The sequence below is a fragment of the Pseudochaenichthys georgianus genome, chromosome 6 (genome assembly GCF_902827115.2).
Source record: "Pseudochaenichthys georgianus chromosome 6, fPseGeo1.2, whole genome shotgun sequence".
Taxonomy (NCBI): Eukaryota; Metazoa; Chordata; class Actinopteri; order Perciformes; family Channichthyidae; genus Pseudochaenichthys; species Pseudochaenichthys georgianus.
Window position 1 is genome coordinate 39,434,898 of NC_047508.1, and position 55,545 is coordinate 39,490,442.

At 40.6% G+C, this 55,545-nt stretch overlaps 4 protein-coding genes across 7 annotated transcripts in view; all 4 read left to right on the forward strand.

Moving 5' to 3' along the window:
- LOC117448184 (very-long-chain 3-oxoacyl-CoA reductase-A-like) overlaps window positions 1-4,822 on the forward strand; it is a 19,841-nt gene extending 15,019 nt beyond the window's left edge. The window contains exons 6-11 of the mRNA XM_034085358.1: window positions 52-96; window positions 478-512; window positions 1,294-1,375; window positions 1,492-1,557; window positions 2,270-2,419; window positions 4,162-4,822. Coding sequence (XP_033941249.1) covers window positions 52-96; window positions 478-512; window positions 1,294-1,375; window positions 1,492-1,557; window positions 2,270-2,419; window positions 4,162-4,410 — 627 coding nt within the window. The 3' untranslated portion in view covers window positions 4,411-4,822. The remainder of the gene's footprint in view (window positions 1-51; window positions 97-477; window positions 513-1,293; window positions 1,376-1,491; window positions 1,558-2,269; window positions 2,420-4,161) is intronic.
- A 3,644-nt stretch (window positions 4,823-8,466) lies between these two features.
- LOC117448520 (very-long-chain 3-oxoacyl-CoA reductase-A-like) lies at window positions 8,467-15,358 on the forward strand. Its single transcript, XM_071203415.1, has 9 exons — window positions 8,467-8,485; window positions 8,601-8,708; window positions 9,540-9,604; window positions 9,846-9,890; window positions 10,272-10,306; window positions 11,104-11,180; window positions 11,300-11,370; window positions 12,085-12,234; window positions 13,973-15,358. The coding sequence occupies exons 1-9, from the start codon at window positions 8,467-8,469 to the stop codon at window positions 14,219-14,221; spliced, it is 819 nt and encodes a 272-aa protein (XP_071059516.1). The 3' UTR covers window positions 14,222-15,358.
- A 1,206-nt stretch (window positions 15,359-16,564) lies between these two features.
- alkbh3 (alkB homolog 3, alpha-ketoglutarate dependent dioxygenase) lies at window positions 16,565-31,191 on the forward strand. 4 transcript variants are annotated; one of them, XM_034085286.2, is made up of 11 exons: window positions 16,565-16,655; window positions 17,504-17,662; window positions 18,462-18,571; window positions 18,691-18,725; window positions 18,817-18,864; window positions 19,898-20,001; window positions 23,050-23,138; window positions 23,521-23,730; window positions 24,503-24,601; window positions 29,187-29,320; window positions 31,103-31,191. In XM_034085286.2, the coding sequence occupies exons 2-10, from the start codon at window positions 17,545-17,547 to the stop codon at window positions 29,310-29,312; spliced, it is 939 nt and encodes a 312-aa protein (XP_033941177.1). In that variant the 5' UTR covers window positions 16,565-16,655; window positions 17,504-17,544; the 3' UTR covers window positions 29,313-29,320; window positions 31,103-31,191. The 4 variants fall into 4 exon arrangements, with proteins under 4 accessions (XP_033941177.1, XP_033941175.1, XP_033941176.1 ...); XM_034085284.2 differs by lacking the exon at window positions 31,103-31,191 and having other exon boundaries at window positions 29,187-30,796; XM_034085285.1 differs by lacking the exon at window positions 31,103-31,191 and having other exon boundaries at window positions 16,574-16,655; window positions 17,509-17,662; window positions 29,187-30,796.
- Window positions 31,192-47,996: 16,805 nt separating this feature from the next.
- On the forward strand, window positions 47,997-49,374 carry c6h11orf96 (chromosome 6 C11orf96 homolog). The gene has a single exon (XM_034085247.2). It carries the CDS (start codon window positions 48,271-48,273, stop codon window positions 48,649-48,651), a length of 381 nt encoding a protein of 126 aa, XP_033941138.1. The 5' UTR covers window positions 47,997-48,270; the 3' UTR covers window positions 48,652-49,374.
- Window positions 49,375-55,545: the final 6,171 nt, after the last annotated feature.

Here is a 55,545-nt window from a genome sequence, read left to right on the forward strand (position 1 = left end):
TTTAAAGATAGTCTGTGTGAGTGTTTAGCTGACTGGTGCTTTCTGTTGCAGTTCATCACAAACATGGTCAACGTCAACATAACCTCAGTCTGCCAGGTGAGTGTTTTCAAGCGTCTCTGCATACTGCTGCTCTCCAGGAAGAATATGTTCAGTTCTGATTTCCAACTACATAATCATATGAACTGTTTTTAAAGTTTCCCATGCACATCACTTTCCTGCTCACTTTTCCCCCTTTTCTTCTCCTCCTCCTCCTCTTCTGCCGTTTCTTCACGGTACCTGCAGTGTCTCAGTTGTTCCCAAAGCAACGGTGGACTACACCAACGCTGTCTGTGCTTGCCACCCACGCATCTCTCTCTCTGCCCGTCTCTCTCTCTCCTTATAAAGTCTTTTATTAAATACAACTCTTTCCTCTCCTTCATGAGTTGCATCATTGTTTTTGTCCGCTGATTCTGAATGAGCCCGTTGTCCTTTCCTCAGATGACCCGCCTGGTGCTGCCCAGGATGTCTGAGAGGTGAGTTCACCGATGGGCCTCCATGTTCTGCGACATGACTGCAGTCAAATAGTTGTTGTTAAATGAGGGATTGTAACACAAAAGCTACGCAAGACATCTTGAAATTAAACATTTTTCACAATAAAAGTATTTGGAAGGTTACACTTTATATAAAACCAGTAAGAGAATAAGAAACCCTCTCCTAGTCCTTTCCTTCCCTGCATCTCCTCTCCTCCTTTGTTCACAATGCTGACAAGCTTTCAATTCACACAAAGTGCTCTTCCCACCCGATTGGCTGCGCTGCTCCCATGTGACTCCCGTCGGCCAATCGCAGCGCAGCACATTTGGTGCCGTGTGAGACTGGAGCGTCGCTCCACTACATCACTGCAGCAACAGGCTGCCATGGCAACACACACACGGCCACTACCACACTGTTTTAGTGCGTGTGTGGAACATCACTTTGTGTGTGTGTGTGTGTGTGTGCTCGATTTGTATAGATGCAGGGTTTCCACTGGCATGGAAAATCTTTCTAAAAGTTTGTGGATTTGAAGAAAAAAAGGACTTCTGAAAATCAGTGTATTGCAAAGGAGGAACTCCATGTACATTTGATTATGACGGCTGTGCTGAAATGGAGGATTTTCAGCAGGCTTTCTTAATTCGAAAATAGTCCCGAAATGATGCACAATTCTGACTGATGCCATCTCGTACAACACTCAATTTGAGTCCTTGCAATGTGTTGCTACTCTTAGCCTTACAATAAAGCAACGTCCTTGTCCTAAATCCACCTTGTTGTGTTCCTCAGGTCCAAAGGAGTCGTCCTGAACATCTCCTCTGCCAGCGGCATGTACCCCCTCCCTCTGCTCACCGTCTACTCTTCCACAAAGGTATGGAAACCTCTATCCCTTCCTCATGTTGCCTAATGTCAAGGCTGTGACGACAAACAACGTTTTACAGACTGGTGTGTTTTAAATGTATCCTCCTTTCGCCGTTCTGGTTGCAGGCCTTTGTGGATTTCTTCTCTCGTGGCCTTCAGGAAGAGTACAGGCGTCAGGGCGTCATCATCCAGGTGAGATTGAGTTTGGCCAAATGGGATTAACCTTCTCCACCTCGTTTTGTTTTTTAGCAAAAGAAAAGGAAGACACTTCCAGTTATGTGGCTATTCTTGAGCCCGATGGACGCCAGAAAGAGAACTGCTTAACAAAATGGTTTCTTGCTTACTTTGAGTTACAGGAGAACAAAGCGTACCTTGTTTTATAGAAATGGAATACACCCGGAAAAAGCATCTAAGATGTGTCCATCTGGTGACCCCTGATTGAATTGCCCCATCTGGTGACCCCTGATTGAATTGCCCCATCTGGTGACCCCTGATTGAATTGCCTCACATATTTACCTCAAAAGAATCCGCTTGCTCTCAGCCTGAAGTGTAATTCAATCAAAACACATTCATGTAGATGCATTTATACCGCAGAGGTATTTTTGAATTTGATGTTCCACATGAGGCTTGTTTGTTCTGTTTTTAGCTCCTCTGTAGTATTCTCATGTGCCACCTGGTGGTTAAAGTGTGTACAGCAGTTTCACCTCAGCAAACCCTGAGTGTGTTGTCACCTGATAACCCAAGTCATCACACACACCTACAGGAAATATATTATGTCATTTTAAAAGTGCCTCTTAAACCACCGTTGGTCCCAAATGCCCCTGGTTGAACTTTAGAGTGGACTCTCTCGTTTTAAGGGCTTTTATCTGAGCTTATCTCACACTTTCCCTTTGTCCTCATGCAGAGTGTGCTGCCCTTCTTCGTGGTGACCAAAATGACTCGCATCAGGAAGCCCACCCTGGACAAACCCACCCCCGACCGCTATGTGCTGGCTGAGCTCGCCACTGTGGGTCTGCAGAGCCAAACCAATGGATATTTCCCTCATGCCGTCATGGTAAGAACTGGAAACCTTTATATTGAAATGCTTAACCTATCCAAGTAAACATTAATGTAGGTGGTTACTTGCACTGTATGTATGTCTTGCACCATAATGCACATACGTTGGATTCGCACTTCCAAATTGACATATTTGACATATCCATAATCATGTTTATATTTATACGGTTACTTTAATTTTTATTTCTTACATTTTACGTTTTATTATCCTTGCGTGAACCCTTGCTTTCTGTAGCCCGTTTCACTCTTGTTGTACTTGTTGCTGTGACGAGCAACTTATCTTAGTTATTGTCAGACTTGAAACTAAACTTTCTTGCTCAGTAGTTGATTTATTCCCCATTATTTGATTGATACATTTTATTTCGAACAAAACAAATGTTGCAGTGCGTAGTCATGTAAGAGAAATCGAAACAAAAAAATGACATTTACAACAACAGCATTAGCAACATAAACAGTCCCACATCTCGTGTTCGAAAAGGAGTGAGAAGAAGTATAATTTATTTAATCTCACCCCCTTGTCCCTAAATGATTTATTTATAATCTATAAATAATTATCATTATTAATTATTGTTATTAATCTGCTTTACCTGTTGGACATATGTACATGCACATACATATACACACCTACATATATACACACACACATACTAACACACACATAGTCAAACACCCTCCCCATCCCTGTACCTGGAGAAAATAATGTCTCTGTATTTCCTCTTGACCTGGTTAATGTCTGGACATGGCTTTAGCTCCACATGCACACTGTTCCATCGTCTCACGCCACAGGCTGAGATACAACATGTTCTGCTGGTTCCCCATTAGCACTTTAATGTAAAATATATTCAGTTGAAATGCATTTCTAGTGTACATCCAGGATGCTGGGCCTTAATAAAACAATTAATATAACACAACAACTTAATAAAAGTGGTTAATACTGTGAAATATTTGACTAGAAGCATTGCTATGCTTTCGATTTGTGATTTGCTAACAACTGAACTTTAGCTGTGGTGCGAATGACCAAACCTTGAACCTATTACGTATAACTTGCTTAACCCTCCTATTGTCTTCGTGTCCCCCCTTACTTTGGTGTTCGAGGTCAAATCTGACCGGTCCTGTTTTAACTGCTATTACATTAACACAACAACCTTAATCATCAACCAATTTCATTTAACACCCTTTCAAACTGTACATATTGTATCGGACTACTGGTACACATGAAACACTGCAGTAAATATACGAAGAATAGACACTGAACATGTATTGTGTGATCCATGTGGGGGGATGGGCACATAAGGGCGGGGGAACACATCTAGAGTGTGTGTGTTTTATCTGATCCCGATGGTTACTAATTCCTTTTCTTTATGGCGGTCATTTTTGAGCGGGAACACCATGGTTGTTACAAAGTTGACTAAATCATCCAACATTCAATGAAAGTGGTGACCAGCCATTGTATATGTTCAAATGTCTCCTGTGAAGGATATCATAAAGCCTGAATGCAATCAAATGTAAAACAAAAAAGTTACAATTGATGAAAGTAGTAAATCGATCAGATTTGACCCGAACACAACAGGAGGGTTAAAGTGTTTTCATGCTTAAAAATGTGTATAATTGATATAAAACCTACATTTTCCAACATGTCCTGTAAAAGCTTTTCATTCATCTTTCCGTTTCCATTTAAAGAGGAAATCCTGAAAGCTGTAGTTTAACCCGCAATCCTTTTTTCTGCTTCCTTCCTCCCAGGGCTGGCTGACCACCAAGCTGGTGCCGATCGACCTGGTCATCTTCTTTGGAGCCAGGATGAACCGCCTGCAGCGCACCGGGTACCTGAACAGGAGGAAGATGAGGGAGCAGAAGAACGGAGACGCTCTGAAGAACGGAGACGCTCTGAAGAACGGGGACGATCTGAAGAACGGGGACGCTCTGAAGAACGGGGACGATCTGAAGAACGGGGACGCTCTGAAGAACGGGGACGCTCTGAAGAACGATTAGGAAGACGGCTGACGAGTCTGTGGACGCCACTCTGTGCTGACCCGGTGCAGCGTTAAAGGAGAGATTGTGATTTGTGGATCTGTATGGTGAATCCTCCAGGGTTGCCTGCATTTCACATGTGTGCCTTCAGTAGAATGTGCTCGGCAAAGCGTGTGTAAGACTTTGAACGGTAAACTATTCCCAAAGAAGGCAGAAGTTAAAATGTAATGCTGCTCTTGGCAACGGAGATGAATCCATATTGTCACTGACACTAATGGTGAACATAATACAATTAATGAGGGATTTGTTAACCCTGCTGTTGTAAGCAGTGTAACATGGTGGAGGGCATCTTTTTATATGTATGTATAATTATTTATTTCATATTTGTATGAACGCACTAGCCAAACTCAGACCTTTTTTTAGAGTTTATCTTTCAACCCTTGTCCTGTTTACAATTCATTTAGCCATTTTAAAGATGGCCACATCTGCGTTCTGTCAGTTCTCTTGCAATACTGGACTGCCATCACCATGCATCGGCTCTTTCATAATATTGCGTGTTTGCATTATATTTAAAATGTTGCTTTTGTGGTGGGTTGCTGTCACACCAATGTGTCACTTGCTCTAAACCAAAGTCTTTCACAATAACTGCGGCATTAATCCGAAGTGCCTTTTTTCTTATGACGTAAATGCTGAATATGGTCAAATTTAATGAGAGGGTGTTGAATGGTTAAAATGTATTATTATGAAAGGATGTAATTCCAACTGGTATGATGTGAATAAACGTTTTGTGGCCTTTTTAATTGAAATGTAACCTTTAGCCAAAGAAGGAAACCTCTTGACCGACTCAGTGTAGAGCAAATATCCTTCCAGTTGAAGTAAAACCTAAAGTCTGCATGTTTTACATCATTGGCTACAGTCTGGTTCACATACGAAGACATGCTTGCTTTAGAAACAGGACGACTGCGCCTCTTTACTCAGTTGATGTGTGTGTAAGTGAAAACCCCGTATGAATTGGTCTGACCATTGCCTTAACTAAGCGGTTATGTGAATGCTTTTCCTGTTTGTAACAAGTCTTTTAATATGCTTCTAAATAAAACATAATTTCTACATGTAAAGTGCAGTGGCAACTAATGTGTTCTGCTGTTTGTTAATAAAAGCTCTGGCACAAAGCAAAGGGTTGGGTATTTGTTATTTTGACAAGGAAAGGCAAAGAAAATGTAAAACCTTTTGGTAAATGATCTATTGGAAGGTCTCAATGCTTCCTCTTGAATACCTTATGCACATGCGTCGGCCCGCAGGATCATTTCTAATTAATTACTATTAGATCTGGCCCGCCGGTATATTGCACGCACACCTTCACTCCATCCTGAGGGTCTCCTCAGCTCAGAGCCTGACCCCAAACATTGATGACCTTGCACCCAATGAGATGCCAAGTATCTGGCTTGAACTAGCAAACTAAGTGTACAGTTTCCTTCTGCACTTTCTCTCACGACAACAGGGCATGTTTGGTTTTTTCTTTGAGGGAAATAGTTTTTTTGAAGCTGTTGTTGGCCTGAAAAATATAATCATAAGAAATGACTCTGGAAAAGCTGCAGATAGAGCCATAAGAAATTAATGCAACTGATTATTTAATGTTTAATATTGTTTCTTTAGGCAATATTTTAATCTTTGTTAGTTCCAGGTTTAATATGTGCAATAAGTTCATTTCAATAAGTTCTGCAATAAACATTGAACCAGTCCGGCCCTCCACTAGTACCGATTTTTTTATTTTGTTCCACTGTGTATTTGAGTTTGCCCTGCCTTATTGGATAAGATAAACCTTTATTGACACTTGAAGGAAAATTCAGGAGTTTAAGCAGCAACTGAAGTAAGGGTGAAACACAGGAAAGGACAGACATGTAAGAAATACAAATCATGAATAGAGAGATGTCCTTTATATTACATGTGAAAAAAACAAACAAGTTACTTCTCTTTGATAGATATTCAGAAATCGTTAAAAACCTATCTTGACATTTGAAAATCTTTGGTTTTATAAAATAGATAATCATTTTTAGACACAAACAAATATGAATATTAGTAGAAAGCAATGAACAAAAACAAATTATATTTAATGCGTAAAAGATCATCAGCAATATCTAAAACTACTTTCAAGTGTTGATAAACAAAAGGTGATATCTTTATAATATATGTTTGTCTAGTTTGATGAATCCCTGGCTCGGTTGTTCTATTTAATTTGCTTACTTCTGCCCTTATCCGCAAAAAACATGTTATTTTGCTAAAATAAATGAGAGAAAAAATAAAAAAAAATGTAGCGGAACCTTACTACGCCTCTCTGTTCCGGGTAGGATTTTTTTTTTGTAACACTGTTAAATGGCTGCTTTCAACTGACGTCCTAGCTCATGTGGAGTTTCTCTTCTCTTATAGGCTTTAGTGTTGCTTTTAGCAGCCTTTCTGGTAAGTAGTTTAAAGATTTGTTTCAACACAAGTTAGCCGGATATTAGTTTTTCATTCTGAAATGTGAAAAGTGTTTTTTTAATAACTATAAGCGGGTTTAGCTAACTAGCATGTTTCTCTCAACCTACCAGTCAGACTAGCTTTTAGCTTCACTAATTAACATAAGTCATGGTATACATTTTGTTTTCGGTTGTTTGTCAACACGCCACTGAAATGCAACTTAAGGTGTTAATTATGAAACAGCATCTGCATAATCTCTCAGGTTGAATACCAAGTACATTTTCATATACAACGAAGTTGCTTTGTAATCTTGATGCACGATAATATTCACAGTAGGAGAAAAAAGTACTAAAAAAAGTTATAAAATGTGTAATATATACATTTCAGTTTTTAAATGAGAAAATACCTGTACAGTAAGGGAGGATCTGTGCTAAAGGCTACTCCAGGTTAAAAAGTCTGAATGGTGAGTGCCCCCCCCCCACCCCCACCCCCCACCCCCCCCTCTGTTTAAATAGTGCCCTCTCCCGACTCGCTCTCTTTCCATCTGTCTCTGACGTCTCCCACGGCGCAATTTCCCCTGTCGTGCTTCAAGTCCACCGAGGGGGCTGATGGGTAGTCACGAGCGGGATGCATTGTGCCAAACTCTGGCACTCCTCCCTCACGATTAGTGGGGGGGAAACACCGCCCTCCTTTGCATGAACCGCCCTGTCCCACCTGTAATTAAATTTACAATGTTTTTCTCATGCAAATATGTGCATAGTTTTTTTTTAAATCACACATACCTGGCAACCCCAAGATGACACCAATTTGGAGCCTTAATATTTCTTTGCCATCATGTCGAAAGGTTTTTCCTTGATCTTGTTTTTTCCTTGCTTTAACCCAAAGAGGTTGTGATGTCTAAATATAATCTGAGCTGGATATAGATTTCAGGGAGGCTAGCAACCCTACCCTTTATTTTTTACTTGCATCTCTCAGGCCCCCCCTTTTCCCCCCTAGTCTAAACTCTGAATGTCCTCTGACACACTGCTGGTCTTTGTCAAAGCAAATCAGAGGATTTTTCATCTTATAACCCCCTCTGCCAGCTTTCAGCTAAATGAGTCTTTGGACAATTGTAATTGCAGCAGGCGCGTCAAACATGACGGCGGAGTTAAGGGGGGGGGGGGTTGTTGCTCGGCTGGTTTGTTGGTATGCAGTGCCCTCTTCAGTTCAAGTCTCACGGTTACTGGTTTCATGCTACATTCATTTGAAACGGGGGTTGCTCACGTCAGTAATATAATAATAATTCCTTACATTTATTATAGCACTTTTTCAATGACTCAAAGCGCTTTACATATACACACATTACACATATATTATATATCATACATGCAATGGTCAGTCTTGCTGGTTTGTGACATGAGTGTGGGGTGAACGCTAGATTAATTAACATTACGGAGTTAGTTTTATCACTGAAATTGTAATTGTTGCCATGCATCGAAAGGAGTGAGCAAGCTTTACTCCTCACTTGGAATACCCTTAAAGTCTCAGAACAAATCAAATGCTGCCCGTCCCTGTGCATTTGATATATCCACACGTTTGTTTTCTTTTCTTCTTCGATGTCGGGTTGTCGCGTGTGACTTTTGAATGCTGCTCTCCAGCCAAGGTAGCCTCGTGAAAGTTGTCGTTAATCTCCGCTGGCCTTACAGGTTAAATAATGGTTAAATGTAAAAAAATATATATCGTTGTAACATAAATGAAAATGTGTTTCTCCTTTTCAGAGGAACAGTACAACGTGGAGACCGGGACCATCGCAGTGGACTTTGGCCGGAGTGACATCTACGAAAAGATCGAGGCGGGGCTGGCTGGGTTAGAGATCGGGGTTCTTGGTGAGTTCTGATTTTTTGTTTTGATTCTTTTCTCTACCAATTTGTACCTTGCACCTCGAAGCTCGTGCTTTTTATTGTTCTTCTTCAGTGAAGTTAACATTCTCCAAGACCCTTTTGTAATGCAGACATGAGAGAGCAACACTGAAGAAGGCAAACATCGCTTCATGATATGTTTACATTCACTTGCCATGTGTTAAAGCGGCATTGTGTTCACAGCAGAAGCCCCCTAGTCCGTAGCATTTAATTCATTTGGTTAAAGGTTGTTGTACCACACAAAGTTTTGCACTTTGGCCTTGTTTTTCTGCTTGGGTAACCTACCTTGAATTTCTCGACATACTGCATCAGCCAAATGAAATCTTACAAACACTTATTTTGGAAACTAACAGTGGTGATATTTTCAAATTCTCTCTAAACAGTGGAGTCATTTGATCACTTTTAAACCCCTGAGATTTAGATTCTTGAAGTGACTTCTTTGTCTCGTTCCGCCCGACAGAAAACCTTGACTAATTTCTGAAGTCTGGTTAAATTATTCTTACGAAACCCACGCGTTATCCGAGCATAAATACCACTTAAGAGACTTGTTTTTAAAGATGCACTTATGTCAGCTGTTGTACTTCTAGACGTCTGCACCCAAGAGTTGACATCATACTTTTTAGTCGAACATTTTAGGAACTCTTTGTTCTTGCCAAATGTGCCCTACTGGTAAGGTGTGGCTGCTGGACTCGGAATGTCTCGTTTGCTTTTGCTTCCACCTTGTGGTTAATCCTGAGCTTTCTTCAGCATCCAAGTTGTTTTGGGAAAGATAGTAAAACTTCTTTTTGTTTTCACCAGTGAACAATGTTGGTGTTTCCTACCCCTACCCCGAGTACTACCTCAATATTCCCGATCTGGACAATGTGAGTTTTAGTTTTATTGTATTACATATCATGTCAAATGGAAATGCTGCTGGTTAAAAGTGCACTTTTTTAAACATGAAAAAAGCAAAAAGAATACCGGTTTTTCTTCGCCTTTACATTCTAGCTACATTTAATGCACTGAATATCCAAATAATGTGCTTCCTTTTATATCTTTTTAAGTTCTTTACTGTTTTAAAGATAGTCTGTGTGAGTGTTAGCTGACTGGTGCTTTCTGTTGCAGTTCATCACAAACATGGTCAACGTCAACATAACCTCAGTCTGCCAGGTGAGTGTTTTCAAGCGTCTCTGCATACTGCTGCTCTCCAGGAAGAATATGTTCAGTTCTGATTTCCAACTACATAATCATATGAACTGTTTTAAAGTTTCCCATGCACACTCACTTTCCTGCTCACTTTTCCCCCTTTTCTTCTCCTCCTCCTCCTCTTCTGCCGTTTCTTCACGGTACCTGCAGTGTCTCAGTTGTTCCCCAAAGAAACGGTGGACTACACCAACGCTGTCTGTGCTTGCCACCCACGCATCTCTCTCTCTGCCCGTCTCTCTCTCTCCTTATAAAGTCTTTATTAAATACAACTCTTTCCTCTCCTTCATGAGTTGCATCATTGTTTTTGTCCGCTGATTCTGAATGAGCCCGTTGTCCTTTCCTCAGATGACCCGCCTGGTGCTGCCCAGGATGTCTGAGAGGTGAGTTCACCGATGGGCCTCCATGTTCTGCGACATGACTGCAGTCAAATAGTTGTTTGTTAAATGAGGGATTGTAACACAAAAGCTACGCAAGACATCTTGAAATTAAACATTTTTCACAATAAAAGTATTTGGAAGGTTACACTTTATATAAAACCAGTAAGAGAATAAGAAACCCTCTCCTAGTCCTTTCCTTCCCTGCATCTCCTCTCCTCCTTTGTTCACAATGCTGACAAGCTTTCAATTCACACAAAGTGCTCTTCCCACCCGATTGGCTGCGCTGCTCCCATGTGACTCCCGGCGGCCAATCGCAGCGCAGCACATTTGGTGCCGTGTGAGACTGGAGCGTCGCCTCCACTACATCACTGCAGCAACAGGCTGCCATGGCAACACACCACACGGCCACTACCACACTTTTTAGTGCGTGTGTGGAACATCACTTTGTGTGTGGTGTGTGTGTGTGTGTGTGTGTGTGTGCTCGATTTGTATAGATGCAGGGTTTCCACTGGCATGGAAAATCTTTCTAAAAGTTTGTGGATTTGAAGAAAAAAAGGACTTCTGAAAATCAGTGTATTGCAAAGGAGGAACTCCATGTACATTTGATTATGACGGCTGTGCTGAAATGGAGGATTTTCAGCAGGCTTTCTTAATTCGAAAATAGTCCCGAAATGATGCACAATTCTGACTGATGCCATCTCGTACAACACTCAATTTGAGTCCTTGCAATGTGTTGCTACTCTTAGCCTTACAATAAAGCAACGTCCCTTGTCCTAAATCCACCTTGTTGTGTTCCTCAGGTCCAAAGGAGTCGTCCTGAACATCTCCTCTGCCAGCGGCATGTACCCCCTCCCTCTGCTCACCGTCTACTCTTCCACAAAGGTATGGAAACCTCTATCCCTTCCTCATGTTGCCTAATGTCAAGGCTGTGACGACAAACAACGTTTTTACAGACTGGTGTTGTTTTAAATGTATCCTCCTTTCGCCGTTTCTGGTGCAGGGCCTTTGTGGATTTCTTCTCTCGTGGCCTTCAGGAAGAGTACAGGCGTCAGGGCGTCATCATCCAGGTGAGATTGAGTTTGGCCAAATGGGATAACCTTCTCCACCTCGTTTTGTTTTTTAGCAAAAGAAAAGGAAGACACTTCCAGTATGTGGCTATTCTTGAGCCCGATGGACGCCAGAAAGAGAACTGCTTAACAAAATGGTTTCTTGCTTACTTTGAGTTACAGGAGAACAAAGCGTACCTTGTTTTATAGAAATGGAATACACCCCGGAAAAAGCATCTAAGATGTGTCCATCTGGTGACCCCTGATTGAATTGCCCCATCTGGTGACCCCTGATTGAATTGCCCCATCTGGTGACCCCCTGATTGAATTGCCTCACATATTTACCTCAAAAGAATCCGCTTGCTCTCAGCCTGAAGTGTAATTCAATCAAAACACATTCATGTAGATGCATTTATACCGCAGAGGTATTTTTGAATTTGATGTTCCACATGAGGCTTGTTTGTTCTGTTTTTAGCTCCTCTGTAGTATTCTCATGTGCCACCTGGTGGTTAAAGTGTGTACAGCAGTTTCACCTCAGCAAACCCTGAGTGTGTTGTCACCTGATAACCCAAAGTCATCACACACACCTACAGGAAATATATTATGTCATTTTAAAAGTGCCTCTTAAACCACCGTTGGTCCCAAATGCCCCTGGTTGAACTTTAGAGTGGACTCTCTCGTTTTTAAGGGCTTTTATCTGAGCTTATCTCACACTTTCCCTTTGTCCTCATGCAGAGTGTGCTGCCCTTCTTCGTGGTGACCAAAATGACTCGCATCAGGAAGCCCACCCTGGACAAACCCACCCCCGACCGCTATGTGCTGGCTGAGCTCGCCACTGTGGGTCTGCAGAGCCAAACCAATGGATATTTCCCTCATGCCGTCATGGTAAGAACTGGAAACCTTTATATTGAAATGCTTAACCTATCCAAGTAAACATTAATGTAGGTGGTTACTTGCACTGTATGTATGTCTTGCACCATAATGCACATACGTGGATTCGCACTTCCAAATTGACATATTTGACATATCCATAATCATGTTTATATTTATACGGTTACTTTAATTTTTATTTCTTACATTTTACGTTTTATTATCCTTGCGTGAACCCTTGCTTTCTGTAGCCCGTTTCACTCTTGTTGTACTTGTTGCTGTGACGAGCAACTTATCTTAGTTATTGTCAGACTTGAAACTAAACTTTCTTGCTCAGTAGTTGATTTATTCCCCATTATTTGATTGATACATTTTATTTCGAACAAAACAAATGTTGCAGTGCGTAGTCATGTAAGAGAAATCGAAACAAAAAAATGACATTTACAACAACAGCATTAGCAACATAAACAGTCCCACATCTCGTGTTCGAAAAGGAGTGAGAAGAAGTATAATTTATTTAATCTCACCCCCTTGTCCCTAAATGATTTATTTATAATCTATAAATCATTATTAATTATTGTTATTAATCTGCTTTACCTGTTGGACATATGTACATGCACATACATATACACACCTACATATATACACACACACATACTAACACACACATAGTCAAACACCCTCCCCATCCCTGTACCTGGAGAAAATAATGTCTCTGTATTTCCTCTTGACCTGGTTAATGTCTGGACATGGCTTTAGCTCCACATGCACACTGTTCCATCGTCTCACGCCACAGGCTGAGATACAACATGTTCTGCTGGTTCCCCATTAGCACTTTAATGTAAAATATATTCAGTTGAAATGCATTTCTAGTGTACATCCAGGATGCTGGGCTTAATAAAACAATTAATATAACACAACAACTTAATAAAAGTGGTTAATACTGTGAAATATTTGACATAGAAGCATTGCTATGCTTTCGATTTGTGATTTGCTAACAACTGAACTTTAGCTGTGGTGCGAATGACCAAACCTTGAACCTATTACGTATAACTTGCTTAACCCTCCTATTGTCTTCGTGTCCCCCCTTACTTTGGTGTTCGAGGTCAAATCTGACCGGTCCTGTTTTAACTGCTATTACATTAACACAACAACCTTTAATCATCAACCAATTTCATTTAACACCCTTTCAAACTGTACATATTGTATCGGACTACTGGTACACATGAAACACTGCAGTAAATATACGAAGAATAGACACTGAACATGTATTGTGTGATCCATGTGGGGGGATGGGCACATAAGGGCGGGGGAACACATCTAGAGTGTGTGTGTTTTATCTGATCCCGATGGTTACTAATTCCTTTTCTTTATGGCGGTCATTTTTGAGCGGGAACACCATGGTTGTTACAAAGTTGACTAAATCATCCAACATTCAATGAAAGTGGTGACCAGCCATTGTATATGTTCAAATGTCTCCTGTGAAGGATATCATAAAGCCTGAATGCAATCAAATGTAAAACAAAAAAGTTACAATTGATGAAAGTAGTAAATCGATCAGATTTGACCCGAACACAACAGGAGGGTTAAAGTGTTTTTTCATGCTTAAAAATGTGTATAATTGATATAAAACCTACATTTTCCAACATGTCCTGTAAAAGCTTTTCATTCATCTTTCCGTTTCCATTTAAAGAGGAAATCCTGAAAGCTGTAGTTTAACCCGCAATCCTTTTTTCTGCTTCCTTCCTCCCAGGGCTGGCTGACCACCAAGCTGGTGCCGATCGACCTGGTCATCTTCTTTGGAGCCAGGATGAACCGCCTGCAGCGCACCGGGTACCTGAACAGGAGGAAGATGAGGGAGCAGAAGAACGGAGACGCTCTGAAGAACGGAGACGCTCTGAAGAACGGGGACGATCTGAAGAACGGGGACGCTCTGAAGAACGGGGACGATCTGAAGAACGGGGACGCTCTGAAGAACGGGGACGCTCTGAAGAACGATTAGGAAGACGGCTGACGAGTCTGTGGACGCCACTCTGTGCTGACCCGGTGCAGCGTTAAGGAGAGATTGTGATTTGTGGATCTGTATGGTGAATCCTCCAGGGTTGCCTGCATTTCACATGTGTGCCTTCAGTAGAATGTGCTCGGCAAAGCGTGTGTAAGACTTTGAACGGTAAACTATTCCCAAAGAAGGCAGAAGTTAAAATGTAATGCTGCTCTTGGCAACGGAGATGAATCCATATTGTCACTGACACTAATGGTGAACATAATACAATTAATGAGGGATTTGTTAACCCTGCTGTTGTAAGCAGTGTAACATGGTGGAGGGCATCTTTTTATATGTATGTATAATTATTTATTTCATATTTGTATGAACGCACTAGCCAAACTCAGACCTTTTTTTAGAGTTTATCTTTCAACCTTGTCCTGTTTACAATTCATTTAGCCATTTTAAAGATGGCCACATCTGCGTTCTGTCAGTTCTCTTGCAATACTGGACTGCCATCACCATGCATCGGCTCTTTCATAATATTGCGTGTTTGCATTATATTTAAAATGTTGCTTTTGTGGTGGGTTGCTGTCACACCAATGTGTCACTTGCTCTAAACCAAAGTCTTTCACAATAACTGCGGCATTAATCCGAAGTGCCTTTTTCTTATGACGTAAATGCTGAATATGGTCAAATTTAATGAGAGGGTGTTGAATGGTTAAAATGTATTATTATGAAAGGATGTAATTCAACTGGTATGATGTGAACTAAACGTTTTGTGCCTTTTTTAATTGAAATGTAAACCTTTAGCCAAAGAAGGAAAACCTCTTGACCGACTCAGTGTAGAGCAAATATCCTTCCAGTTGAAGTAAAACCTAAAGTCTGCATGTTTTACATCATTGGCTACAGTCTGGTTCACATACGAAGACATGCTTGCTTTAGAAACAGGACGACTGCGCCTCTTTACTCAGTTGATGTGTGTGTAAGTGAAAACCCCGTATGAATTGGTCTGACCATTGCCTTAACTAAGCGGTTATGTGAATGCTTTTCCTGTTTGTAACAAGTCTTTTAATATGCTTCTAAATAAAACATAATTTCTACATGTAAAGTGCAGTGGCAACTAATGTGTTCTGCTGTTTGTTAATAAAAGCTCTGGCACAAAGCAAAGGGTTGGGTATTTGTTATTTTGACAAGGAAAGGCAAAGAAAATGTAAAACCTTTTGGTAAATGATCTATTGGAAGGTCTCAATGCTTCCTCTTGAATACCTTATTGCACATGCGTCGGCCCGCAGGATCATTTCTAATTACTATTAGATCTGGCCCGCCGGTATATTGCACGCACACCTTCACTCCATCCTGAGGGTCTCCTCAGCTCAGAGCCTGACCCCAAACATTGATGACCTTGCACCCAAGATGAGATGCCAAGTATCTGGCTTGAACTAGCAAACTAAGTGTACAGTTTCCTTCTGCACTTTCTCTCACGACAACAGGGCATGTTTGGTTTTTTCTTTGAGGGAAATAGTTTTTTTGAAGCTGTTGTTGGCCTGAAAAATATAATCATAAGAAATGACTCTGGAAAAGCTGCAGATAGAGCCATAAGAAATTAATGCAACTGATTATTTAATGTTTAATATTGTTTCTTTAGGCAATATTTTAATCTTTGTTAGTTCCAGGTTTAATATGTGCAATAAGTTCATTTCAATAAGTTCTGCAATAAACATTGAACCAGTCCGGCCCTCCACTAGTACCGATTTTTTTATTTTGTTCCACTGTGTATTTGAGTTTGCCCTGCCTTATTGGATAAGATAAACCTTTATTGACACTTGAAGGAAAATTCAGGAGTTTAAGCAGCAACTGAAGTAAGGGTGAAACACAGGAAAGGACAGACATGTAAGAAATACAAATCATGAATAGAGAGATGTCCTTTATATTACATGTGAAAAAAACAAACAAGTTACTTCTCTTTGATAGATATTCAGAAATCGTTAAAAACCTATCTTGACATTTGAAAATCTTTGGTTTTATAAAATAGATAATCATTTTTAGACACAAACAAATATGAATATTAGTAGAAAGCAATGAACAAAAACAAATTATATTTAATGCGTAAAAGATCATCAGCAATATCTAAAACTACTTTCAAGTGTTGATAAACAAAAGGTGATATCTTTATAATATATGTTTGTCTAGTTTGATGAATCCCTGGCTCGGTTGTTCTATTTAATTTGCTTACTTCTGCCCTTATCCGCAAAAAACATGTTATTTTGCTAAAATAAATGAGAGAAAAAATAAAATAAAAATGTAGCGGAACCTTACTACGCCTCTCTGTTCCGGGTAGGATTTATTTTTTTGTAACACTGTTAAATGGCTGCTTTCAACTGACGTCCTAGCTCATGTGGAGTTTCTCTTCTCTTTATAGGCTTTAGTGTTGCTTTTAGCAGCCTTTCTGGTAAGTAGTTTAAAGATTTGTTTCAACACAAGTTAGCCGGATATTAGTTTTTCATTCTGAAATGTGAAAAGTGTTTATTTTAATAACTATAAGCGGGTTTAGCTAACTAGCATGTTTCTCTCAACCTACCAGTCAGACTAGCTTTTAGCTTCACTAATTAACATAAGTCATGGTATACATTTTGTTTTCGGTTGTTTGTTGTCAACACGCCACTGAAATGCAACTTAAGGTGTTAATTATGAAACAGCATCTCTGCATAATCTCTCAGGTTGAATACCAAGTACATTTTCATATACAACGAAGTTGCTTTGTAATCTTGATGCACGATAATATTCACAGTAGGAGAAAAAAGTACTAAAAAAAGTTATAAAATGTGTAATATATACATTTCAGTTTTTAAATGAGAAAATACCTGTACAGTATTTGAAATAATTCATTTTGAAACATACCAAATGAATAAATAAGACACTTCAGAACATTAAAAAGCAATCAATAAGTCATAGTATTTTGCTGAACCTGTTGCTAGTCAAGTGAACATTCCTTTACAGTAGCATGTATAATGTTCATAATCTAGCAAAAAGTCTTAGTTTGATCAGCAGATATTGGCGAGGCTGGTGTAAAAAAACAACAACATCAAGACGAAAAGCAGATCCATAAAACTACATCGAAGATTGTGCAGTGAAATACAGAATAATGGGAAATAAGACTAATGAATGCCATTATAAAACATAGAGTTTCAATACCTAAAATACTTGAGTTGGCATTACAAAACAGTACAAAACGATATACTCACGAAGCTTTGGATTTTGTATTATGTGTTTATGTTGCTTTGGACAAATCTTGCACAGCACAGGTGTCCTTATCTCGGTTTCATGGAGAATGTGTTTCCATGGTGAGGACATCTTGTCCGTCACTCCCCAGATGTGATTTGATGTCGGATAAACGTCAGCGTGCCAGAGTCCAGGGCTCCTGGGCCAAACAAGCGCCGAAACCCTCTGCTCCAAAGGGTAAGTTAAGAGTTGATGTACATATGTTGTTTTTGTAGTATATGTGACTCCGTCTGTCTGCTCCCGCCTGAATGAGAATAGCAATATACTTGCAATGGTGTCTTCACAGGTCTCACTAAAAAATCTATTAGGAAGCTGCAGCTGATTCAGAACGCCGCTGCTCGAGTCCTCACTGACACTAAGAAAGTGGATCACATCACTCCTGTTCTGAAGTCTTTACACTGGCTTCCTGTGTGTCAAAGAATAGATTTCAAAATACTGCTGCTGGTTTATAAAGCACTGAATGGTTTAGGCCCAAAATACATTTACTGACCTCCTGCTAAATGATGAACCATCCAGATCTCTCAGGTCTTCAGGGACTGGTCAGCTTTCTGTCCCCAGAGTCAGACCTAAACATGGAGAAGCAGCGTTCAGTTATTATGCTCCAAACATCTGGAACAAACTCCCAGAAACCTGCAGGTCCGCTGCAACTCTCACTACTTTTAAATCCAGGCTGAAGACTTTTCTTTTTGTCGCTGCTTTTAATTGAACTATTCATATCTTAGACTGCACTGTAACTTGTATCCATGTACCCGTGTTATTATTTTGTATTATCTTTGCTTGTGTTTTTAAATTCCATTTTATAATATGTTTCTTAATGTCTTTCATTTGTTGTAAAGCACTTTGAATCGCCTTGTGTTGAAAGGTGCTGCATAAATAAACTTCCTCGCCTTGTCTTCAAGACCTGGATGCTGGGTTTTCAGCCCATTCACCTGGCTGGTATGGAGCCGGCATCTTTCTTATATTTAGTTTTTTCTAGTTGCAGTTCCGAACAACCAACAGCCCAAACATGAACACCCAGCCCCTACTTCTTGGGGTTGTGGGCCCCAGAAAACACCTAACACTTTTGAGTTTCATCAGCCCTCCAAGGTAGATGGCCAACACAAAAGTCACCTTTGAGTTTTTGGCCCAAATTGGTCATTTCAGTCGATTAGAACGTTTTTTAACAAAGTGCTTAATCTGTCTCTGTTCTGTCTTTTCTGTCACAGCCAGTTAGAGCTGTCCCGCCAGAGAAGGTGATAGAGTAAGTATACAACCAAATCAAATGTGTCTCTTTCCTACTAATGTTTTTAGTACACCATGCACATGTTGGCTAACACTCGTCATGTTGACAGGCAGGCAGGTATTCATGAGATCAGCGATGGACCATCAGGAGTGTCCATGTGAGTACAGTGTATTTCTATAGTTAAAACATACTTTGTTTAAATCCAATGAATACCAGTGTGATGAATGATATACATCTGTGATTGAGTTTTAAGTCCACTAGATGGCAGTAATCCCTTATTCTGAGCCATCTGTGCTGTTGTCTTTGCTGTAAAGTGTCTCTACTATAGGCTATTTTTATTATATGTACAGCACTTTGGCTCCACCAAAAATCATTTATAAATGTGCTATATAAATAAAACTTGATTTGATTTAAGAAAAAATTGTTAAAGCTCTTGAATGTCATGGCTTCTGCCTCTCCACACATGCAAGAGGGCCATGTTTTTTAAAAGTCTGAATGTGTTGCAACATGTGCTTTACATAAGGCCTACTGAACAACGTTTGATTTACTTTGAGACATCGAGCTTCTGCTTTTGTTAAGATTTAAATACATAAAGCCACCAAAAGAGCGAGGAAGCTTCATGGGTATACAGTAGGAACCTCTCGGTTAATAATCTGTAATACATGTGATGATCGTGGCCCTGATTTATCATGTTTCGAGCAAGTAAAAATAAAAGTGTAAAAGGAGAACACGTACATTTTACAACTAAACTGAAACATAACAAACTACATTAATCACTCTGACAACTATCTTAAACTGAACTAAAACTTTTAAACGATATAACCTTGATATCAGGACTAGGGATTTCTGATTGTGCCCTTTATTATGGACTTTCCAGCACACACTAAATAGACGGTCAAAGTCAACTTTATTGACAATCTTTCAGTTTGTGTGTACAGACAGAGATCGAAATACCGTTTACCACAATCCCGAATACAAAAATAGAAATATATATATATATAAATATGTATATACACAATCAATAGACACACAACAATCAATACATACAAAAATAACAGTCACTTCAATATCTTTGGGAAAAGTACATCAGTGCAAGACTCTCCATAGCAGAGTGTGCGACCTTCTGCTTATTCACATCACTTCTTTGGGTACTACTAAGCCTAAGTGTCATGGTGTTTCCCTCCGTCCAGACTGCGGCTGCTGCCCGGGTTTCTTCCCCCAGAGGAGGCAGACTGGATGTTCAGTAAACTGCTGGCAGAGCTGCCCTGGTCCCAGAAGACCAACTACAGACAGGGTGGGTACAGATAAGGATGAGTAGTAGTGTGTCGGGGGGGGGAATGAGACACTGTGACGCACCCTCAGTGTACACAGGGTTCCCACTGCAGCTGGTGTCATGATGGTTCTAGTTTATTTCAGTGCTGCTGGGCAATAGATCAACATTATATCGTGTTAGATTTTGGATATCGTAATTTTCTCCTGGTTTTAAAGGGCTGCTGTAGACTAAGAAGATGTCACTTTCTCATTTGTATTATTTGTCTTTACCCCCAAAGTCTTTATATCCACATTTCTGAAGATCTTATTGAAACTCTCACTGTGTAAATATTTGATGAAAACACCTACAGCAGAATTATGAGATTCAAGTCAGAATTTTGCTATTTTCAGTGTCATATGTCCTAATCCTCTTCCATTAGAACATTTCAATATTGATATTATTTGGTAAATAATAGCGTGATTTTTGATTTGATTTGATTTGATACACTTTATTAATCCTCGTGGGGAAATTGTTTCTCTGCATTTGACCCATCCTAGTGTTAGGAGCAGTGTGCTGCCATTTTGAACAGCGCCCGGGGAGGAGTGTGGGGAACGGTGCCTTGCTCAGGGACACCTTAGCACTTGGTCTTGCCGGGACTTGAACTGGTGACCTTCCAGTTGCCAAGCCAAGTCCCTATCGACTTCGCCACCGTCGCTATTTGAACTATTCGTCTTTTTAGACGTATTGAAGAAGATCAGAAAGCTACATACCCTCTACATTTCATAAAATATGTTACAACTGGATTTGTTATTGTTTATCCAAGTGATAGTGACAACAACCGCAGACTCTTTGCACGTGTCTAAGTTGTGCAACGGCTTCCTTTCTCAAAACAGTTGCCTGTTCCCTTTAAAAGGAAAGAATATCTCTCCCTTTGCACCCAGACAGACTGTTTACAGCGAGGGTTGATCAGCAGCCAGACTTCTCCTCAGTCAGACGTCCTCTTTCCCTCAGCTGGCTGTCGTCCATCTTGTGTTTTCTCTGCGATAGCGCCTTCGCAGACAAACGGCACGATAAAGAGCGAGATAATCTCCGAACACAGATCATGAAGTTGAGTAATCTCAATCCATCACTCCTGGGACTTTGTCAACAGAGTCCATGTGATGCTTGGGTTAAAGAAGAAGTGGAAAAAGGATGTTAACCCCCTCACCCGTTAACTCTCCTACGTCCTCTGTCACAAGACCTTGACTTTGTTTTTCCGACCGTTACTCACGACTCTAAATTGGATCATTCGATTGACTTTGGCTAATCTCTTCCCCTGATGGCATCTCGTAATGGAAAGAGTAGCGCTTTTGAAAATGGACAAATGATCACACACGGTATTGGCTCTGAATAATTCAGTGCCATAAAAAGAAATGGCTGTTCGGAGCAGTTTGTTTTGGTGGCACTGTGTTAGCGTACCAGAGAGCCGGCCAAAATACACTCATGGCAGAAGATTGGTTCCCGGAGAAAGAGAGAACAACTGAGGAAGACCGAGAGAAGCTGAAGCTTTCCTCGAGTTAGAAATATATTCTGGTGCAGAGGATGGTTGAGCACGTGTGTTACGGCCCGTCCACACTACAGCTTCGACAGCTTCAATCTGCCCGTTCACTTTGAATGGGGTGACGTCACGTTGCCTCGCTTTTTCGCCGAACTGAATTGTGGGTAGCCAGCGCCAGCCAATCAAATCCCGTTTCGCAAAATCTGACCGCTGAAGCCGTAGCCAATCAAACCGCGTCTAAGCTGGGAGAGATATCCCGCCGTTCATTTCTATATTTCAAAAAAAGTCGGAGGAGAAACTAACTATCGCCGTAGCAATCACCCGGTTTTGTATGAGCAGACCCTCTTCACCTCCCGGGATACAAACCGGAGGAACCAGGCATGGAGGGAGGTGGCAGAGACAGTGGGTGAAACTGGTAGGTTTTCGCCTGTTTGGGGAGTTTATATATATATATATATATATATATATTGCTCCCATAAAATCCCCGGGGGTTTTTGCTTTGTATGTCGGGGGCGGGAGATTCATGTGATTGGTTGTTGGTCGCGTTGCTTGAATAAAATCCCCAAGCTCCAGACACGCCCAGCTCCAAGCTTTTTTTGAAGCTGTAGTGTGGACGGGCCGTTACTGCCGGAAAGGAATACATTCAGAAGCAACTTATAGTTGTCATTCGGCAAAAACAAGATGTAGCAAGTGCCTTGACCCAATTACTGATGCACTAAAGAGATGGATTGGACAAAAAGTGTCCACAGCTGCCGTTCTCTTTGAGGCAGACCATTTTCAAAGTGTATTTAAGGCTTTCAGTTGTTGACTTTTTGACTTTCAGGTTCATGGGCTGCGAAGTCAAATGCAATGATAACAACTTGCCCCAAATGTCAATAACATCAAATAAATGGTTTACGGAAAGTCCAGACAAAATCACGCTCTTATATTTATCAGTGGGTCATCTGCTGAAAGTGTAAATGATTTGGCGTACATCCAGACTGCTTCAGAGTAAAGACGGCAGGGAAGTATTTGGCACAACTTCATAATTAACAATTGCACCAAACGCTGTAAAAAGAAAGCCCAAAACATCTTAGTATTTTTTATGCATAGATACACGCTGCACTTTGTTGATGTTATTCATTGTATGTACTTTAAATGGTGTGTCAGTTTCCCTTTCTCATTGTGTAAGACAGAAAAAAAGCATTTCATTGTATTTAAATACACGACAATGAAGTTGGAACTTAACACCCGTTAGTCCTTTTGTAAATTCATCAGTAAATACATTTCAACCATTTTAATCTTGAGATATCACCTTTAAGAGAAGATACCTTTAAGTCTGGATGTCGAGCAATGATACTTTTGAGTACTGACTAAAAGTGTGTGTGTGTGTGTGTGTGTGTGTGTGTGTGTGTGTGTGTGTGTGTGTGTGTGTGTGTGTGTGTGTGTGTGTGTGTGTGTGTGTGTGTGTGTGTGTGTGTGTGTGTGTGTGTGTGTGTGTGTGTGTGTGTGTGTGTGTGTGTGTGTGTGTGTGTGTGTGTGTGTGTGTGTGTGTGTGTGTGTGTGTGTTCCAGGTGAGGGGTACGAGGAGCCCAGGCTGACCTGCTGGTTCGGAGAGTTGCCGTACACGTACGCTCGCTCCACCATGGACGCTAACACACAGGTAGGACGAACTCGTTTCACCTCCAAGGCTCCAAAACAAGCATTGATTTAATTATTCATTTTATTTTTTTATTTCTTCACTTTTTTCGACTTTTACATTTTTCGATTATCGTTTATTTCACTTGTCACTTCAACTGTCTTTTTTCCCAATTTTTTCGATAGTTCTGCCCGTGTCGTTTTTTACCCTTTTTTCGACAGTCTTTTTTTCACTTTTTTTTACTGTTCCGGACTTGTAATTTTTTTAATAATTTTTCCCGCCATAATAATTTGTTTCTAATTTTATTTTTTTCACTGTATTTTTTTATTTATTTGTTAGTTTATTTTCATTATTTCCCTCTTTTTCCTTCTGAACTGTCTTCTATTTCCCTTCTTCCCCCTCTCAGTGGCACCCCTTGCTGTTGACGCTGCGCGGCGCCGTGCAGCAGGCGAGCGGCTGCAGCTTCAACTCTCTGCTCTGTAACTTGTATCGGAACTGCCACGACAGCATCGGCTGGCACAGTGACGATGAGGCCTCGCTGGGCAACAAGCCCACCATCGCCTCCATCAGTCTGGGTGACACGCGAGTGTTCAGCCTCCGCAAACAGCCTGCACCGGTGAGATGATGGCAGACTGACAACAATGGTGTCCATTCTTACACTAGGACTAAGAAGTATTTGTTGTTTTGCTTCTGAACACTGAAAGGCTTGGAATACTTTAACTATGCTGCTCTCACACTTCCTTGTATGATTGTTCGATGTTTTCCTCATCCAACTACCAGTATTCATTAAAGAGTTCTCATATAATACTCCAGGACTCACTTGAAAAATAGATTTTTAATCTCAATGAGACCTATCCTGGTTAAATATAGGTAAAATAAAGAATACTAGTTTTTAGCGTTGTAAATCCTTCAAACACTCTTTTTGATCTTTTGCTGTTTTGTAGAGTTAGTATAGTGGTAACACTTTGCTTATAGACAAAGAGGGTATCCACTGCCTCTACTGCGTGCTACTTAATTAAGAAGAACTGCTGTGCAAAGCTTTTAAAAAGGGTTACAGATTGTAAAACAGCTTCCAATGTGAGGTAGTGAAAAACTGGACACACAGAGAAAGGCTTAAGACAGGTATTGTGTTTACACTCGGCGCAGGATTTATATTCCTGTGTTTAAAAGTTGTCTGTTATTTTTAGAGTTAAAGTATACACTTCTCAGGAGACAGGCTTTCTTTAGTCATGATGTAGAAGAGTTGTAGTAACATTCAGTTGTGAGGATGAGACTTCAAATGAGCTGTTTGTTCGCCCTTTGGCATCACCATGTGTTTTAGTCATGTGACCGACCGTACATTGTACCAAATGTGTGTGTTAATAAACGCTTGATGTTTCATGTGTTAGGAGGAGAACGGCGACTACACCTATGTGGAGAGGATTCGGGTTCCTCTGAGTCACGGGACGCTGCTGCTGATGGACGGAGCCACACAAGATGATTGGCAGGTAGGCTCCACCAATCCAATGCAAGGGCCAATACAGGCAAAATGGCCTCGTATAGAAGCCACTGGATGCATCAGAATCAGGTGGAAATAGAAGACCTCTTTAAAAAGCGGTGTAACTTGTTTTGTTGGTTTTTTTTCCGCTTGCTTTTTCTTTTTCAACTTATAACTTCTAGATAGATGGATAGAATCGAAGGGATGAAACCCTCTCTAATGGTTGCACATGCAGAGCACACAGTGAAATGCATTCTCTGCTGTTAACCCATCCTAGTACCAGGACTCTCGTACCTATATGTTGCTAAAAGGGAAGATAATGAAAATGGTATTTCTCCTATGAGGGTTTTTAGTATGCCAAAATATTAACACAAATATGCAGTTGTCAAAATGTCTTACACACCACATGGACAGGTTCTAAACATCTAAATTGTTGGCAAAAATGACTTTCCTATTGACCATTATAGAATCCCTGGTAAATAATAACAACAACATTTCACTTTGGAAAGTTAATTATTTAAGTAATACTTTTATCTTCTTCGCGAAACCATTACAGAGATAAATGTTAGACTACAAAAAGTAAACTTACATTATCTCATGTAACTTTAGAGATTTACACAGATTCAACAGTTGTCCCTGAAAGGGTGTGTGTGTAAGTGTGTGTATGTGGGTGTGTATGTAAGTGTGTGCGTATGTGGGTAAGTGTGTGTATGTGGGTAAGTGTGTGTGTATGTGGGTAAGTGTGTGTGTATGTGGGTAAATGTGTATATATGGGTAGGTGTGTGTGTATGTGGGCAAGTGTGTGTGTATGTGGGTAAGTGTGTGTATATGTGGGTAAATGTGTGTGTGTGGGGGATCGAGTGCATTGGCTTAACACATGTGAGAGAGAGTAGACCTGTGTTAAGGCTCTCGTGTTCCTCCCCTGAACGACAGGCAGAAAGATGGATGAAGCGAGAATAACAGAGCTTCAGCATGATGACATGATGACATTTGTTTTACAATCAGACATAGCTGCCAGGTTGATAAGAGTGCATGAAGGCAAAAGTCTTTCTGTGTTACAGAGAGCACGAGAGAGTAGCTGGTTTCTGTTGGAGTTGATGGTGACACTTAGTTATAGTATATAGATTTACTTTCATATTGATTTTGTGTTTTCACCGTTTAAAAGATGAAGGCTCCTATACTACTGTGACATTTTCACATGCTTTAATAATTTGTTCTCACACTGGCTTTGCAGACTGTTCACATGCACAGAAAGCTACCTAACACAATTGAGGGAAGGAAAAAGCATAATAGCGCCTCTAGAAACACCACCAGAATAAAATGAAAACATTACGTGTCTCTCAGTTTCACATTACCCACATTGTACGTGTTTTATATAGGGGGGCAATACTACAAGAAACGTGGTCATAGTTTTGACTTTCTATATTTGAGACGATCCTTTATCAATATGTTAAAATCTAGCTGGTCACGCCAAAAAATAAGCGAAAGCAGTTTGGCTGCACCATGTCGGAAACCAGAAACCTTATCACGGAGGTTAGGGGTCAATGTCCAGGCGGCGGGAAATCGCTGCGTGTCTTCAGCTCTCTGGTCCCCGGCTTTCCTGTTTATCTCAAGCTCTAATGAGATAATAAAGTCAATGCTGAAAAAGAAACCTAAGAAAAAAGGAGTAAGATTGTAAAAAAGGGAACAAGGGAACAAGGGGGACTAAATGAAGGGAAAACTACAGAGACCGTGGAAGAGGTTGGAGCTTTCAAATCAAAGAGGGAGAAGGTCACAGGTGTTTTATGGCGACACCTCCAAAGAAACAAAGGTTTCATCTCCTTTTAAAGATCTGGCCGGAGAAAGAAGATCACGTCCATTAATTCTTCCTCTGACACCGCAGCCCTGCTCTGCCTGAGAATACAAGCTCCTGGAGAGGGTCGGAGGTGTGCTGAGTATTACTAAACTAAACATGCCAATCCTGCTGAAGTACTTCTGTGTGTGTGGGTGTGTGTGTGTGTGTGTGTGTGTGTGTGTGTGTGTGTGTGTGTGTGTGTGTGGTGTGTGTGTGTGTGTGTGTGTGTGTGTGTGTGTGTGTGTGTGTGTGTGTGTGTGTGTGTGTGTGTGTGTGTGTGTGTGTGTGTGTGTGTGTGTGTGTGTGTGTGTGTGGTGTGTGTGTGTGTGTGGTGTGTGTGTGTGTGTGTGTGTGTGTGTGTGTGTGTGTGTGTGTGTGTGTGTGTGTGTGATTCTCCTCACGTGCAAAAGGTCAAAATAATAATAACTCATAAATTAGTTTAACTTAGTCTCTGTGCTTTTGTTGAACACATTTGTACTCCACATTAAATGGTAAGAAAATGTTGTCTTCTTTTCACATGTTCTGGTATGAACCAGTTTGAGCCAACCTCTGCCTCTATACACACATCAATGTGTATAGAGTGCAGAGGCTGGCTTAAACATGCTTCTGTTTAGGAAAGTCCTAAAGATGTCATTATTCTTGCGCATTTGTTCCCAATTGAATCCCCTTACATTTGAATTGCCTCCACGAGCACACATTTCATTTTTATGTCCCGCTCACGGTACGCAAAACCAAATGTACAATAATTGCCACAAAACATGACTCCACCATTGAGCGAAAAGGAGCAGGGAGAAGAATAACATCTTATGTGACCCGCCCCTTTCTAAAAAAAACAAATAAATACAAATAGATGGTCTGCCCTTCATCATAATAATAAAAAAAATATATATATATATATTTTTTTTTTTTCACAGCCAAACATAACAGTAACTTAGGATACTAAGAGAAACACACAACAACATTACTTATTTCCCACTTGACGGTTAACGGAAAGAAACAAAACAACACATGTATAAGGAAAAGAAAAGTGCAACACCCTCATCTGAGTCCTACTGGAGAAGAAGGTGGAAAGCGACGCATGATGATGATGATGATAATAATAACAACAACAACAAAAATAACACACGCTACTATAGTGACATCTTTGTGGGGTTGTCTTACCGTTATGTTTTTATTCTTGTGTGAATAAGCTTTTTATATAATCAATGTGATGTCTAAATGTTCCTCTGGATCAACGCTATCTACGCAGATAAGAATATATTTAGTGACACAAAAAAAATATTTATTTGAATGCTTTCAATTGAGTTATGTTTTCATGTTGAGTCAAAATCAGATTGTCCAGATGAACAAAGTACAGCCTGTACTTGTGTCTCATGCGAATCCTTTGTTATGAAATGTTAATTTGATGCCTACTGAACAAAATCCACGAGACTGCTGCACGGTCTCATTCTCTGCTGAGGAAACAAATGGCCTGACGCATTATTCTTCAGCTCCGCACAGGTTGGGTCCACAGAAGCAAACCGCCCATGAGATCAGCATCGGCATCAGTCGAATAGTCAAAATAACTGGATCTGAACTCGTGGGAGAAACGAGGCTTTCTCGAATTCGATGTATCATCTCGAACAATCTATCAACTACTGTCATTAAGGTGTATTCTACATTGAGTGGTGACTTAAGATATTAAGTATTTCAAACTGGAATAAATAGACTAAACCTTTTGCACTGTAGGTTTTATTTTAAATATTTAAATGGTGCTGACCAATAAAAACTAAAGTTCTGTTTGTAAAAACCACAAAGAAAAAAAGCTTAATATTGCTTAGTCAACTGAATCATGTTCGTCTCTCGTAAGGGGAATCTAATAATATATCATTTCTCCACATTTAGAAGATGTTTTTAGATGGCTAGGTTAAGGAAAGGACATCCATATAAATATGATATTAACATCTTAGTTCTATAAGAGAGGGGCAAGAGACGATATATATAAACAACCCTGAGAGAAATGTGTACTGTTTAATTGCGATAATAGAATAGAATCGTTTAATGTCATTATACATGTACAGTGAGATCATAATACATGCTTCTCCTTTCAAGGGTGCCATCAAAACAAAAACAAAACATCACAACATAAGACAACAAAATACACGCAGCATACATACTTAGGAATAAGGAATAAAGTGCAGTAATTATGTCCAGGAGTATACAAATAAAATCTGTAATGTAATAAATAATAATAGTGTGTATTTATAATAATAATAATAATAATAATAATAATAATAATAATAATAATAGTGTGTATTTATAATAATAATAAGTGTGTATTTATAATAATAATAATAATAATAATAGTGTGTATTTATAATAATAATAGTGTGTATTTATAATAATAATAATAATAGTGTGTATTTATAATAATAATAATAATAGTGTGTATTTATAATAATAATAATGATAATAATAATAATAGTGTGTATTTATTATAATAATAATAATAATAATAATAATAATAATAATAGTGTGTATTTATAATAATAATAATAATAATAATAGTGTGTATTTATAATAATAATAATGAAAAAAAAGTGTCTTTGATAATGGGCTATATGAATACAGTTTGATTGATTGGTTATAGGACATGAAAAAGGGAATCCGCATTAATTTGTTCTGAGCCACTACCTCCTAACTGTATATCAATATCTCTGAATGAAAGACGAACACATGCATTGTCACTCAGTAAAACACGTCTTTTGTCTGTGTCCACCAGCATCAAGTGGGTAAAGAGTACCACGACCGAGGGCCGCGCATCAACCTGACCTTCAGAACCATCTTCCCCGAGCCGGAGGGCCGCAGGCCGGGGACCAAGCTGAGAGTCACACCCCACCTACCGTAGATAGCCAGGTACTAAAGGCTGAGGGAACTGTCTAGAAGTTATTCTGCTCAAATACCGATCCTCACAATTCTAGATCGGATGCCGTGCGAACAAGACTTGCATCTCATGAAGGGTGGAGAGATGGCATAGTGTGTGGCCGTCTCTGTCCCTCTCAGTGAGCTTGAATCAACACATTGTAAACACTTCCTGAGTTACTGGATGACTAAGAGTTTAAACAGGATTTGCATAATTGAACTCTAATAACTCTGCAGTCGTGACCAGTGGTTTCCTTGATCAGATATGAGCGTATTCAGGGGAAGCCAAGCAGGTAAATGGATGATAATGAAGGTCTACAGGCTGGTTAAAATGTCAGCTTTGCATAAAACTTTATTTATTTGTTCAGCACAGACGGTTGTTTCTGTTTAAGTTATCTTATCAAATCTTTGGTTAGTTCGCCAGACTTTTAATTCGGACCCAAATGACTCGCTGATGTCTTTGACAAAGTGTCCCACTGCCTGCACAGAAAGTCACTGTTGACCTCAAATGGTAAACACTTCCTGCCTTGTTTATCTTCAGGAGCTTTTGGGCGAGTTGCTATTAAAAGGGAGGAGGAACGAGTAAAATGGGCCACTTAAGGCAATTAAAACTCCATCACCACTGGAATGAGTTAATTGTGCTGTTGAACACGACGTGTCCCTCAAAGAGGTGATTCAGGCTTTCTGTAACCCCTCATGATATTTGAAAGAAGCGCATTTGGTTAGAGTTAATCTAAGCGTTTTTAAGTAGCAAAACATGCATTTTCAACAGAATATCAGTATATACTTGAGTTTTCAGTCATACACAATTTAAAACATGAAAAGATAACAAATAATATACACTGCAGGAAAAGGAAAATGATCTTAAAGTGTCATAATGTTTAAGAGAACACAAATACAGAATATAATGTGACTTTATAATAATAAAGGCAAACTATTGTGTATGAAATGTATACTTAAAGACATGAAACAATGGATAACCAGTCCACATGCACGCCTACAGTAATGTATGCCTTTTAACTCAATAAAGAAGGCTTTGCATATACAGTATGATGTACTACCATCAACCTAGTGGCATGTTAACTACGTAGTAAAAGCACAGAAGACTCCCACAGCCATAAAGGGGTTTTGAACCACCTGAAATAAACATTATAGATTAACGGGAACTACGAGTGTTCTTGGCAAAGTCCCCAACCCAGTTCAAATGTGAAGCGTTAGTCACACATTCATAATTTCCAGTTTGACGTACAGTAAGGGGCTTTTTGTTTTCTGGATAAGTTCCATGTGGATTTCGTTCAAGCATTAAATAACTATTGTAATAAAGAAAGCTAATTAAGTTCCTTTCCAATAGGACATTGTTATGGGAATTCAGTAAAGTACATTTTTAAGGGGGTACATGTTGCTTTAACACAATGCACCTCCTGGTTATTAGTTGCTGCTGTTTTGAAATAAACCATTACTTCTCTGACATTTCTTCTATTGTCCTATATTCCAAAAAGTAGATGTTTGTCAATTCAACATACATTGTTTATATATAATGTTGAATTTCACCTCTGTAATTGTATATGGCACAGGCAAGCGACATATTGTGTTATGAAAGGAAGGTTGTCGTGGAAATGTACAGCATTTGAGCATAATGTTTGCAAAACACAAGGGTCAGTGAAGCTCTTTAAGACCTTTTGTTGTCACTATACACAAAAACATGGGAGAAGGTTTTTAATGAAAAAGAGCGTTTGATTATTATATATTGTGTTGTTTTTAATTCGTGTCCCACAGTGCAGAAATATTTGCAGACGGTGCGACAACCCGCTGCTGCAGATACACGCTTTACAGCATCAGGAGGGATGCGTCCCCAGCTGACCCAGAAAGCCCGCAGGTTCTGGTCCAGGCTCTCGTCACCTCACGCCTAGACTACTGCAACTCCCTCCTGGCTGGTCTCCCTGCCATGTGCCATCCGACCTCTGCAGCTCATCCAGAATGCAGCGGCTCGTCTGGTCTTTCAACCTTCCTACATGTTCCCACCCCACGCCGCCCTCCGGTATCAAGGGTTTCTTTAGGCCAACGCTCCACTTCTCAAAGTGTACTCGTACTGGTGGAAACGATCCATGGGATAGGACTTATTGGAATAAACAGGAACAGAAGGAGCTTTTGGCTCAGGCTTATGAGATAGAAAACAAGCCTATATCAATAAGCAGACACAATCAATTCATTTGTATTAAACAATGTAAGGTTATACTGTACTTACCACCCTGCAACCCTGTACTATTCCCTACTTTTTTGTTCAACATGGGAGGAATTATCTCGCGGAAAAGGCCCATCTACTTTTGCAATGACCAATTATTGTCTGGAACCAGGACACGTTGATAGTATAGAGAAGGAACGGCACAAACCATACGATTATAAAACCTCAAAAGGGTAGATTTAAGTAAACTCCGGTAAGTTCACACACCTTGTTTTGTACACTTTACACTGACGAGGCTTTGTAGATGACACGAGTACATTCAGCACTAAACCATGAACAGCAAACTTCCTGATCATCACCTGACTTACTTTGGTCTTCTGAAGTCTGACGTGCCCAACATAATCTTTTCCCGAAATCCACACAATAAGAATCATAAACCCAACACCCACTCCGCATTAGGACTGAGTCAAGCGGCTTGTTAGCGTGTGAGTGTGATGGGGGCATCGTGTGCGAGCGTGCGGGTAAGTGAGGACGCCGCCCGCAGTGTGTGCAGCAGTAACAAGGTTGTAGCACTTTGTTGTTGCAGTGGAGGAGAGAAATGAGCCACGCTGTTGCCTGGCCCTTCACTGGCTCCTTGATGCGGGCCCTCCTGAGGCTCAGATTGGGACATTTTGTACCGGAAGAGAACGCCACAACCAATGATTCGCTCCGTACTGAACATTTAATTTGATTCGGGACATCGCCTTATGTTCAAGACATCGGGGCTTTTGCTTTTATGGGCAAAATGCTCTGTTGCAAATTGGCACCTGCTCACTAATGCAGGTTGTTCTGGTGGATGCAGTGTGGAGACTCATACTCAGAACAATTTAAGTGGAAATAGGAAGAAAAAAAACCCAAAATGTCCTGTAAAATCTGGTTGTTAATTGTGAACTAGCCTTAATTGTTCCTCAAACGAGACACAGTGATTGAAAACATTTTTTTTTTTTTAACCAAATGTAAAGGTCCACTATTTATACTGTTTTTCATCAATATATGACAGCTCTCAGATACAAAACATCTCTCTGAACACCAAACAGATCATTGCAGCATTACCCATAATCCCCCTCTGTTCAGCCCTGTTTCCAAAGGGGGGGGGGGGTTACCTTGTTGCTGATTGGCTAATGGTTACACAAGACAAAACATCGTTATGACATCATAAAGTGGCGGAAAATCTGATCAGCTCATTTTCAGACAGGGGTTTTATAGAAATGGATCAAAACGAGAGTAGTAATCTTTGTGAGTCCTCTTTCCACAAGAGGGGACAACATGTTTGACTGTAGAGGGAGGAGATCAGAGAAGAGGGTGACACATGTGATGTGAGAGAGGAGGCAATAGTGCCAGAAGCAGGGGACACATGTTGATGTGTAGAAGAGACATGAAGAAGACGGGGGACACATGTTTGATGAAGAATGAGACATGAAGAAGAGGAGGGGACACATGGTGATGAAGAAGAGAAGCATGAAGAAGAGGGGACACATGTTGTTGATGTAGAAGAGACATGAAGAAGAAGAGGGGACACATGTTGATGTAGAGGAGACATGCAGAAGAGGGGGACACATAGTTGTATGTAGAAGAGAACATGGAGAAGACGGGGGACACATGTTTGCTGTAGGAAGAGGACATGAAGAAGAGGGGACACATGTTGATGTAGATGGAGACATGCAGAAGAGGGGACACATGTTGATGTTAGAAGAGACATGAAGAAGAGGGGACACATTGTTGATGTAGAAGAGACATGAGAAGAGGGGACACATGTTGATGTAGAAGAGGGGACACATGTTGATGTAGAAGAGACATGAAGAAGAGGGGACACATGTTGACTGTAGAGGAGACATGCAGAAGAGGGGACACATGTTGATGTAGAAGAGACATGACGAAGGAGGGGACACATGTGATGTAGAAGAGACATGAAGAAGGGGGGACACCTGTTGATGTAGAAGAGACATGGAGAAGAGGGGACACATGTTGATGTAGAAGAGACATGGAGAAGAGGGGACACATGTTTGATGTGAGGAAGACATGCAGAAGAGGGGACCACATGTTTGATGTAGAAGAGACATGAAGAAGAGGGGACACATGTTGATGTAGAGAGACATGAAGAAGAGGGACACATGTTGAGTAGAAGACGACATTGGAGAAGAGGGGACACATGTTGATGTAGAAGAGGACATGGAGAAGAGGATTTGCATAATAGGTGACCTTTAAGTTGAATTTACTATTAACGCTGGCAGAATGCCTAAGTGCTTTATGCTAACCACCACATTTAGCCTTACTTAATAACAACCAAACATCTGATCTGTATGGGGCCACCTTGTTTTCCCGCTAACAGTTTCAGAATTAGACCTGTCTTCCTGTATCTGCAGCACTTCCCCCGCTCAGTCTTGTTGAATGTTTTCACTCTGCCTGGAAAGGGACTTGGCGTGTGACTCGATAGCTAGCTAACAGCTGCCTGCCATTCCCGTGTTAGCCCCTGCTTGCTGGTTTCAGATCCCCACACCTGGCTGTTCGCAGAGCGGAAACATTTGGGTTTGGATTTCCGGGAGCTGTGGTTGGCTGCTAACTGGCCTTTTTAGCTTTTGCTGGAGCCACCGTATGGATCCACAGCTGATTAGGCCGCGGTCCAGGAGTATTCCTGTCCGTCTGTTTTTACTGCCTGATCGCCAGTCAGTCTGTGGTCAAACATCAGCAGACAGTGAAACGTGAACTAATCAAGTTTCAACTACAGGCTTTAGATAGGCTGCGTGGTTTCAATGCAGGACAATTTACATGTGTAGTACTACAAAATTAGCATTGAAAGGATTCTAAATATTTCCTTTCCTCCCACCATGACCGGTGACAGGTTACATGAAGTTGTTATTATTAGCTACATATTGACCTGCCATATTTATTCTTAATTAATTGCCCCAGCTTTAGCCTATTCTTAAATATGGCACAGTTGTTAAACATACTATCAAATGAAAACGGCACGTCTTCCGTCAAGGGCTGTATTCAAGTACTCCTTTGATGCTCTCGTTTCCTGATTGGAAAGTAGTTTTGGTGTGAAACATGAGCTTTGTGGAAAACAACATGGATGCTACAAAGATGTACACAAAACAAGTTGATAGCTGTTTCCGAGTTATTGTTATGACTTTAGGGGACGTTCACTTTGTTTTCGGGAACTTTTAATGCCACGTGTATACAGTCAAAAGCATTAGCAATTACTGGAAGTTTGTTTTTCCTCTGAAGGTTTGTCAACTTTACTGCGAGTGTCATTCCCAATCATGCTCTATAGTGCAAAAGCTGCAGGTGGTTGGAACACTAATAAATTGTGTGTGTGTGTGGTGTCTTTGTGTGACTATTTGTGTGTGTGTGTGTGTGTGTGTGGTGCGCGCGCGTGCGTGTGCGTGTGCATGTGAAGTTAAAGTCACAACTGTGATTGTGTTGGGAAGCTAGCCTCTGGGAAACGATTCACTTCTCCACCGGGCTTCATGACTGTAGCTCTCTCTCCACTACTGTGCCGCCTCCTCCTCCTCTTCATCATCACCTTTCAGTCACCTGTCTTCTATCACCTTTTCAAGTCAAGTTGTCTTGTGGGTCATCTTGCAGCAAACCTCCTCTCTTGGTCCACCTACCTCCTAAATGCGTAGCCTGCGGGTCTTTAGATGCATATCAGTCTATTGCTGATAATACACATTTGTTCTTAGGACAAGAGTTGCAAGCTTCTCTTCCTCCTCCCTTCCAGCCTCCGGCCTCTTTCTCAGCCGTTTTGTACAAGTTAGAAGAACAGGTTTACCTTGAACACATTTGCCTTATTATGTAACCTTCAAAGATAGCCTGTTTTGTACATAGGTGTGCTTTGCTACTAAACATATCACTCTATTTGGAATATCTGCTGTTGCTGTTTTCTTTTTTTAAAGGAATGTTCTGGGGTCAAACTAACAAGCTTTACAATAATCTTTCCTGTTCCTTTTTGGTGTGAAAAGCAGTAGCATTTGTATGTGTCAATCCTTCATATTTTGAATGCCTTGTTTCTATTTTGGATTTAATGAAACGCAGCCACAGTTGGTCTCTCCCACAGATCTGGGATCCGCCCCTGACCAGTGAGGTCACGTCTTCCTGTGTGACTTTCAGCGGCTGTCAGTAACCTCTCGCACTCATACATGTCACGGGTGGCCATCCTGACACGTAACAGCTGATTGTAATGCACACGACTAAGGTGGTGACAGTGGATACGCCGATTCAGAGGAATACTTTGTATCTGTGCTATGATTACTAAATACAGAGCGTTTCTGCAGGACAATTTTGGTCGCAGCGATTGGTCCCCTGAAAGCATGCTCCTATTATTGGATCATTGACCACAATTATACTTAAAGGTCCCATGTCATGCTTTTCCAATTATTACCCCCGTCCCCTTGTAGCTTGTTCTGCTTGTAAGCGGTCTGCAGAGTCACAAGCCCTCAAAGTACACCCTGTAGCGAGTAAAACTCTAACACAGTGTATGCTGCTCCAGAACGCCTCGTTGGACATTTCTCTTTTTCTTCCTGGGTACAGTGACGGTGCCCATACCCAAATGACCAATCCGTGGAGCTCCTCACACACACAACACACCACACACACACACACACACACAACACACACACACGCACACACACACACACACACACACACACACACTCACTCTTTCAGCGGCAAAACTGTGACGCGTTTGGGGGTGCAGGTGCTAGTGGGAGCCTCACAGATGGGGGTGCTGCAGCCCCCTCAGTACCCCCACCTTCCCCGCGTCCATTCGCGATGTCTCGCTGTCTCGCCAACACGGCACCCAGACCCCACGCAGCATTCTCATCTGTTTGTTCTTACTGGTGTCCTTTCTGGTTGCTAACGCCATTGTAACATTGTAGACTCATATTTATTTTTTCAAGACCTATGTCTCTCTCATGATCAGTTATAGGAATACTTAGGGTGTTCTCAATGTCGGGGAAGGCTGCTCCAGAGCTTACTATTTCAAGGATACTACGTCATCGAGTGCCGCCAAAGGACTGTTCCGATGTCCAGGACTCTTGGAATTCTACCGAGGCCGGCGTACTTCGTTGTGGGAAATGTCGAGGCTGCACACGGTCTTAAAATCCCCACAATGCTTTGCGCACGCGACCAATTTCCAATCTTTGGCGGAAATCGCGCTCCATTTAAGGCGGGGCCTCGCATATGACGCCTGTTCCACCATACTTCGTTTTCCGTGGCTAGGAAGGATTCTTGCCTCGCTTCATGAAGCAACTGACTCGGAGGTACATGTGCTACCAAGCAAGCCTCCTCGACATTGAGAAACACCCTTAGTAAAGAGAAGACATCAACTCTAAGCAGCCTCCAATCAAGACTAAGTACACAGCCCCCCTGACAGAGCAGTTTGACCCTGATCCTCTGTGTATTAATGAGTGGGAAAAGATCAACCCCGAGATCAAACAAACTGCAATACAAATCAATAACAAGCAAAACACCACATTTGAAAGAGACTTTGCAAATGTGGAAAAAGTTGCATGTCTTCAGGTTTTGTGCATTGACTTGAATTGAAATATGATCTACAGCAGGGATGGGCAACTTTGATGGTGGTGGGGGCCACATCATTGATGTACTGGCCACCAGGGGGCCGCAGATTCAATTGGAACACACACACAAATTCCATGTGTTGTATGTAATTATTAACACATATACTAAGTCTGACATCTTCATTGACATTTTACAATCAAAGGGAACATACTCTAATAAGCTCACTAAACAAATATCAGTTCACAGAAATGTTATTTCATTTTTACAAGTGGCATGTTTGTATTGAACAGGTTATTAAACAGTGGAATAAAACTATTTTAAACTATTGGAAAGCACGGAAAATGTGTGTGTATTGAGATTAACCATTAAGATGACATAAACATGAAGTCATGAACACTAACCCAGACAATAGTTGTCTAACTTGAACCTAAAACACTTGTAGCCAGTCTCTGCATTCCCCTTATTCCACAATAATGGGAATGTCAACACAGACACCTGTCAGCCCGCACTCTGCTGTTCCTCAGCGCCGCTTCCCCTCCCTCCCGCTGAAATTATGAATGAAAAGCGTAGTAATCATAGATAACACGGCAGGGTCCGGGACAGTTTGTTTTCATCTGATTTCAAATAAACAAAGTCTTGGTTTTAAGAATATTAAACTTGTTTTGCCAAATTCAGATGATAAATACAACTTTTAAGCTTGTAAAGGCATAATTACAAGAGGCAACTTAACGTCACAGCAGGAATAACAACAGCCGGTGTTTCTTGTGAGGGTTTCCCCGGGAAACAAACACAATACTGCGTCACAGATTATTTTGCGGTATTTGAAATCATGTACGCAGCTCGCGACGTAACTAGGAGTCTAGTGGACGGTATCAGAACTACAAGTAAAACAAATGAAAAATATATTTACATTTTTTTTTTTTTTTTTTTATTAATTACGTTGTTTATAAATTAATCTGAGGGCCGCAAAAAGAGGAGGTGGGGGCCGCATGCGGCCCGCGGGCCGCCATTTGCCCATCCCTGATCTACAGCAACTGAGCGATGGCTAGTCTACGCAGAGGACATCCTTCCATGTGGTCTAGTACACATTCGCCTACCCTACACGATGCTAAAAAAAGTTGGCCATATCCCATATGCAGCACAGAGCACCATTTTAAAAATAATTGTGATCAGGGGAACACCTATTGATGTGATCTGAGCAATCAGATCTCAATCCAAATGCAACCTCAGTGCTACTCGAGTGCATTCACCTCTACTTAAAGCTGTCCATTTGAGATTGGATCATAACAATTGCATACGGATGCCAAGTACTCAGCGGATTAGGAACATGTATGCTTTTCCTGAATAAAAATTGTAGCAAAACGTTTTATTTTCTATTATCTTCATTACATGTAAGATAAGATAAGATAAGATGAACCTTTATTAATCCCCGAGAGGAAATTCAGTTGTACAAAGCAGCAACAGGGTAAGCGTGAAAAAAAAACAGTACAGCAAAGATTCACACAGATCAATAAAATCTAAAATAAATAATAAATAACATAAAATCAAGGAAATAATGATAATAATAATAAAAGACTATGAAAATAGGAGATAAATAAAAATAAGAGTAAAATAACTGTCAGCATATATACATATATCATCTAAGTTATAAAGTGCGGAATAAGTTAAAGGGACAAGTTAACATGGGTTGTGGAAATGGTGTATATTTACGACCAGTGATTTAATTTGATTTCTTTTTCATATTTAACCCCTTGTTGTGCAGCCTGATGGCTACAGGCACAAAGGACTGTCCGAGGCGCTTGGTGCGTTGTGTGACACTTGAAAACATCATTGAGTATGCATGCGGTTGTTCAGCGAAAACAGACCCTCTGTTCCGGGATGGGAATCCTTCCCAGTCTCCCAGTCTATAAATAACCGAGTTGTCCCTATGGCGTCTTCCTGACTCAGCCTCAGAGGGAGAGCAGGGAAACCAGGCCAACCCAGGGAATGACGAGCTTATTGCTTTACACTAACCTCTGATGCTGTCTTGTGTATTTTCAAACTGAACTAAAGCGAACTCTCTTTATAGAAACTACGACAGCGAGTGATGTTAGGCAAATACTGCATATTGAAATGAGCATATAGTTGTGAAATATGGTGACTGTATTTCTCTTGTTTTTAATGAAATGTTTTGGTAATTTAGTTTTTTAGCAAGCCAACTAATACTGACCAAGTTAGCATTTGTTAGATTGTGGTAAAAGCCATGGACAGGCAAATGATACTGCTGTCTCTATGACTTTGTATAATGTTGCCTTTCGGTACCAAAAAAAGAGTTTCTTCAGTTATTTTTATGATGCTTTTGTTAACAAGTTGTCAGAGGTGCCATAAAAACACAAACATTATATATTCAGTTAATTATACAACCTAATGCATAAGCGTCCCACTTATAGGTAGGCTTCTAAGATCAGAATCGTGTGAATCTGTGGTTGCTTGGGTTAGGGTTAGGGGCTAGGGTTAGGGTCACGACAAAAACGTGACTGTTCATATATCGATGAAGACAAATGTTGCACTTTCTATTTGTTTTTTCAAAGTATTAATTTCCTCCAACTCGTCCTGAAACACGAGGGGCTGCACCAAGAGCTGGCAGCCATGAAAGCAGTGCAGCATGTGGGCAACACATTAGAAAAAGTCAGAGATTCATGACCGATCGTTTTTTTCAACAGACTTGTTCGCGGACACTAAAGAGATTTGTTCAAAAATATTAGTTTGATGATTTTTGCAAATCAGTCGCCTTCATGAGCTATATTGCACCACTGAATCAGTGAACACTTTAGTGGCCCTACATCTCAAAAGATCTGGTACTAAATGATCCAAACTGTTTTTAATTGTCTTTTCATGTTGCTCCAACTTTTTATATATCAATTAAAACCATTGCACAATATTTGTCCTGCATGATTTTAAGTAGATCAGGCAGGATGTATTTGAGCAGCGTACCTGAGATGTTATGTGACTTCCCAACTTTGGTTCCCCTCCTCTCGCTGTCCCCTGACATTTGGGTTTCCATGGTAACAGGGGCGTCCCATTGAGGGCGATCTGTTGTCCGGGAATGTTGCCTGTGGCGTGTTCCTCACCTCCTGACTCTCTCCCTCTTTCTCTCTTTCATTTTTTACACTTTCTTCCACACACTTTGTTGAAGACATTATTTTGAACATTTTTGTCAATAAAATATATGATTTTCAGGGTTATTTCTGTTGCAAACCAGCAAAACTCACTTTTCACAAACTAAAACTCAATAGGTGACTTGAGTTATTCTATATTCAAGCAATTGATACTGAACATATTGCAAAATGCAAAATGCTTTATGTTGCAGAAAAGTTGTTTAGTGTGTTCTCTATCCTACATTCCATCTTTGAACATTAATGAAAATAGATGTATCTAATAAATATACTCAGATCCAGATCCCTTACCTGTGAAATATACATTGTAAAAAAACTCACCCATAAGGAAAGTTTCAAACACAGGAAAGGTCAGAATATAATTATTACACGTTATTTACTAAATGTTAGACGGTGGCGATGAAATCCAATACAGGCCATGTGTTGGTTAAATTAATATAACTTGTTATACTAGATATCTTCCGAAGACCATGCCACTACTTAGTTTTGTGCAAATCTATCCAGTAGAGATGATGAGATATTTCACAGGATAAGGAACACACACACACACACACACACACACACACACACACACACACACGCACACACACACACACACACACACACACACACACACACACACACACACACCTCTTAGACTCTAATGAAGTTAAACATAGTGAAAGTCGAACCTGCTTGTTAATTACAATGTCACTTTATATGATTCCTCTTCTGGCGGATGCTCTTGTTTCCAACCATGTTTCATAACCAGGACGGTAGTATTTTATATATATATATATATATATATATATATATATATTATGTCACTGACAGTGGCTCATAATTAAGTGCGGATCTCATAGTTGCAAGCACTTTTAAAAGTCCTAAACTTTTGTGTACTTTTTTTTTAAAATATCAGTAATTAAATTAATAATGCACCTTATACACCTTTTATAACTATTGCATGTTCATAAGAGATCCAGTAAAAACGATGCCGGTATATCACTGCTCACAAATAAGCTTTAAAAATAGAAGTGGCCTGTTTGGATTGGTTGGTCGCACACTTGTTGTTCTTTGTGAAACTAAACCACATGCAATTTATGTAATAAATCCAATGGAAGATATGATCCAAATAAGCTTTCCATATCGCATAGCCCTGCAAACGTTTATTAATGTTTTTTGTTTTGATGTCCTTGTGAACAACACATGCAGCCTTGGCCAACAGTTTGAGGAAAACACAACGTCCCCAAGGGCACACACAGTTCATGCTCAAAACACTTCTCACTCCCAACACGCAAGTAACGAAACACTTAGGATAAATCAAGGGTGATGAAATAATATGAAAAATCAAGCAGCCACACACACACACACCAACACACACACACACACACACACACACACACACACACACACACACACACACACACACACACACACCTATGGTTAAACAAGAATGACATGTGATGTCACTTGACTAAACAGCTGTTGGCTTGATCACGAGTGACCTTATATCTACTCAAAATAGAGCAAGGTATTTGCAAGTTAACTTCCGCGACTTACCGTGTGTGTGTGTGCGTGTAAGACAAGACACAGGGTGACCTGATCCCGTCTCACCATCTTGAGGTGGCATCCAGGAATGTATGACGGAATCTGAAATAGACCGTGCGGTCACTCCTGAAAGCTCAAATGTGGCAAAGAAAAGATCGTGAAGTCAGCCATTGAAATGCAATAAAGTTGTCACTGCAGTGAGACTTATCGTACGTTGCCACTGTTGACGATACTACAAGTTAATTTGAGTAACTGCGAATGTAATGTTAGTAACTTTGCCTGTAATATTACTGACTGTGGAGGACACTGGGGTTTGCCCTCCTGAGTTTCTGGTGTTTGTGTACATGTTGCCTTGCCAACTGTGACACTAACTGCAATTATGGATTATGATATGATCTGTAGGTGTGTGTGTCACTTACTTATACATCCCCCTGCTATCATGTATGTGCATTTCATACGTTTCTTTTATAAGATACATAACGAAACCATAAAGTCTATTACTGTTATTAACAGCTGAAACACAGATAATGATATCCTACTTGAACTTATAATTGTAATTATTATATTTTCTATATTGAATCTGTTTTCAGAGCTAACTTTTGCTTGTGTGTGTCAAAGACGACGTTCACACTACAGGTTTGTTTTAGGATACATAAAGTATATTGGAGTATTTAGACCATAAAAAGCCCTGCGTGTTGGCAGGGGCGTGATGTTCCAGGAAATGGAGACGATGAAGAAATAGTTCCATGAATTAGAAGTAATGATGAAAGGTTTATAAAGCCATCAGACAGCATTTTACTGCTCTGGAGAGTTCAGTTGTGCTATATCGTTTGACATCAATACAGACAGTGTCGCTTTCAACATCCTGAATCGATACCTGTAGGTGGAATTAAGAAAGCAGCTCAATAATTACACAGAGAGATCACACTAAATATCACGTTAGTAAAGACAAATGTAATGTTTACGATCTCTTTCATTGAACCCTGGTCCAAATAGTACAAATATTAGTTTTAGTTATTCGTCCAGCCTTGTTTGCATTGCACCAACAATTTATTATCCTTTTACCAACTAAGTGCGTCAGTCTATGACAGGGGTGTCAAACTCAATTTCATCGCGGGCCACATTTGCATTATGGTTGCACTCAAAGGGCCGGTTGTAACTTTTAAGACTATATAAATATACAAATATATAAATATATTATATAAAATAATGTATTACAGGATTGCCTTTGAATTGGATTATTATCGGATAGGGTAATAACTTAGTAATGAACTACGTCTGAAAGCAGAAGTCCAGGGCAAATAATTGCAAGTCTCTTCAGTGCACATGGCACAAAACGAGATGCATTGTGGGACATGTAGTTTATGGGCAACGTTCTTCTGTAAATCTTCATGTAACCATATAATAAACGTATTATTTTCTTTGCAAGCTCTTGCGGGGCCACAGAAAATGAAGTCGCGGGCCGGATTTGGCCCCCGGGCCTTGAGTTTGACACCCCTGGTCTATGACTTCACTGTATGTGACGAGATGAGATGTCTGCTGAGAAAATGATCACTGAACTTCGTGATTTTTAGCCTTTGAAGACCATTTACATGCACACAAACCTATATAACAGGAAAGGGACACAAAGCGTAATAGGCCCTCTTTAAGCGTTCAAATGACTTCATATTACTAATTACTTAGTCCTGAGTGTTGGATGGCTCAGGAAGTGATCAATGCTTCAGAAGAGAATATAGAAAATGTCATCACATTGATGTCACTCACCGCCCTGACGTGGCCAGAGAGGACACTGATACATTTAGTCGTTACGGTTAAGAAGACGTGACATGTTGACTTATGGGACTCTGGGGCTTAATGATGAGTCTCCAGTTTGTGTTTCCTTGTCCGCTGTGACATCCTGTGTCCATGACATTACAGGACATTCGTCTCATCTGCAAACATTTCAAAATACATTTTCACACATTTCTATCAGCAAGGCAACTTTATTTATATGGCACCTTTCAACACAAGGCATTTCAAAGTGATTTACAAAATGAATGTACATGTATTCTGTATGTGTTTTAGAGAAAGATCGTTTAGAGATAGTTACCTCAAACATATGTCAAATGTTTTGACTACAGCCTGTCAGGAACACAAACTGATGAACCCAAATGCACGACCCAGAGACAAGGTCTTGAATGTAAAAAAATGTAATTTTAATTTCACAGATCAGGTAATCCCTCTTAACAGAGTAGGTACTGGAAATAACAAAAGGCGAAAAACTAGGCATAACAAAAAGAGAACTTAAGAAAAACTTAAGCCTAGAAAATTAACAAAAGAAACAAAACCTGACATGAGTGAAAGCGATCCTTTCTGAGCTGAGGCTTGGCACGACCATTCGGAGACAACTGACACAGGACAGGGGAGAGACAGGACTATTGCAACGCGAGGTGAGTGGGGACAGGTGGAAACAATCAGGGGCGGGCAGACATCAGTGACACACAAGGGGAGGAAGAAACAGGGCCTGAAATGAAAGACAAGAGGTAAGTACAAAATAAAACAGGAAATGAGAGACAAAATACATGAACATACTAACAAATTTGACGAGACACAACACAGCCCTTAAAATGTTGCTTTAAAAGTAAATATGGCTATTTCGAAGATACTTTACGTATACATGTTACTTATTGTTACGGGACGAATATTACAACATAACTTCTGTTTTCAAGCTTCTCGAGAACACAAAGAAAAAGGGTTGTTCACTTTTATAATCCCCAAAACGGTTGCCTCTCCCTCCATGGCATTGCATGTTAACTTATCTTTGGTTACTGTGACAACAGTTTCACAGACATTAGGACGTTAGTGTGAGGACGTATTATACCCTATTCTCTTAAAGGTGGGGTAGGTCATTCACTTCAGTTGTGCCGCTAAAGACATCCAGATGTAGTTTGTCCGGGCTTTCCTCAGCGTGCTTCGGTTTCTTCCTACAAAGCCATCCGACGCAGGTGGACTTGTCTACTCTTTATTCAACCTTCAGTTTATATCAATCAATGTTTGCGAATACTCCGCACATACCTAAGCGATGAGTTGGTTGTATCAACACAGAGACTGTAATTACCGCCTGACGCTGTCTATCTCTTCTACAATCATGTTTACATCATGAACACTGCAGCGTTTCCCTCCTGGCTCACGTTAGGGGGATTTAAAGGTCCCCTATTGTACTGTTTTTCATCAATATATATACGTCTCAGACATATTCAAAACATGTCTCTGAACACCAAACAAATCATCGCAGAATTACCCATAATCCCCTCTGTTGCAGCCCTGTTCCCAAAGTGCTGATTCTCTGTCTGTTACTTTAGATGAAATAAGGAGCCCCTCCCCACGCCCCTCTGAGAGACATTTGGTTACAAAGAACACATGTTGATGTAGAGGAGACATGAAGAAGAGGGGACACATGTTGATGTAGAAGAGACATGAAGAAGAGGGGACACATGTTGATGCAGAAGAGACATGAAGAAGAGGGGACACATGTTGATGTAGAAGAGACATGAAGAAGAGGGGACACATGTTGATGTAGAAGAGACATGAAGAAGAGGGGACACATGTTGATGTAGAAGAGACATGAAGAAGAGGGGACACATGTTGATGTAGAAGAGACATGAAGAAGAGGGGACACATGTTGATGTAGAAGAGACATGAAGAAGAGGGGACACATGTTGATGTAGAAGAGACATGGAGAAGAGGGGACACATGTTGATGTAGAAGAGACATGAAGAAGAGGGGACACATGTTGATGCAGAAGAGACATGAAGAAGAGGGGACACATGTTGATGTAGAAGAGACATGAAGAAGAGGGGACACATGTTGATGTAGAAGAGACATGAAGAAGAGGGGACACATGTTGATGTAGAAGAGACATGAAGAAGAGGGGACACATGTTGATGTAGAAGAGACATGAAGAAGAGGGGACACATGTTGATGTAGAAGAGACATGGAGAAGAGGGGACACATGTTGATGTAGAAGAGACATGGAGAAGAGGGGACACATGTTGATGTAGAAGAGACATGAAGAAGAGTGGACACATGTTGATGTAGAAGAGACATGAAGAAGAGGGGACACATGTTGATGTAGAAGAGACATGAAGAAGAGGGGACACATGTTGATGTAGAAGAGACATGAAGAAGAGGGGACACATGTTGATGTAGAAGAGACATGAAGAAGAGGGGACACATGTTGATGTAGAAGAGACATGAAGAAGAGGGGACACATGTTGATGTAGAAGAGACATGGAGAAGAGGGGACACATGTTGATGTAGAAGAGACATGGAGAAGAGGGGACACATGTTGATGTAGAAGAGACATGGAGAAGAGGGGACACATGTTGATGTAGAAGAGACATGAAGAAGAGTGGACACATGTTGATGTAGAAGAGACATGAAGAAGAGGGGACACATGTTGATGTAGAAGAGACATGAAGAAGAGGGGACACATGTTGATGTAGAAGAGACATGGAGAAGAGGGGACACATGTTGATGTAGAAGAGACATGGAGAAGAGGGGACACATGTTGATGTAGAAGAGACATGAAGAAGAGTGGACACATGTTGATGTAGAAGAGACATGAAGAAGAGGGGACACATGTTGATGCAGAAGAGACATGCAGAAGAGGGGACACATGTTGATGTAGAAGAGACATGAAGAAGAGGGGACACATGTTGATGTAGAAGAGACATGAAGAAGAGGGGACACATGTTGATGTAGAAGAGACATGAAGAAGAGGGGGACACATGTTGATGTAGAAGAGACATGAAGAAGAGGGGACACATGTTGATGTAGAAGAGACATGAAGAAGAGGGGACACATGTTGATGTAGAAGAGACATGAAGAAGAGGGGACACATGTTGATGTAGAAGAGACATGACGAAGAGGGGACACATGTTGATGTAGAAGAGACATGGAGAAGAGGGGACACATGTTGATGTAGAAGAGACATGAAGAAGAGGGGACACATGTTGATGTAGAAGAGACATGAAGAAGAGGGGACACATGTTGATGTAGAAGAGACATGAAGAAGAGGGGACACATGTTGATGTAGAAGAGACATGAAGAAGAGGGGACACATGTTGATGTAGAAGAGACATGGAGAAGAGGGGACACATGTGATGTAGAAGAGACATGGAGAAGAGGGGACACATGTTGATGTAGAAGAGACATGAAGAAGAGGGGACACATGTTGATGTAGAAAAGATAGGAAAAAGTGGATTTTGCATAATAGGTGAACTTTAAGGTGAAAGGCTTTTAAACCATATCATTAATTTGACTGTTTTTTCTGTAGTATATCCACTTAGTCCTGACTTTGGGAGCCATACAACTTTTTCCTTGACTAACAATTTAAGCATTCACATTATCATGTTCGTCATTTCAATTGTCTATTTTGCAAACATACAGTCTATGGTTGCAATGTCTTCACTCAGTCATGGTGTGTTGAACTTTACAGACACCGATACCCATTTGGATTGTGTTATATTGGGTTATAATAACATTTAATTTGATTTGAAAATATAAAATATCCAGCTCGAGCATGTCAGTAATTGTGAGGAAAGAAAATCAGTAAATTCATCCAAACAATGGATGTTTAGCACTCCATAGATTTTGCAACTGCGTCCTAGTATTTTTTCCTATAACCTTTTGAGGCTCCTTAATTGACACTTTAATGAATTAACCTTAGTGTGGCGGGTTCGTTAGTTACTTAAGCTTCAGCAAACATTCCCTGAATCTGGCAATAGATACGTCCTCCAATATAATGCAGTGCAACAGAAAAGCTCTACGCCCTGCCGATATAACATTGCATCCCACCTCTGTAACTCCTTCAGCTTTTAAGCCGTTATACATCTAGCAGAGATGTACCCCTACAGATTTACACGTGTCATGTTATTTGAGTGTTTCCACCTTGACTTTTCTCCGTGCTCTAATTCTGAATCTGTCTCACTGCTTTTCACGTCTCCATTTCTGTCTCCGCCGTCTTCCCCTCCTTCTGTGTCCAAACCTCTGTCATCCCTACAAGCTCATCAACGCTTCCTCACCCAGGCATTCACACACATATTCTCTCCTCGTGTGTTTATTTTGGTGGAGTGACTCTGACTGGTTTACTGCTCTGAAGGCCGGAGCAGTGACAGAGAGGGAGGGAGGGGGGGGAGTGGGAGGGAGCAGGGAGAGAGAGACAGTGAGTGGGTTGTGAGCCGCTATAAAAGAGAGAGCTGGAGCTGTCGGTGGCATTCACCTCAGCAGACTGAGATTCACACACGAGAGAAGAGACACCAGCGGAGGAATCACTCCGAAGAGCACTTCAAGACTTGTAATCTTCAGTGACTTGGAGCTTTAAGGAGTTCTGTTTGATGTTGATTTTGCACAAACTCTTGCTTTGTGATTGCTCCTGAGCAACACTTGAAATAGGAAATAGCAAGGACGGACAATTTTTAAGAGCTGCACCACTTTTTTTGCAACTAATTGCACATCAATTTTGGGCTTCTTCTCCACCAATGGCTGCGGTGCGTCAGATGGTCATGCAGGCCTCAGGCTTCCACGTCCTGCCGGCCCACCTTATGGCCTCGGCCATGGAGGAATTCCCCCAGCAGCTGCCGGTCCCCAAGTGCCCAGCGAGGGGCAAGAGCCGCTCCCGGAGGCCCCGTGAGGCGCGCTTCAAAACACAACCTGTCACCTTTGCTGAGATCGCAGAGGTGGAGGAGGAGGGGTCCTCGCCCCTGGAGGAGGAGAGGGCGCGCCGCTCCTTCCTGCAGTCGCTAGAGAACCTGAGGCGGAGCACCCAGACCCTCCACTGCCCCCCGTCCGCCCCTCACAGCTGCACCCCCCCTCCCACACACGCCAGCCTGGACTCCAGTGACTCCGACTCCCCCCACTGAGAGGTGGTGGTCCCTGTTCCTCCCTTTCCCCTTGACGCCGCTTCAAAGGAGGCCAACTGAACTGAACCAACCTGGCTGCTACTGCTGCCTGCATTTATTATATACTAACATATCAAACATACAGTATGCACATCTGTAAAGCCTGTGCCCACAGACTGGTTCAACTGCTGTATAGATATGATGAGTGAGAAAGTAGCAGGTGACGCGTGTCCAACACACTCTTCAAATGTATTCCCTTTTCTACTGTAGACGTCTACGAGGAAAACTTGAATGATAAAAGCTGGTCGAGATTCTTTTCCAGTTTAAAGATGTAGAGGTATTTTTGTTTCAATCCAGATTTTTCTACTTGACGGTCACCATAGAGAGTTCAGTTAGACTGTGACTTTCCACACTGTAAATACTTTGACTAAGCAATTGTAAGCAATGGGAAGCAGCAGAGAACCACGACAAAGCTTTGCAAGAGTTCCAGCTTCTCCACGCTGAATGAAATCTGCTCTCCACAGAGCAAACACAAAGCCTTTCGAAATGTCTTTATTTATTCTCTTATTCTGTTCATAACCAAGTGGAGTTTGTAGATGTGATATTTGACTGCTCTTTCTGACTTCTAAAGTCTGCTCGACTTTCAAAGAAAATTCATAACCTTTATACTTTATTTTTATTTACTTTATACATATATGTTACAATGTTTGTTATATGTACTTTAATAAATATTTTCAAGTATTTGAGTCATTCTCTGTTTCCATTTCTTTTGCCAATTGCTAAAACCAAATCCCATCAGTTGCCAATGAGTTATCTTATTTAGACTTTTTGTATATTAAGTAAACTTACACTGTAGTACAACCTGATTTAAGCTCAGTCAACTATAGTAAAACAGATGTATGCACATTTCAACAAGGACATCCAAGTGCTTTCCAAACAACATTCAATCAGAGTGCAAAAAGAAACACTTTCTAAAAGCACATTTTAACACACAAAATACGTTAAAAAGCCCAAGAAAATACTTTTTAAAAACAACACGTTAAAATGAGAAAAAATACAGATCCTAAAGGGTTTTACAGCAGCTGGTTGTGCACGGGTACATGGGAGTTTTTCCAATCGTAAGGTCAGCGGTTTGACCCCCAAATCCCTGCAGCCAATAGGGAGCCAGAGTGGATGATAAAGCAGCAGTTAAATACCATGTGAGAGCAGAGGTGTAAAGTAACTAAGTAGATTCACTCAAGTACTGTTCTTAAGTACAGTTTTGGGTATTTTGAGTATTTTCCTTTTCTGCTACTTTGTACTCTACTCCACTACTTTATTTTATAACTTTAGTTACTTTACAGATCTGGATTAATGATGTGAAATATAATCACGTGTTAAATCAGACCTTTAGTTCACCTGGAGTAAATCCACAAGCTACCCTGCAGTATACAAAGTCATTCAAACTAGCTGCACTTTACTAGCTTTAATAACACTAATGCATCAATAATTATAATCAAAACATCTCCTATATATTATCTGCAGAATGACTACTTTTACTTTTGTTGGTAATTATGATGAATTTTGATGTAATTATGTTTCTACTTTTACCTGAGTAACATTTTGATTGCAGGACTTTTACTTGTCACAGAGTATTCCTACTCTCTGGTACTTCTACTTTTACTTAAGTACAATAGGACTACTTCCCCCACCTCTGTGTAAGAGAGACATTGTCAGGATTAAGCACAGGAAGTGAGGAGACAGTCGGCGGTGATGTGTAGCCTTTAGTGGCTCTCCATCTTGAGTGTTATTGTTAAGATAAGCTGAAGTATGTCCCCATGAACACTCAATATTTATGCTGCGTCTACTGCATGCTAGCTTGAGCTGGTGACGTACTTTCAGTAATGTCACGGTGTCATGAGTGGAATCCAGCCACAAACACCAGCGTCCTGCTGAGAGGAGAGCCCTCTGCACACCTCCCTCTTGCCAGCTACAGGCCTTCTCCTCCTAATGCACTCGGAGACAAGTGATGCCTGATGACTTCTCGGAGAGCAAAGTGAGCGGCTTCTTGCAGACGGTGGCTGCAATCGGGGTTTAGTTGAGATTCTGTTTGGGTTGCATTAGGCTTGACTAAGAATAGACTCTGATTAAGTCAATCTGGGAGAGACGTTATCTCCAGACGTATTAGGGTTTAAGTGTTGGACTGTGATGCTTGTGTCGTGAGGAGAATCCCACAAACTGGAGGGATCATGAAGTGCAGACACAGGTTTGACTTATTCCCAGCAAATCCCTCAAAAAGGATTTAACAACGTAAACTTTCTGGACTTCCTTACACCCTGTCCGTGGCACTTAGACTCGGGCCCATTGGTTTCCAACAAGGGACGGTCTGTAAGTCCTCAAAAACAAGAAATAAATATGTTGTCTCATCTTTTTAATAGGAAGGGTCATCTCTTCAAACCAGTACGGCAAGTTTTTTGTTTTTGAGTATCAGTCAAAAGGGAGTCTGCATTTGACAATGGGCCCCGGGACACACACATGCTAATGTCCTGCCTACAGTACATAGTAGCAAGACACAAATACTTTTTAGTTGTTAAGCATCTTATTGTGGTCATGTTGTCGTTTGTATGTGTCTCTTTGTCATTATGAGTGTCTTTGTAGCTGATTTGATCTCATTTTAGTCTTTTAGTATTTTTTATTCTTTGGGTCATTTTGAGTATCTCCCTGGTTGGTACGAGTCTGTAAGGAATGCAGAAGAATATTAAATATAAGGATATGTAGGATGAGGATATCTGGGCCAAAAGGGTGACAATACAAAAATACAAAATATTGTCAGCAATTATTTCAACGGTCATGCATAAAAGAGGCAAGTAAAGCAAAACATCATGATAACCCCTGACGTGCTGCTGCATCTGACACACTTCTATAAACAACAGCTACTTCCTGTCTCCCAACCAATGAAGAGGATGGATAAACACCAGCTGGTGGCACATAGCTCTCCTCACCTCTCCTCTCATCTCTCACACAAAACACCACACGTTAGTCATTGTTTGTCTTTTGCCTGTAAAGCTGTCATACTCAGAGTAACCACTTCCACTGCAGACTTACTGCCTGTTTTCACGTGTGGCGACGCAACTCTGGAAGCATTTGCGTCACTGTATTTCTGCTAAAGGAGTGTTGGGCAGTTTGGAGATAGACAGAGAGGAGAGAAAACATGTTTGTCATCTTTTGGGGTGACAGATTGATCCGCTTCATGCGTCCCACTTCCCGCCTTCTTTCTCCAGCAACCTAGTTTTTGGGCAGAGTGTGTTAAAGCATCACTGTAATGAACTACATGTGTGAGGATATTTCCCTCCTAATTTACTTTCACGTCTGATTCGGAAAACATGACAGATGCTTAGTGTCCTAAGGCATGAAGTATACATTATGCTTGATTATATACCCAATTTTTTCAAAATGAAAATTGAGGAGTGTCACTGACTGACTGTGGACTTTTGCCTCAAAATGAAAGCCTGTTGCAAGGACAATAAGGCTTTTCACCTTTTTTTCTTAAAGGTGGGGTAGGTAAGTTTCAGAAACCGGCTCGAGATACACTTTTTGTTATATTCCATGGAATGCTCTTAACATCCCGATAGCAATGAATATCTGAAGTGCTTTGACAAAAAATCCATAAAAAAATGTCATCTGTAGAAGCCGTAATACTGTATCCGGCCCGGCCCGGCTAAACGGATTGGTTGGCCTACCTGCCTGTCAGCCTTCCATCGGGGCACAAACTTATCTCGTGCCCTCATTGGTCATGTGTGCGTTCGTGTGTGTTGGAGGAGAGGCTCTATAAAGAAGATTTTCTCCGGTTGTGTATTTTCAAATTCTAGCGATCTCGAGCCGGTTTCTCAAACTTACCTACCCCACCTTTAAGCTTTGGAACTGAATTGCACAATGGTTTATTAACCAATCAGTTAAAGAACAAAATCTGCAGGAAATCAGCATAGAGGAGGTCATGTTACTCTGTGACGTGCATGGTGTGTTGGCTTAGCCAGAGCTAACAACCTGACAGATGGCATGAGTGCATAAAAGGGCAATCGTGTGTTAAAAATAACATGGAACAAACTGTACGAGCCGTCAAAGCATCAGGATAAAAAATACGTAATACGTAAAATAATATGGCAATACGTAATCTTGTTAAAGTGCCTATGTTTTTTCCTTCATTGCAGGTGGGATGCCAAGAGGTTTGAAAGGCAACATCACTGCTTTAAGTGCACTTTAAGTGTAATGGCAGTGTTAGCCGGAGTCTGAGCAGACAGGAGGAGACAGAGCCGAGCGCAAACATCTTCTTCTGTTCAACAGCTGTAAATTACCTAAATATATATATAGGAAGTGCTCTGTCATGGTCTGCAAGAATGAACAGATATTTGGATATTTCATGCTTAAAGTTTGTGAAATGAAAAGCATTTACTTTTTAATGGTTTGATGTGCCATTGTTTTATTCTTTAAATTAAAGCACCTTCATGCTTCCGTTGGAAACTAGGACAATAAACGTCATTTGTTGCTGATTTCTGCTTTAAATCGCTTTCTTTTTGTTTGTTTTGTATTTATATTTGTGTTCACTGCTTAAAGGAATCACCCACCAAACATGAGTTGTGTGTGATCAGTAAACAAAAGAGACACCAAAACATGTTTTAATATTGACACATACAACAGATCATACAGGGACATAATCGGAAATACCCGACTTTGTTTAAGATTAAAACAGTATGTGTTTCTAATTGTTTTTATGATGAGTCACAGACTGCTCTGATAAGCTGGACTTTAAGATAGAGACATCTGATGCAATAAGAAAGGTCCTCGCGAGGGCAGTACAAAACATGTATAGCCTACTTTGCTTGCTTTTATGTGAAATGGATATTCTGTTTTTGCAACTCAAATTAAAATTGACAATGATATCTAGTTTGCCCCCACTCCCATTATTTTGGTTTCTGGATAATAAAATCTAGCTATTATATTGTCTTTGTATTCTCTGTCTCCATCAACATATGTTTCTTTTTATGTTATTTGACATCGAATTAAGTGCACCAGGTTTTTACAATTTGGGAATCACTAAATAAGAGTCACGTCATTAGAAAATGTCTTAAGAACAAGTAGAAAAATGTCCCCAAAACAAACCAGTTCTCTGCCTTGTTTGTATTACAAACACGAGCCGGGAGACCAGGCTGTTGGGTCAGATCAGAAAAATGTTTTCAAGATGGCACTCAATGAAGAATGTTCCTCTTCTGTGACGTATAGAAGACTGTATTTACATCTTTGGCACGGCTATTCTAGTAAATACGCACTCATATGCAGGTCAGTATGATACCGAATGTGGCATATTTGCTTTGGAAAGAGTCCTCTCTGCCCAACTGAGAGCATCTGCTGAGTGATTCCATCAGGAGAACATGATGGCAGGAAGCCTGTTTGTTCTTTGGTGTGTGTGTACTGTTTCTGTCCCCAGAATTCACAATAACACATTTACCCTAATTACAATTTGATAAATCTGTTGACATTTATAGCATTGGATATATCATGAAACGTTGCCTGGTTGTTTCAATTAAGGTATGCAATTCACTTCAAGCTGAATCGTTTTAACCTTCTTAAGAATAACACGAAAAATTAACGACTGAGGGAAAACATAATGAAGAAGGGAAAGTCAAGAGACAACTTTGCTGCAACTAATTAAAACAAAAGTATGCTCTATATTAATTGCTGGCCATTTTAGGACATGTCAGACTTGGCTTGTCAGGCGCAGCTTTACATTGTCAGACTTTTTAAAGTATACTTTTTTATTTGAACTTCTATGTCTCTGTTGTCATGTAGCAATGTAAAAGATTCCCATTTATTTCCAAGTGTTTAAATGTTCTGACAACTCACATGGCCACTATTACTGAGGTACTGGTCATTTTGAGTAAATACTTATCTACTTTAGAGATTTATGTTAAAGTATTGGACTTCGGCAAGGTCATCAGGTATCATGCTCTGGGGAGCAGGAAGGGCACTACATTTTATGACAAAACATCTCAAAGTTGCAAAAGACATCAATTTGGAACTCGCAGACACTGTTCAATTAACAACCGTGAAAAGATTAAACAAACACCTATTTGTGGTGGAAATGTCTTTAAATGTCTGTTTTACTTCCCATTCACTGTGGACAATTTCTCATAACAGTTATGTTACGCACTTTGACAAGGATTATTTGTGCGTGAGTTTGTGTATGTATTAATATTAATGCACATACTGTTTGTGCATTCATATCCTATTCGCAGCATTCTCCTCAAGCATCCCTGACCTACATCCTGGTATCATGACTGAGGGGGTGTCTGGTGTGGAAGGACCTATGGGAAGGACACAGAAAGCAGAGTCAGGAACATCAGCTTCTATCTTTCACTCTATTTTCAAAGCTTTTCTCAGCTCTTCATCTCCCCCTGGTGCTGTAAAAGAGGTGGATATGGATGCAAAACAGAAGGTGACCCACATACCTCCTCTGCCGGTGTTCTATTTCCTAAAATCGTTATTTTTCTAGTTTGCCCTGAAGATGATACACTTATACTGTCCATGTGTTTGGACAAAATGACCAAAAATACAGTCAGTGTAGGCCTATAGCTTACTTTCACATGATTTTTCAAGGATTTTGGATCATGGTTTATTATGATGCATACATTGTCATTATACATTCTGAAAGGTTAATGCATAATGTAATTTATAATAATGTGTGCTTTGTGTAATTAAAGTGGTAAACTAATTACAGATTGAGGACACAATTCAATGTGATTTTTCTGGTTAAACTCAGAGCATCATAATTTGCTTAAAACATGAGAAAACATTGAAAACCCAGACCTCCAGATCAAAGCCAAACACTGAGTGAGAGTTTTTCCATTTTAGGCAGTGAGACAGAGGGGCTGAGGATGCCAA

What these genes read in the sequence shown, in the direction of transcription:
- c6h11orf96 (XM_034085247.2), top strand. Translation starts at nt 48,271, where the DNA reads ATGGCTGCGGTGCGTCAGATGGTCATGCAGGCCTCAGGCTTCCACGTC.
- LOC117448520 (XM_071203415.1), top strand. An exon ending in ATATTCCCGATCTGGACAAT is followed by an intron (nt 9,605 to 9,845) that starts GTGAGTTTTAGT and finishes TTTCTGTTGCAG; the next exon opens with TTCATCACAAACATGGTCAA. An exon ending in GTCAGGGCGTCATCATCCAG is followed by an intron (nt 11,371 to 12,084) that starts GTGAGATTGAGT and finishes GTCCTCATGCAG; the next exon opens with AGTGTGCTGCCCTTCTTCGT.
- alkbh3 (XM_034085286.2), top strand. Translation starts at nt 17,545, where the DNA reads ATGGTGAGGACATCTTGTCCGTCACTCCCCAGATGTGATTTGATGTCG. An exon ending in CCGCCAGAGAAGGTGATAGA is followed by an intron (nt 18,726 to 18,816) that starts GTAAGTATACAA and finishes TCATGTTGACAG; the next exon opens with GCAGGCAGGTATTCATGAGA. An exon ending in GGACCATCAGGAGTGTCCAT is followed by an intron (nt 18,865 to 19,897) that starts GTGAGTACAGTG and finishes CCCTCCGTCCAG; the next exon opens with ACTGCGGCTGCTGCCCGGGT.